General features: G+C 37.6%; 3 protein-coding genes across 4 annotated transcripts; all 3 read left to right on the forward strand.

The window, feature by feature from the left end:
- The first annotated feature begins 458 nt into the window (after window positions 1-458).
- LOC126830178 (alpha-amylase) lies at window positions 459-4,642 on the forward strand. Its single transcript, XM_056102824.1, has 5 exons — window positions 459-471; window positions 1,652-1,788; window positions 2,647-2,798; window positions 3,101-4,275; window positions 4,521-4,642. The coding sequence occupies exons 1-5, from the start codon at window positions 459-461 to the stop codon at window positions 4,556-4,558; spliced, it is 1,515 nt and encodes a 504-aa protein (XP_055958799.1). The 3' UTR covers window positions 4,559-4,642.
- Window positions 4,643-17,210: 12,568 nt separating this feature from the next.
- Window positions 17,211-27,209, forward strand: LOC126829756 (uncharacterized). The gene is made up of 9 exons (XM_050559872.2): window positions 17,211-17,481; window positions 18,223-18,327; window positions 18,949-19,127; window positions 19,393-20,232; window positions 20,678-22,045; window positions 22,752-22,871; window positions 23,999-24,126; window positions 24,395-24,582; window positions 26,114-27,209. Exons 1-9 carry the CDS (start codon window positions 17,238-17,240, stop codon window positions 26,260-26,262), a joined length of 3,321 nt encoding a protein of 1,106 aa, XP_050415829.2. The 5' UTR covers window positions 17,211-17,237; the 3' UTR covers window positions 26,263-27,209.
- A 4,311-nt stretch (window positions 27,210-31,520) lies between these two features.
- Window positions 31,521-55,467, forward strand: LOC126830551 (metabotropic glutamate receptor 6). 2 transcript variants are annotated; one of them, XM_056102952.1, is made up of 10 exons: window positions 31,521-31,579; window positions 39,357-39,637; window positions 40,566-40,670; window positions 42,695-42,873; window positions 43,116-43,943; window positions 44,569-45,936; window positions 46,454-46,573; window positions 47,285-47,412; window positions 47,700-47,887; window positions 54,805-55,467. In XM_056102952.1, the coding sequence occupies exons 2-10, from the start codon at window positions 39,394-39,396 to the stop codon at window positions 54,945-54,947; spliced, it is 3,303 nt and encodes a 1,100-aa protein (XP_055958927.1). In that variant the 5' UTR covers window positions 31,521-31,579; window positions 39,357-39,393; the 3' UTR covers window positions 54,948-55,467. The 2 variants fall into 2 exon arrangements, with proteins under 2 accessions (XP_055958927.1, XP_055958928.1); XM_056102953.1 differs by lacking the exons at window positions 31,521-31,579; window positions 39,357-39,637; window positions 40,566-40,670; window positions 42,695-42,873; window positions 43,116-43,943 and adding an exon at window positions 43,982-44,031.
- Window positions 55,468-58,845: the final 3,378 nt, after the last annotated feature.

The following is a 58,845-nucleotide window of genomic DNA, read 5'->3' on the forward strand; positions in this document are numbered from 1 at the left end:
GACGGGCTTAGACAGTACAGTGTGTTATGGGGGAAATTTTGCTGGCACAGCGGTACTAAGGCCTACTCTTATATAGAATTCCACAGGTCTAGAATTCCAAACGCCAATGTGCATACGGAATCTCGGATTTTTGTCCCATCCGAACGACTATACGTTGTCCAGTTTCAGACCCTACGTTTCGCACCACTGACAAGGAGAAAACAAACCGGAAAATCCCGATAAACTCTCTTGGTCAATACAGGGTTCAAATACGGGACCTCGAGGTCAGCGAGCCAACGTCTTTCTCACTGATTCACCTTGGCGTCCTATGCATTATGATTTGACAGATGGTAGTTAAGAAATGTCAAAGTGTTCTATTAATATTTTATAGTGCAACTATTCTTTAATGTGCACCCGTTACGGCGCATTATGACATAACACTTATAAGACAACAAACGTCATAGTAGTGTCCTATATGCATGTTATCAGAAGGTATTTTTAATGAATTTTGAACTTACTAAACTTACTGCTTGGGATTTTTAGATTAGTCATGAAGAGAAAATCTGACTAAATTTACAGCCTAATTGTGAACGCCGATTGTTTTTTTCTTTTAAATTGTTAAAGAGACATTACTACTACAAAGAAATCAAATTACGAGAGTATCATCGTCGAAACGTAGCATGTTAATAAACCAGTAATTGTTATTCCATAAATAGTGTTGGTGTGTTACTTTTCAATTACTAAATGTTAATAGTGTTAGTGTGTTACTGTTCAATTACTAAATGTTAATAGTGTTGGTGTGTTAATGTTCAATTAATAAATGTCACTTAAAGAAGTAGATATTTCCAATAAAAATATGAATAAAATGTAAAGACCAGAAAACCCGAAAACTGCACACTGAATAAGTCATCGGCCCGCAGTCCTGCACCAGTGTCAATTCTAAACCACCCTGAAAAATCCCGAGAAATTTTACCGGCCTCCTGGTTAGCGAGACCAGGCTTTGTTGCTCCTGCAACTAACGGATCTGATCAATTAAAAATAACCCCATGCTATTTTCCTCTCGTCGCCAAATTGCGATTAAAGAGCTAATGACAAAAGTTCGAAAACTTGAGTGTTCAATCGCACACTCTTTATTAAAGATAATCTGAAGTGACAATCTAAGTTGGCCTTGACGCACCTCTTGTTTATCGATAAGAGAATTCCTGGGCGTTATATAAGCTAGGATCTGTAGACGGAACATTTATTGTGTCAGTTCGACAAAGAATGTTAAGTCTGTTCGTGTTGGTATCATTGTTGGTCTGGCAAGGTAAGGGCTAATTTTTACCAAACATGAATGCCAGTATTCTGCGATTATAATGGTGATGGCGAAACTAGTGCCAAAACCTCCTAAAACCGTTGTAGTTTTTCCAACACACTTTCCATTCAAAAAATTAATAGTACATTCGGCGTATATTGTACTTTATATCGTCTGTCTTACTAGTTTAAATGATTGGATGCTTTAAAATTATAAAGACTTTCATCTTGTCTTTGTGGCAACTGGACGATTGACCTTCTTGTTCTTTTCTGACTGAATATATAATTATTAATTGGGCAGTACATCGATGAATGTATAGAAAGTACCTTCCACCTCTTCTTTTCTAACTTTCGATAACACACCAAACTTGTTTTACAGCCCAGGGCTCACAGTATAGCGACCCACATTGTGCTGGTGGTCGTTCTGCTATAACACATTTGTTTGAGTGGAAATGGTCAGACATCGCCCAGGAATGTGAACGCTTTCTTGGACCTTATGGTTACTGTGGTGTTCAGGTAAGAAAGGATGACACAAATATGTAAATGCATCCAAAGGTAAGCAACAACCCAGAACATTTAATCAAACTAAGCGGTTTAACAAGCAACGATTTCGAGTTTTACAACATCTTGATAAGATGTACGGAGTTAAAGCGAGATCGAGCCTTCTCATGACGATGGCATCACAAGAGCTAGCACCACACTATGTTCCTGGAGCAAGGATCTCGAGTTTTAAAACATCCTGATAAGATGCACGGGGTTAAAGCGTTTGTTTGCGACCGAAAGCAGCCATTCACCACAACTTGACGAAACTCGCTGGAACCCACGAGGTTTTTCACGAGTTGAACTTTTAAAACACGCTTTTATCTTTAATCAAAATCAAATACTGAAATATCGGAAACTCAAAGATAACCGAGATTTTAAGTATGTCGAGGTTTGAAATCTGGATTATTCACATTTGCTTTATAATATTACGATTGTATTTACCATTGATGTGCGGCTTTACAGCCTATTCGGTTTTCAACGGGTCCTCCAGTTTCCTAACACTACTAAGCAAATTATTAAAACAATTTAAGCATATGTCTCGAAATCACCTAGTCTATGTCGAGCGGACGTTAAAACCCATTCCAGTAAATTAAAGTGCAACATAATCCGCAAGCCTGACAATATCGGAATCTAAAATTTATAAAGTGTATATTCTGACTTAATAGGAGACATTGCTTATCAGTCATTCCACGCATCTGTAAACGAACCCAAAGCAATGCACAATTATCACCGCAGGATAGTGTCTTCTACAAAGTTGACAAGTGATAGAAATGCATGTATCCTTAATCGAGAGTTCTAGGATTAATTTTCCTGTTTCCGCATCATTTTCAGATTTCTCCCCCTAATGAGAACCGTGTGGTTACCAATCCTAACCGACCGTGGTGGGAAAGATACCAACCAGTTAGTTATAAACTTGTTACTAGAAGTGGTAATGAGGATCAACTGAAAGACATGATACAGAGATGTAACAAAGCTGGTGTAAGGTACGACCCCTATTTATTCCCAATCGTTTGAGGTTAAATGTTACTTTAAATCAGTTTATAGATTATGACAACCGCTCATCACCAATTGACCACCCATGCCAAAGCTGATGTAAGGTACGACCCCTGTTTATTCCCATTCTTGTGAATTTAGGTTTACTTTAAACCAGTTTATAGTTAAATAGCATCAGAATTTGAAACCTGTCATTCCAGAACGTGACAAGCGCCCATCACCAACTTGGCCACCCTTTAGGCTTAAGTATGTATTATTCATCTAACACTTTGGATTGTTTTGACCATTTCAGAATATATGCTGATGCCGTTGTCAATCACATGACCGGAGCTGGCGGTACTGGTTACGGCACCGGAGGGTCCTCATATGACGCAAACAGCCTAAATTTCCCAGGAGTTCCATTTGGTGGTAATGATTTCAATGGAGGGAACGAATGTCACAGCAGCGACGGTAGCATCCATAATTACAATAACGCTGAAGAGGTCAGAAACTGTCGTCTCGTTGGCCTGACAGATTTAAAGTTATCTTCTGATTATGTCCGAGGAAAGGTTGCCGGGTATTTCAATCATTTAATTGATCTTGGTATCGCTGGTTTCAGGGTTGACGCTGCTAAACATATGTGGCCAGGAGACATCGCAGCTGTCTTGTCGAAAACTAAAAACTTAAGATCTGACATATTTGGAGGTGGCAAAAGGGCGTTTGTTTACCAAGAGGTAATTGATATGGGGGGTAATGAGCCTATCAAAGGTGGTCAGTATGTTGGAGATGGGCGGGTAACAAATTTCATTTTTGGAGCTAAACTTGCTGAAATATTCAGGAAAAAGAATGCTATGAAGTATTTAAAGACCTGGGGTGAAGGTTGGGGAATGATGAGATCAAATGATGTTGTGAATTTCATTGATAATCATGACAACCAGAGAGGTCACGGGGGTGCTGGAGCAGTCCTCACTCATTGGGAACCCAGGCCCTACAAAGTAGCAACCGCCTTTATGCTGGCCCACCCTTACGGATTCCCAAGAATTATGAGTAGCTACGAATACAACCGCGCCGATAATACGGAGGGTCCTCCCCATAACGGAGACATGAGTATTAAAGATGTTGCAATCAAAAGCGACATGTCATGTGGAAACGGCTGGTCCTGCGAACATAGATGGCGTCAGATTTACAATATGGTGGCCTTCAGAAACAAAGCTGGTGGAGATGGTTTAAGTAATTGGTGGTCTGGTGGTGATTATCAAATAGCATTCTCTCGTGGTAACAAGGCTTTTATTGCTATGAATCTAGATGGATTTGATATTAATGCTAATCTGAACACTGGTCTACCCAGTGGTACTTATTGTGATGTTATTTCTGGTAATCTTGAAAACGGGCGATGTACCGGAAAGACGATCCAGGTCGGTGGAGATAGTAAAGCTCATATTAATGTTGGTCACAGTTGGGAAGATCCCATGATTGCCATCCATATCGGTAAGTTGTTTTATTTTACATGTGTGAATGTCACTGCCGTGATCGAAAGTGTGGATTAACGATTCATGAAAAATATATCTTACATTGCCATATTAATGAAACTGTTGATTGAGGAAAAATGGTCGTCAATGTTGAAGGTGCTTGTTTATATTGTAATATCACATTACGTTTGCAAACTTGAAGTCTTTCAACTTGAAATGTTTTGCAGATAATGAGCTCAATTTATGCATGAATTGTCTTTGCAGGTGCCCGTCAAGGTTCTTCCCCTTCAAGAGTGGGTTAAATATACACCACTATAATTATCATGGTAGCAGGCTGGGACGCCATTTCGTAAACTTTTCATTTTTTACCATCGAATAAAACTTCAACAAAACTTCATAGTGTTTGAGTACGGAGAATTCGGACAAACGGCTCTCTACTGGAATGGTTGGTCGATAGAGAGAGCAAACGCTTTGGTCTTGTTGCCCAATAAATCGCTTAAATGTGGATCTAAAATCACCGATTTTATGAAAAATATCCCATCTTAGATTACACCACCTTCGTAATAATCCAATACTATCCATTCAAATCATGTCTAAACTCAATATTATTTTGCTTTAGACCAGGAGTTCTTTAACATAGTGTTATGAAACTGTTGGTGCAGGGGAGTCACAGTGTCTTACTATTCTTGGGGATCCTGTGTTCGATCACTGTGCCATCATTGGATGTCAGTTTTCTTATGTGGAGAATAAGTCAGGCCAACCCGCGTACTCCTTGCAGTGCACGTTAAAGAAGCCATGCAGTTCGAATTCGATGAAGATGGGCAACCATGGGTATAGGAACGATGACCAGTTTTGGGTACCCAAAGGGTAATATATTTCATCAAATCTTGTGCCTAGCGCATCGGGACTAAACAAGTGGACTTGTTTAAAGAAGATATTGTTAAGTAAGAGACTGTAATACTAATTTTTCAATGGGCATTAAGGTATATAAAGTAGTAGGATTCACTTTTGTTTTATTCAGCATTGTGGAATCTTATATACCACAGTTTCAACCTGTGTCTAGACCAGGTGAAGTTGAACATGGTCATGTTTCAGTGAGGCAAGATACATAGCCAACTCTCAATACAAATTAATACTGACACCAGGGTTCAAGTCTGGGGGTGGGGGGAGGTCGGTACATCGTTCCGGGGACCATAAAGCCCCCATAAATATCTTTGTTTACGTCGGACATGGTCGGTATTCGTGCCCCAGAGCCCCCGATCCGATCCCCTATGCCCTACTCTAGCTATGCAGGGGTTAAGTTAGACACCCAAATTTTGCATAGTCTTTGCACAGGTGTGGGAGGATGGCCCAAAATTTGTCTTCTTGTGGCACATTAAAATTATCTTTTATACCCCTAAGGTTTGGGATGAGCGATTTATTAATTATTTGATTGGTTAAATTTAACCAACCAAAGTACAAAGTCGCCTTTATGGAGATGGGCGTGCACATTTTCTTGAAACATAGCTGGGATCATTTCCTAATTTGGTTAGCTATATATATTGCGTCACTATCGGTTTATACCACCGTTTAGTTTCATAAACAAGAGAGGATATGGTGTGTTTTTGATAAACAAAAAGGAAACGGCAGTACTAGCACACTATTTTGCCTGATTACACTATTTTGCCTATACCGTTTTTTTAGGACTTCAATTTTGTCTAATGGTTTGGATTGTTCGTACTTGGTTTTATTTTATTGTTAACCGAGGGCTTATTTTAATATATAAATATATCATCCATTTCCGCAGCAATACATGATATCTATCAATTAAAAGAGGACAAATTTGATTTGATTGGAGACAGCGCGAAGTTTTTGATACAATTACTATCCTTTCTTTTCACATAAAACTTCTTAAGAAAGTGGACATATCTCAATCAGGGATCGATTTCAGAAGTTCATTGTCAATAAATTTTCTTTTTTGTTGTTTTATTTAACATAAAATAGTAATAAACGATGAGAAAAACTTATTGATTTGGTTGACCTGAAAATACAATGGCAACCAAAGTTAAGCGGGCATATTGTGGGGGACTGCACGTTAAAAAAATAATCAACATGATCGTATTATTGTGAACATTCACCAAGGACCCCATTTAAAGACATAAATCGGATTTCTTCTCCTGGATTTTACCTTCAGTATAACATCACCCGTCTTCATTATCCCGGTCGGAACAGAATAGTAGGACGTTAAACCCCATTTCATTTCATTCCGTATAACACCAGAGTCGTTTATCCCTCACTTTTATTGACTGAAAATCATATAATCCATAATAATATGATCTGTTAGTCGCAAATCGTTGGTTTGTTAAGCAAAAGAACATAAAATTATATAAATTTTATTTTTGGCATTTTCCTTATTCACGATTCGCAGAACAAAAAATAATTGAAGAATAATTTTCCTGTTGACATGGTTGATCGTATCATTGGATATTTTAATATCCTTTAAAAAGGACATGGATCTTATTATCATTGGAAATACGCTATTTTTTTAAATGGGGTGTAACGTCCTACTTTTCTGCTCAGATTGGGCTAATGTTAACACGGACATACGCCATACAGTTTGCTATGAGGGAAATTTTGCCCGGAGAGTGGTACTGGGGCAGCACGTTAAAGATTCCCTGTTAGTTGGAAATCGAAATAAAAGTAGAGCGTAGCTCTGGTGTTAGGGCAAAATTTCCCCTCATAGCACACTGTATCACGTTTCCCCTTTTTTATTAACCCGGTTGGTTTATACGTTAAACCTAGTTTCATTTATTAACTCGGTGGGTTGGATGGCCGAATGGTTAGCACGCGCGTGCTGTATCATACGGCCTGTCATTGAGTCAACTGGCGTGGTTTCGAATCCCTGGTTGTACGTGACAGGGAGTAGGGTCGCCTGTCCAACCTCGTGGGTTTTCTCCGGGTCCTCCGGTTTCCTCTCACTGCTAAAGACCCCTACGCGCAAGCGAATTAATGAAATAAAATTAAACCATATGTTAGTCCCGAAATGACCTAGTTTGTGTCGAGTGGACGTTAAACCCCATCTCTGTCTCTCATTTATTAACATAATTTATTGTTATATTAGGGATTTATGTCCACTTCCATCTCGTTTTCCTTTTATAACGCCCTGCTGTACAATAATTTACTTCCTCACTGCGAGAAGTAGTCGGATAATTTAATATAGCAGTCCTATTTAAGATGACATCATTTTGTTAACTCAACAAGCAGTGAAGGTAGGCTTAAGTTTATATTTACATAAGAATTTTTTCTAAATTAATAGCCATTTACGATCAAATTTGTTTATGAAAACATTTTCCCTTTGTTTCTCCTTGAAAAATATGACAAATTTTATGATTGCCCCTGGAGGCTGCGTTTTTTTTCTTCCGATTTTACATATATAGCTAGTAGGCTGGTTGGAGAAGGTGACAAATCCAGCTTTGTGGGAAAAAATTCCTACCCAAATGATTTCTTCATTTTCTGAAACAACTATTTCCCTAGTGTTCCAGAAAAATTTTCCCCGCGGATCGGAGTTGAGCAAAATTTTTTACAGCACTTTGAACTTTTCACCCCCTGGGTCAACATAATGAAAATGAAAACCATTTATAACTTCAAAAATATCAATTTTACAGCCTAGAAATGTATTATCAACATAAAGGAAAGTGATACCAAGGAATCCAGAAATGACGTCAAAAGTAACGTACGACCAAAGCCGTATAATATTATAGATAAAGTTGCGACAATTGTGAAGCCAGAAATTTCATATGACGTCATGAAAATATGACCTCAAGTGTAGTTAGACGCCATCTTGGGTCCCAAGTATTTGTACCTACTATCTATTTTATTGTTGTGTCGAAGTTGGCTTCCCCCGACAAGTATGTATATAGATATGTCAGAATATCTTTTTTAAACGAAAAGTATAGCTAAACAAACTATTATTATTATTATTATACAGAAAGCGCACATTATTGTTATAAGAATAGTCTAATTCATAAGAAAGTGAAATAAAAGATACACCAAATAAAAGCGCAATTAAATTGCATACGCTTTTAAAAATCAGATTTTTTGTGCAGACGGGTAAAGTGAAAAATGAAAATTTAAATAATAATTTGGGAGATACAACCTTTTTGCCTTCTAGCCGGCAAAAAAAATGCCTGAAATTCCATGATTTTTGGTCTGGAGTCATTCCGGATTGTGTGTCAGTTTTCAGTCATCAATCATTAATTGTATCATCAATTTTTCGAAAATAGAAATTTCTTTAAATTGACTAATGGATAAAACATTTAAAATCAGTGTAACTTAAAATCAGTGTAAAATCAGTGTAAAATCAGTGTAATTCAAATAAAAGGTGTCTAGCGTGACATGTGTTTCGGGCATATGTTTCATCAGTGAAATTTGATACGAGATATCGCTCTCCGAAACTTTCTGGTTTCTTTTGCAATTTGTTTGGGGTAAGACGTTATCACTCCCCGCCCATGGGTAAATAATAATAATAATCTAATATATAAACCGCAAAAATTTAACAGATACATATTATGTACATGTTATTCCACAGGTAGACAGATATTTAAGGGGCCCAGTGAAGGACTCTTTTGGCTATTTGCGCCCCATTTCCAATGAAATAATCATGTTGTTCTGATGCTCAACTAGTATCAAATATATATCGTGTCTGAGATTTGTTACAAATCGCCTCGAACATGTTCCACACATCTCAATTTTTATCAGCTTTTTTTTTCAATCTATAAAAGCCTATATACATTCCTACAAAATTTTGTGTTTAGTTGTTTAGTCAAGTGAAACAAGAAAACGCATAGGCTAAATGAAACAATAGAACAAGTATACCTTTATAATGTCGACAAATATGTAAAACTATGAAATAAGATACTTCTAAGATATGATTCAACCGAAAAGTCCTATATATGCAACATAGATATATAATATCTACATTCAAGTTAAACGAACTGCATCCAATCATTTTAAATACCGGTATAGCGTCGAGCTGAATAAAGGATATGATTTATTGTCATTAAAGGATCTATGGGTGGTTGGTAAACAATGTGTAACTAAAAACTATGATATTATCTTTATTGCCATTATTTCAATGTACCTAAAATGAATTATCGCTGCCCTTTTATTACCAAATTAATGTTGTTTTTTTCATTTTAATTTTTATTTTTTAAAATGATATTCTTTTACCAAATTTGGCAGTCATATTGAAAGAAATGCCCGCCACCAAATGACAAATACATTTTTTTTATTGATGTTTGTCAAATTCGATTTTTCCACACATTTCGCTTGCATAACCACTCGCCGAAAATTCCTGAAGAACACCAAATTGAATTCTGTTAATCATGTCATTTTGGCCGAATTTGAGTATGATTTCGTCTGACATATTTATCATTGAACCAAACTGCATTGGTTGCTTTTGCAATTTGTTTATGATGAACTGTAGCCCGTAAAACGTTATACCAAGAAAAAAATAAAACGTTTTGTTAAGTAAAGCTATATGACGCCATGACGTCATAGTTTTTATGGCGTTATAGTTGGGACACCAAAATGGCGCCTGTAAATGAGTTGTCGTAACTTTCCCTATACAGGGCTTTGCGTACGACGTCACCGTGACGTCAGAATAAAAAATGGCGGAACTATGACGTCACTGTGATGTCAAAATTCAAGATCGTTGACCACTTGATTGATTTGACGGATTTTGTTTTCAGTGTTGGCCAGAAACTGGGCTTGACTAGATAACTGTGGTGTCCGATTTCAGAGAAATGTCACTGCTCCTATATTTAGACGTAGCAGCTCGGCGCTCGTGCTCATGATCCTTAATATTTGGTTCATAGACGCTGAACACGACGATTGGCGAGGGACCTGAAGCCAGGTGTTAAAGTTCAAGGCACGACAGTGCGAGTGCAACCAGAAGTTCTTTTCCAAAGATGTATTACGGTGGCACATATTCAACAGTTCTTCAAATATGAGTTGAGTGCCTTCCCGTCCTCACTGTTTGCAGGAGCTTTCATGCGACATGTAACCAAGTCCGATCTCGCTGAGCATTTGCTCAAGAACGTTTCACCCGTTTCGAACACTTCGCTCGCCAGTGAAATAACTGTCATTGATGGAGGTCTGCTAATCAACTTTGTAAGGTGGAATAAGGGTACGAATATCTCCAACATCTTAGAAAACTATAGGTCATTTGTAAAAAGATTTCCCTCGCCAATAGTCGTGTTCGACAGCTATGAACCAAATACGACAATTTGGTGAGGGAAATCTGGTTGTTTCGGATTCGGTAAATTGGGACTTCTTAAACATACGAACAGTGACATCTTTCAGGTAGCTAGCAAGACAATAGCTTCACCTGGAAGTTCCCAGTTCGAAGTATCTGAAGCTGGGGAAAGGTTATTCTGTGCAATGTCAATGTATGGTCACAAAAATGAGATATCTCCGACTAAAGTCCGGTACCTAAGGTACAAAGCTATGATCGCTGAAAACATTTCCATTCAAATCAATAGACTTCACTCAACAGCTGCTGCGGCCGAGCAGCATGCTCACCGCATTCATGTTCAGGTTAGAATTTGGGATGAACTAGACGATGGCGTCGATCCTGTGAATTGGGGTTGGCAAGTGATAGAGAATAGATACGTTCCCATCGCGACTGTTCTTCCATCAGCACCAGACAACGTTCTGAATTTCATCTGGTGTAAATGTAAATCGTTGAAACAACAATGCTCGTCATGTTCTTGTACACAGAATGGTTTGAAATGTGTTGAAGCGTGTGGAGGATGCCACGGGGAGGGTTGTCTCAATAGCGAACAAATCAGCATTGATTTAGAAGATGAAATTTGTACGGGGTAGAACAAATGATCCGAATGAATATTTTATTCCTCTTGTCTATTTGCTTGCTTTATTCACAACACGTCTCCGCCATTTTCAATTTTGACATCACAGTGGCGTCATAGTTCCGCCATTTTGTATTCTGACGTCACGGTGACGTCGTACATTACTATTGACGTCATTTCTGGATTCCTTGGTATCACTTTCCTATGTTGATAATATATTTCTAGGCTGTAAAATTGATATTTTTGAAGTTATAAATGGTTTTCAGTTTCATTATGTTGACCCAGGGTGTCAAAATTTCAAAATGCTGTAAAAAAAATTTGCTCAACTCCGATCGGCGGGGAAAATTTTTCTGGAACACTAGGGACATAGTTGTTTCAGAAAATGAAGAAATCATTTGGGTAGGAATTTCTTCCCGCATAACCATGAAACAGGGTCGTCAAACAAGAATCGGTGCACTTAGGTTTGTTTTGTGCACCGTATTCATAGAATTAAAAATTTATCTTTTCTCCATGAGATATGCTTCGACGAACGCTCCATATACCCGCATTAGACAGTTAAGTTAAAGATACATTATGGGAGATTGGATAAATAAAGAGCTGACAGTTCTCACTATAATAGTTAAAAACTAGATAATGTAAAGGGAATTTGCTGAAAATTTCAGTCAAATTGATCCACTATGAACCGAGATTTTAGCGATTGAACTTTCGGCCTAGCCTCTATCATCATTACTAAAGTCGGTACGATAAAAAACAGCCTCGATCAAATTATGAATGGAAGTCGAACAACAAATCGGAACCTAATCCAATAAATATCGCAGGCTAGCGATGACATCGAGAGTTGATTATAGTCTGGATAAGTTAATTAATGTCTAATTAATAATTTAGATAACATTTCAGGCCTAAAGAAAGACCTGCAATAGGCAGATTTAGCTCTTGCATAATGTATGTTTAAATAGCGCAAAACATACGAGAACTGGCTGAAAAGTTCTAAGCCTACCCGTGAAAGACTTGTACAGAGTCGATGGTTTCCACTTATTTTCCTACAACGATGTTGCAAGGCTTGGATGACGGTCAGCATTGTCGTACGGACGGAGTCAATGAGTTACGTGGGCGGAACCCGGAATGCCCCCAAAAATACGGGTTACAGACGGCGAAGGATCGGAGCTTATAGTGTGTCCATCCCCGCGTTCAAAATAAGAAAATTTGACGGCCGCAAACGCGTTTTCCAAACGCAAAACGTGGTAGAGTAAACCTTAAGACGGTTGTATTAACATCTTCTATTTCAATGTAACATCTCACTGGTTTGCACGTTTGAAATGAATAGTCAGACCTTTTATGCTCCTTAACATAGTTACATATGTGTAAAAATAAAATAGATATTTGAGTAACGTCCTTGTTGAATAAGTATGCCATTATAATATAAAGAAGACGGTGCGTGAAATTGTATACGTATGAATAACATCAACGATAAATATATGGTCGGTGTTATTCATTATTTATACATTTGGTTGATGACGTGACATTTAATTTTTTATTAAATAACCAGAAGCCCTTTATGAAGGGTGTTTCGCCGGTGTACTCTTACCAATCTAGAGATATCAGATATCATTATTTATAAATAAATTGGTCTCTTGATGCATAGGGGTACGAGCTCGATGAATGTTAGTGGGGTGGGGGTGGGGGCAGAGCCTGTAATGCCCCCCAAAATTTCGGGTGGTGGATCCGGTCGCCTACGAGAGGCGAACGAGCAGAGCTTATCGTGTAGCACCACCCCAACCCTCTCCGCAAAGAAATTTGGAAATACATCAACTTCAAAGTGGTTCAATATATCCTACCTTAGGTGACTTTCCGGAATCCCAAACTCCAAGCATAAATCAATCGTCGCGGGGTATAGGCCCTCGCGCTGTAGACGGTGGTGCCGGTCGCCCACGAGAGGCGAAGGAGCAGAGCTTGTCGTGTAGTCCTTCTCCCAACCCTCTCCGCAAAGAAATTTGGAAATACAGCAAATTTAAAGTGGTCCAATATATCCTAACTTAGGTGACTTAACGGAATCCCAAATCCCAACCAAGCAATCAATGGTCGCGGGGTATAGGGCCTCGCGCTCCCTGAGAAAATTTTGAAAATGCGTATTTCTGCTATTCAAGCCCGTGAATTAAGCAACTTCAAAGTTTTCAATCGGTTTGAACCAAAATCCCGCTCTAAATTCCAACTATCCAATCAGACTGTTACAAGTACATTGACAAATAATAATCGATGCCCGAAAAATGTCGCACAAAGTAGGGCGGCTCCAGACAAAATGTTTTAATCCACAGTCAATTCAGTACAAAGTCGTGGCAATCTGATTAAAACGCAGATCCTATTTCGTTTCGATTTTTATAGTTCAAAATTTTGTTTTGGAAAGATTGTTATATAGCCCGCATTCTGCTTGGTGTGTTGGTGGCTACGTGGGTAAGGGCGCTGGCTCGCTACCCTGGAGGTCGGGTGTTCGATCCCTGCATTGGCCGAGAAAGTTCATCACGATTTTCCAACGTGGTTTCCCCTTGTCAGTGATGCACGACGGAGGGCCTGACAAGGACAGCTGTCTAGTCCTTTGGATGAGACGAAAAACCGAGGTCCCGTGTAAACATTGGAATGCACGTAAAAGATCCCTTGGCAGTTGGAATTCGATATAAGAGTAGGCGATAGTGCCGCTACCCGGGCAAAATTTCCCACATAGCGCACTGTATGGCGTATGCCCGTCTTCATTAGCCCAGTATAGGAACAGAACAGTAGGACGTTAAACCCCATTTCATTTCATTTCATTTCTGCTTGGTGCGTATGGAAAGGTATCGCTGCCAGTATTAAATGCTCTGCTAAAATGTCGTTTCCATTGATTATATGTAAAAAGTACAATGTACAAAGTCCTAATACCGGTAATGATAAAGTCATTACCTCTAAGGCAAGACTTAAATATCAAACGTCAAATGTTAAGTATCAAATGACAAATGTTTTGTTGGAAAATGCTTTTTTTACGTGTCTACATTTTACATTTCCCTCATTACATTTTACATTTGCGCTCTGTCACATCTCATTTGTCCTTCACGCTTTCTGCATAGCATCTTTCGCACAGCATCAAATTTCATGTGCAAATGTAGGATATCACATGACTTATTAACATATACGGAAACCTGGCACACTATAAGTCAGCACACTATAAGGATATTCATTGCACGATAACAAGAAATCAAGCTGGCACACTATGAGGAATTATCTGAATGACCGTGCGTAATCATGAATGTGCAAGGAAAGAATTCAAAGAGCCATAGAAACATACTTTCCGGTAATTTATAACTCGATAACTGAAATTTCGTATCAATACCTGTATTTTGACAGTTTAAACACTCCCAACCCCTTAGAGGTAATGACTTTATCATTACCGGTATTAGAACTTTGTACATTGTACTTTTTACATATAATCAATGGAAACGACATTTTAGCAGAGCATTTAATATTGGCAGCGATACTCTTCCATAGGTGTGAGGGGTTAGCCAATGGAACGCTCTGTTGCAGGAAGCCCTTGGAACTGTGGGTATTTAACTAGAAACAACAACGCTGATTGGTTAATCATATTTATGACTCCATAGGGCCAAACCAAAAGCCGCTCTTATGACCTCTGACGCGACCTCCCACTACAACTGGTCAGATTTTCATGTAGGAGAGGCCATCGAATGTATAAAAAAAAGAACGAAATATAGATCTGTATTTTAATCAGATTGAATTCGTGGTATTCAATGAAAAGTAAAATTAGTGTTTCCCTCATCATAGCACACTGCATGGCGTATCTTCATTAACCCAATAGAAGCACCATTTGATGAAATTCTGGTGTTTTGACGAGCAAACCCGATCATACGGTATCGAAATGTCACAGGAAGCACGTGGGAAGGAAGGCGTTCACGCTAAACGATGCATTTTAAAGTCATCAGAATCTGAAAACGTTTGGAAACAAAAGATTATTAGTGACGATGGCGGACTGGGTCTGAAAATATTGATTGTCAGGAGACAGAGGGGTCCCACCCACCTATACAATTCTATCATTTAATTCTTAAAATGAATAAATTAAATTTCCAAAAAATATATAAGTGGAAACAAAACCAATACCAAAAAAAAAACCGAAAAAAAAACCCAATCAAACAAAAAACCGAAATAACTAAAAACTTACGATATGATACACTCACTAACAAACAAATAAAGTTCTCGGTATGACACTTCGATATGACAAGTAAACACCCACAAATTTCTTGGAAAATCACTGACATTGATTGCTTAGTATCTCTCTGTTTACGTGCTTTTTATCGAAATATTACGTACTTCGACCACTTTGTTCTTGTCTCTGACACTTAATGCATATCGTCTTTTTTTCTCCGGTTTCCTCCCACTGCTAAAGACCCCTACGCGCATGCGAATAATTGAAATAAAACTGAACCATGTGTTAGTCCCAAAATGACCTAGTTTGAGTCGAGTGGACGTTAAACCCCATCTCTCTCTCTCTCTCTCTCTCTCTCTCTAATATTTGAAGGTAACTGAAGATATTTCAAGGCAAGGTACACTATGGTAAAGACCTTACAACCAGCTAAATATAAAAAGAATAGTTTCTCATGACATTTTAAGATTTATATTGTAGACAATAGTAATTATCATAACCCCGTAATAGAATTGAAGATATAATAGAACTTTTATAATATTTTCATGCTAAGATTTTTAAAAAAATATTTATATATTTTTTGATAATTTAAATTTTAAATATATTGTCTAATGTCTAAGGGGTTCCACTTCCTCAGCATCCTCGGTTACCCAGTGTAATAATTCCGTTCTACTCCAATATACCCTGGGTTAATCCATAGGGTTTCCACGATTTCAAATTATCTGCCCTGGCCTAGAATGTAGCTACAGTCTACGAACCAATCAGAAAACAGTTTACAAACCAATCGTTTCGCTTTCGTTTTTATAAGGGTAGATAACCATATTCATGTCCATTTACTGAATGATTTATGTAAATAATATATATATTTATAATTTATTTATATTTAATTGTATTATCAAAATCTGTAATATGTGTTGTTGATTTCAAATATGTATAACATCTATATTTTTGACTTTTGTTATTATTATTACTATTCGTTCTTTGTCTGAAATAATGTTCATTATTATTGAATTCTCAATAACTTGTCTACGTTATCACGTGGACATAAAATTCTGGGAACGAACGAACGATTCTAAATAAAACTAATGACCCTACATTACTATATGAACGTCTGGTTGGTTGTTAATAGTTACACATTTAGAATAGGCCAACTCCTAACATTGTCCGATGATAGTTACTAACCTTTGCCAACTTTTCAAATAATAATTTATTGGATTGGTCGATAAAAATAGCACAATCATCAAGGGCGGATAACTTGAAAACGTGTCTCCCCCATAGATTAACCCAGGGTATAGTGGAGTAGAACGGAATGAGTACACTGGGTAACCGAGGATGCTTCCTCAGGGGCCCACTTGCCATTGGGCAAGCTGACAACCCGGCCAGTCCGTCACCGATTAGTGAAATGAATCGTTTGGATTTTGTCGAATTTAATAATAAATAAAATTTATTTAAAATAAAGATTCAAAACATTTTCTGTAAAAATAATACGGCAGTGCATAATATATAATCTAATTTAAATTCAATTATGTATATATTATTTCGTTGGACATATAATTTTGGCTATTGCGTTTTCTTATCAATTCTTTGGTCTATTTCAAGTCTAATTGTAGGCGTGGAAGTAACCATATTAGCACACACATTACTGTATACAAGGTTTGATCTCGCTTTAACTCGCTAGATGTTGAAAAGTTCGCGGTCGTTGTTTCTGGAACATGACGCATTACAAGATTAAGAGATGGAACTATGTCGTGAAAATCGCTTAATAAATATGATCTAATTAGACATTTACAGAGGGCCTTGAACCCTAAAGCGTTTATACAATAAAATGATCTATTTTCAGAAATTTAAACCCCTTTCATCGAAAGAAACTGTAGAAATTTATACTGATACTGACTATTCCCGGGTTGTTTTTCAGCAATATCAATCCCTTTCATAGAAAGAAATTGTTGAGGCATGTGGAAATTTGTACTGATACTGACTATTCTCGGGTTGTTACGGGAAACTGAATCTTTGGATGAGATCCGATATCCTGATGATGCCAGTGTATATATTGGTGGATTTTTTAGTGTTTATCTTCCTGGATCCAGTGGTTGTTCCAGTACCGCTGATCCATATTCTATACAGGAATTTGAAGCTGTGAGATGGATCATAGATAAATTGAATAACAACGCATTTTTAAATGGTTCCGACAAAATAGGTAAGTGGTTTTTTTTAAATGAAAAAAGTCAAAGAGAAATACCACGAGGAAAGCAGTCCTGCACTAAAAAAACAAAAAAAATAATGTCATTGTCTTGTCCAACGAGTGGGTTATGTGGCCGGTAATAAAGGAATATAATATATTTAAATTCAGTCTTTGCCAGGAATTCTATCTGTCATTGAATATTAATCAAACTGTCAAAAGAAATATCACAAAGCTGCATTTGTTTCCATTAGCTAGTAACTTGTTCGGAAGAAATCAAAACATTTCGCCAGAATGTCCATTATGTAAGTGTGTTTATGAAGATTTAGTCCATGTTATATTACAATGTAAATATTACAAAGATTTAAAAGTAAAAACTTTTTACCGCAGCAATATATTTGTCAATATACCAATCACTTTAAATTTGGTCAGTTATGTACTGATTATGATCTTAACACCCTTTCGTCTTTTTCGACATATCTCATTCAGACTTTATGAAGTTTTATCAATTAATCATGTCACAGACATCATATGATTATCATTCTTTAACAACATATCTTGATTATATAAGTTGGGGCAATGTAAATACTACTTATATCAAATAAATAAAATATTTACATGAGCTACATTCAATTTTTAATGTTTGCAATTCTGTAAATAGTTTCGGCTTATATGTATATTGAAATATTTTGTATCTATGGATCATTTGATCTTATCACAGAATAAGGCATTATTATTATTATTATTATTATTTGACAGGTATACATGCTTATAAAACTTGTGGTATACCGGAAATGGCTACCTCATCGGCCATAGACTTATCACAGACGTATCCCAACACCTCCCAGTCAGCATTTCTGTTTGGTACGTATTTGCTCTTGCTACATAATAACCTGTTATACATACAGACAAGCTGGTGCTAGAAATCCATCTCTACGTTGTTAATGGCAATGCTTGGTACTTACGTACATTGCTTTATACATGAAAATAGAAAACAAACTCCGCGATTTAGCATGCCGTCTGTTTCCACGTATGTGTCTGGACACATACTCCCAAACGCCTGTCCAGATGGGAGGGGGCAACGAATCCGGGCCCTCTCCTGTTGGAGCAGAGCATCTTTTTTTCGCTCTTGCATTCTTAGCAATAACGCCGAAAAAACATGCGAGGTATTGCCGCCGTTTTGGTTCACTCCACGGTAATCCTATACATGTATATACATTTATGCACCTAAATGAGCAGAAATATTGTCTCAAATCTTCTGATTTTATCAAATACTGAGCAAGCATCTAAAGTAAAACCTTCCTCCTGGTCAGTGACCTACTCCATACTAAGCAACTAAAGTAAAACCTTCTGGAAACACCCTTGCAAAAGTACCATAACGATTCTTAGTTAATTACCGATTTGGGGTAAATACACCCTACATTATGAATGAAACCTTCTGTGCTACATATCTATTTTGAAATGTTATCAACTTATACGTTTCAGCTTTACTGAGTCCAACAAAAAGTTCCGAGGCCAAACATGTTTCTCGTCTGTTCAGTCTCCTACCCGAGAAAGATCGTTTGCTCATGTTGAGTTTTGGCGCCACATCGACTAAATTAGCAGACCAATCTCTTTATAAGAACTTTTTCCGAATAACCCCACCTGATAGCGTACAAGTTCAAGTAAGTTTTAATTTTTTTCATTTCTTGAGAAGTTGTATTCAATGTTTTAGCTGGAGAAGCGACCGGGCAGTTGCCGTGAATATTTGGCAATTGTGATCAAATTATATAGTCACCTAGCATGATTTTATAGATTGGACAATATCTGTCCCCAATAACGGTACCATAAAAGGTAACTGGGCAACGAACTGTTCTAGGCATTAACCATTGCACAGAGATTTTGCCACTACAAATGTCAAATAGTCGACTTTTGTTTTGTTTTCTGTAGGTAATGTTGGAGCTAATGTTGGAATTGAAATGGAACTACGTAGGAATAATTTATGAAGATGACGATTATGGTAAAGATGCAGCTCAACTTCTGAAAACATTGGCATCGGATAAAGGCATCTGCGTTCCTGTTTACTCTTCCTTTAATAACACAAATAGTGACGAAATGTTTGAACTATTTGTACTGAATGTTTTGAATCATAAACTAGGTGGCATCATTTATATTGGTTCCGGGAATTTAATTACGAAATTGTTGGAATTGTTACAGTCTTCGAGTTTAGTCCTTGACATTGAAATAATTGTATCAGAATCCAATAGACTCAACTCTCTTTATTTTCGTAGATATGGGCAAGCATACTTTCCCATTTCTAGAGGAATATTGGTAACAAGTGCCCCTAAAATTGAGTTACAGGAATTCACTGAATACTGGAAAAACATAAAGAACAAAACATTTTCCCAGTCGTGGATTAGTGAAACAGGAGATTCTGGGGTTCTGGATTCTGAACAATCTGTGTATGTAAATTACGCTGTGAAAGCAGTTTTGGTTTTAGCCAATCTATTGAAGAAACTGAGTCAAAAGCATTGTGATGGTAGCAACACCATTTGTCCACAACTTCGTCATTTATCCAAACAAACATATATTGATGAAATGGCCAACTTAAAAATAAATCTTACGGCAGAATTTCCATACACATCCCAAATGTTCCAGAATACATTAGCTGAGAACATCACTTTCAAAGCCAACAGAGAAATTAACTACAACTCAGAACCGAATCAGCAAGAATACGAAGTCTTTAACTTTCAACAATGCACTAAACTTACAAACTGTAGATTTGTAAAGGTAAGGAATTTATTTACAATAGTTCCTATCATAATTATCTAAAGGATGAACTCGCCTGTTTTCCCTAATGTTTATGTTTAAGGCCGAAGACCCTCCCCGAGCTAACCCTGACCAAAAGATCATGTTGCTACTGATTACTAAGCCCCTTGAAGTCTTAGGGTGACAAAACCGCCGCCAAGGACAAGATTGGATTTTCCAAACCCACATGATGCTATACCAAGTTTCAACACCGTAAACCAGGGATGGACAACCCAGTACATACCGTGTGTCAATTTGTTCACACATGAATTCAAATGCGCCGCTCAACTCCTGTTCCCCCGTCTTGTACTTCAATGAACACTAGTCTATGAAGATAGCATTCGCTATAAAGCATATGCACGAAATCGTTAATAATAATGCGTCTATTTCATCAGCTTTCTATATTTCTGTATTTTGTCTTCTACAGGTTGGCGATTACAGACTGGGGGTGATGAGTCTACACAAATCTCTCATAAGTAGTTATCCTAAGGAAGAGAGCCAAGGCCCAAACACCAGACTTCCATCTGTCCAATGTCCTAACGGGACCGACTGTATAAAATGTATTCCGTCTGATATATCTGACCATGTGATATTTGTGGACGGGGAATGGTATGTTGTGGCGGTTGTCCCTGTGTTTGTACCTGATGAAACAGATACATTACTCTGCACAAACACGATACGAGATTCTTTAGGAACTGACATCGCTGAAAGCATCAAATTTGCTATTGAGGAGATTAACCACCCAAACAGCACATTGATATCTTCTAAAAAGAAAGTAGGGTTGATTGTGATAAATGGTTGTGCATCTGAACTTGTAATTAAAGACAAACTTTTACGTTTACACAAAGGAACTTATGAACTCAGACCCGGAATGAATAGTTCAGAGATTAATCACAGAATTCTTGGTTATGTTGGAGGGATGAGCAGTAGTATGAGTGCGGCCATGGCTGAAGTTCTGGCTAAACTTGGTTACGTTCAAGTATCCTACGCCTCGACCAGCCCACTTCTTAGCGATAGAACTCTGTATCCCTACTTTCTGAGAATACCTACTGCAGACGACCAACAAGTAAAAGTGGTAATTGATATGGTTACCTCCCTTGATTCAAACATCATCCAGGTTATTTACACCGAGGGTTCCTATGGAGAAGGTGCTTATTCCACATTGGAGAAACTTGGCAAGGACGCAGGAGTATGCGTTATAGGTCATAAAGTTCCTGTAGCCACCGACTATACGTTGTATAATGGTTTGCTGGCCAAGTTAAGGGAAACTCCACAAGCTAAGTTAGTGGTGACTTTTGTAAGGTCACATGTTATTGAGCATGTAGTAAAAGCTGTGACTGAGAGAATGGCGGAAAGTGAATTCATATTTATTGGATCTGAAACCTGGGGAGGCAGAGAAAGCGTCATTCCTGAACAACAACGCAAAGTATATGGTTCACTGAGCATTGCTTTAGAGTTGCCTCCCATTCCGGCATTCATCCCCTATCTCACTAAGCAAAATATCAATGACCAATCTGATCAATGGCTCCGTCGCTTCTTAGAAAAAAGGGGAAAGTGCATATTCACCGGAAGTTTCCAAAGAGCTGGAAAAAACGAAGTCAATGGTAAAACCAAAGAGTGTGACTTAGAAAGTTTAGTGATGTCACTTTATAACCAATGGATACCATTTGCTGTGGCCTCAACAAAGGCTTTGGTTAAAGGCTTAGAAAATGTTCTCAGTTCAACAACTTGTGGCCAGCCTGCAACGTCGTGTCCTGAACAAAACCCCACACTGTTGGCAGAATACACGAAGACGGTATGTATCCCTTTCTCTGTAACGAATCCAAAATAGTACCAGGAGATGGTCCAGTACATATCCAGTCCATAGTACTAATTAATTTATTACCATTTTAGTTTATGGTAGCGGTAAGTGTCATTCAAAAAGTTTCTACGTGCGTAGATTTCCGTGATTTCGATAGATTATTAAGTCAAGAAATATATCAAGCTTGAGACTTGAAGCCAACCCGAATCCTGGCGACAAAGCCCACCAGAAATGTGACAGAAAGAAAATAAAATTAAACAAATTAGTAATCATAGACTTGGTCCAAAGGGCAGACGCTTTAACTGTTTATCAAAATACTTCAATGCTCTTAATAAAATTCGTCCTGTTTTCACTAGACCGGTTGATGCAGGTAAATAGGACCGTAAACCCCATTCTTCCATTCATACACATAGAGAATCTCCTACCAGTCGTTTTTATATATAAAAAAATATCAACACAAGTCGATAATGTAAAAAAGAACGCAACCCTTTCTTACACGCACAAATAAATAAATATAAACATATCGCTCAGTAGATTATGAAAGTTATCACACAAGCGGCATCTACTGTACAATGTGTTATGGGGTGAAAAACATTCATTCAAACAAATTTTTAAGCATATGCCCAGCTTGATGACTCAGAGTAAAAATAGTAGTGATATTTGATTGGAATTTAGTACGTGTTTTTTTTTATATTTACAGAATGTAAAATTAGATTTATATGGTAAAGGTAGTCAGGAAAGAGTTTTTGATGATAATGGCGATGGTGTTGTTAAATATCTAATAATGCACATTACTGCAGGAGAAAAACGATATACACAAGTAGGCATTGTTTTCCTTTTATAAACATATAAATAAATATCTTGCTTACAAATAAATGGGGTAAATTTATTACTTTCTAGTTTTGTTTTAACTTCATGCATATCTATATGGATATTTTTTTGTTGAAACCACATTATCTTGGTGAGTATGACTCTGGCTTACTAACGAAGAGGTCTCGGTGTTTTGGTGAACATGGCTGGGGCTTTTTAACAGAGGTCCGAGTTTCTCTGTGAGTATGACTCTGAATTACTAAAGAATGGGTTCGAGTTTCTTTGTGAGTATAACTCTGGCTTACTTCCGAAAAGGTCCGAGGTTCTTGCGGAGTATGGCATGACTTACTAACGAAGAGGTCCCAGTTTCTTGGTGTGTATAGCATGGTCCTAGCTTACTAACAAAGAGGTCACAGTTTCGTAGTGAATATGGCATGGCTTCGACTTACTAACGAAGAGGTCACAGTATCTTGGTGAATATGGCGTGTTTCTAGCTTACTAACAAAGAGGTCACAGTTTCTTAGTTAATATGGCATGGCTCCGACTTACTAACGAAGAGGTCACAGTTTCTTGGTGAATATGGCATGGCTTCGACTTATTAACGAAGAGGTCACAATTTCTTGGTCAGTATGGCATGGCCCTGGCTTACTACCGAAGCAGTCACAGTTTCGGAATTTGAAATTACCGTGGTTTATTTCGCATCCCTTTTAATTTACATCCAGCCTTAGATGATTTGATACTTTTTATTGACTTCTTGGTCTTAAATGAAGAAGAGTGTTTGGTAAATATTCATGATGGACCTTCAGACTGCTTTTGACACGGTCGATCACTAGTATCAATATCTACTAAAATGACGTCATTGTCTATAGATTCCTTTGAACGGGCCTAGTAAAATGTGGGAATGGTCAATCCCTTTCACAAATTTTATTCAGATAATTGTGACATGTTGGGCTCTGTGTGATTGCGAAGATTAAGATAATCGGGATGTCCACACATATATTAAAGACCAAGGAATCTCTAGGATTTAACATTGAAGTTATTAGGGGAGAAAACTGACACCAATATCGAATTCCTTCAATCCGATTATAAATCAACACAGTGATGTAATATAAACGCCATATTTTGATATTTTATTAGGTTGGGTCATGGTCCAAATCTGAAGGCATCATCTTCTATAAAGATTCGTTATATTACTCCGTTAAAGATTATAATTCTGTATGTCTAACAGATTATACATGCAACAAATGTTTCTCCGACAAGATGGAGTAAGTATGCATAAAATAAAAGTTTTATCATTTTCTATGGACATCATCAAAGGTTAAACAAAACTAACACTTTTATTGAATGTGGTGGTTTCAGGGTGGTCTACTGGTCTGCACAAGTTACCATTAATGGTAGTTATTCTGGGTGACTTTGAAACATTATACTGAACGAAAAGACTTGTTCCTTCTACCTATTAGCAGTTCTCATCGATCACACACTACAGACTAGGCTTCGTTAATAGTTACATCTCATACTATCTAAAATTTCCAGGGAAACAAGTCCTGAACAGTCCACAGATTGGAAGATTCCTACTCTGGCTGTGTTAGTTTGTCTTTTGGGTATTTCTGTAGTCATCATAGCCATTCAGTGTCACCGATCATGTCGTGATAGAAAATTGCAGGAACCACATTACGCTGAACCCGAAAACATGACGGTACAAAACCACAGAAATGATCCAGGTAACTACTTATATCTTAAAGCACAATAACGTATTTGATTTATGCTTTCATTTACGGAATATAGCAAATGCGAGAAAACGTCAATGACATTTAGATCAATTTAACCATTTTACAGTTAGACCACTTAATGGCCCTGCTTGATTTGTCAATACCGGCGCATACCGACTGACCACAGTTCTGCAGTTTTTGCGCAAGGTCACTTGACTTCACCGGAAGTCGACAAAAGTTCGGCTGCGGCGTACGCCGAATGCGCCGCTTTGGCGGCAGCGGCGAACACCGGCACAAGATGGTGAACATGTCAACGAGATAAAATTCACGTTATTTAGGAATGCCATAAAACATTAATTTTAAAGCGTTAAAATTAAACCAAATGTTTTGAATTTGAATTTGAGCATCGTAAAACCAGAAGTTCATTTGTCATTTATTTTTTCTCAGTAATATTACTAATAATAATTTGCTCCTTATTTTGCGGGCACTTTCAGGTCATACTTTCAAGAATACTGTTTTTGATTAAAACATATGTCATGTAACCGGTTTAATATTATATCATTATCCGACGCCATATTGTTTATCAGCCCGGTCACTTGATTTGCTTCGGTACGGTAACCTAACCGGCGTACGCCGTTGTAGAAACCGGCTCACCTATCGGCGGACAAATCAAGCAGGCCATTGGTGTGCAGAAAGGTGGTAGATGGGCATACATGTCAGGATGGCATCCAACCAAAGAATGAATTTAAAATTATTGCTGTTTAAAAAGTTTCTCCTGTTTTTACATATTCAAAATTTCTGCCTCTCTCACAGTTCTGAGTACGAGGTTTTGTACTTGAGTCCTGTTGGCCCCGTGTATCACTAAACCTCTGCACTCCACTGTACTTAGCTACGAGAACGTAACTAAAAACGTTGAAATATACTGATGTGCTTGTTTTTAGCTACGATTGGGTGCCTTTAGTTTCACCTGGCAAACTTAATTTCTTTATTAATGCATGTACCATCTTAAAAATAAGTTAATTTTGTACTATTAGTACTTATTACACATACGCAGCCCAATCTACTAAAACAACATTCATTTATCAGCAAATATTGTCAATAAAGTAAATCAAGCGTTGTTTTTATAAAAATTGATACGGACATTCAGGTTAGTCCTTTGATTGGCTATTGCACACCTTTATGTGTTAAGGACGTAAATTTAAAATGTCGGAGAAAGCAATCTATTATCGCTTCGATTTAAAAAGAGGGGATTTGTACTAGTGCCAGGTAGCATTTTCTCCTTAATTGTAGTTGGGTGTGGCGGAAATGTTATAAATAACAATAATCAATCGTTGTTTTGATGAAAATATTGTCAATTTTGCTTACTGAGCCCGATGTGATTCGCGTTCGGATTTGCTACGTGGAACTATATAGGACCATCTCTTATCTCGAAACACGGAGGGTTGAGAGATGAGGTTTGTTATCTACACTGTACTGTGTGTAGCAAGTAGCCTTTACGGTGATGAATCTAATTTACTTACTTTCATTATGGTTGTTATTACAGGCAGAAATGTACCCAATCAGATTAGTTCAGATATATATTTAACAGCCTCGTCCAATGGGGATACAGGATCGCACACTAGTTCGGCAGATGAATCAGCAAAACCACCTCAATATGCCGACAAACACCAGTACAGTTCTGTTAGTAGTTAATCACGCAGAACAAGATGCAATAGGTCAACAATCAATTGACCACCTTCTATAGGGATTTAGTTCCTTTTATTTGTACATAGTTATTTTTTTTCAAAACTTTTATTTCTACTCTGCATGCCTTATTGTGTTGGTGAAGCCTTTGTGGACAAGGATGTCCCTATTTCGGGCCGAGAAGATCTTTCGCGACTTTTCAAGATGGCCTTTCACTCACCAGGGATCTCGTCTGGGAGGTTGTCTGATCGTTCTGATTGAACGAATGTTTGGTTAAGGCTAATAACCACGATTTTAAGGCGGAATGATCAGAAAATAAACCAAAAATTGTACCTAGGACCATCTCCAGTTATGTTGTGGTGTCCCTCAAGGATCCACCCAAATGACGTTATTATCATTATATATTTTTTTTATATAATTTCTTGTGTTATAGTTCACTTTGTGTATGGCAACAATATTGGTATACAGATATCAAATAAAATTAACTAGCATCTGCAAAATAACACGAAACATATACATGATTGCTGCCATAAAACGAGGATTGATTAAAAATATCAGTTGCAAGAATACATCATCTGTGAATATTAACTTTGAAGTATTTGTTTTACTAAGAACGGAACTGGGTCCGAGGCATTAACTCATCTTGCCGTTCTGCTTATTGTTCTTCAGGTGTCAGAGGGAGAGGCCAGTTGAAGTTCAGTATACCTGAAACTTTGCATGGTTGTTCTTGGACAATTACGCATCGCATGACAATTGCGCATCGATTTTTGATATAATGTAACCACTCCATGATAGCTGCGATGACGCCATGCTCAATTCGTGGCCCATAGTACAGTTAGAGCAATTTTTTCTCTTTTTTTTTTACGAAGAACGACACCCTGAATTTATTACAATGTATATATCCTTATAGTATTTTATTTTTTTTACCCGACATTCATGAATGTATATCGAATTTAATCCTGTTGTAATAATAAAGCAAGACAATAAGCCTAATCATTACTTTTAGCGATTTTACTATTTCGTGGGTATCCTGTTTAGCGAATCTTATCTTCATTCAAAGTAATCTACTTTATGAGAAATTGTTTTTATATTTAAAGGTACATTGCTACGAATGTATTTATCGGGTGGTTATTTCCAGAAATACTGGATTACCCCCCCCCCACCCAAAACAAAAAGAAAAAAAAAGAAACCACACCAATTTGAATACGTTTTTAGTAGAAATATATTATCAAATCACACAGTTTTTACGCTGAAAAGTATTATTAATAATTACATAATGTAAAAATTTACTTATTACTATTTTGTCTATTCAGTGGAAGTTGGAGAAGCTCAAAGAAACAAGAATTAACATTAAAGGACAATAATGGTGCCAGTCATTATCACATATGTGATAGAACTGGTTAAACACGTTCCAAATATTATTTTATCGCAGAGATCATTGCTACGATAGATGAGTAATCAATGTTTCAACAATAGGAAGTGACGAACGCAAAAGGAAAACACGAGTTATCCCTCTATTATAAATGACCGAATTGACGGGTGATAACAGATACATGGGTGAATTTCTGCTCACTAATAATTCCTTCGAAGACCAAAAGTTGTTGTATGAGGCTGTGGGTATGCCTTCTTCTAAGAGACTCCCCCACTTATGATGTCGGTAAACCGGCCTACAAGCAGAGGCGGCTATATGTCCTTCTAGGATTAGCAATGGTGAAGCGAATTTGATGCAGCTGTTTAATATATATCAAACGTTTAGATATGTTGACTCTTAGGACGGGCAATTACCATTTTTTGATAAGTGTTTCATTTGAGCACGCATTTTCATGAACATTGTTTATTTAATCTGTGCAGATATGACTGGACCCCAGTAGCCTACTTCCAGAAATTGTTGGTGGCAGCAACTGTCAGTGAGTTAGTCTAAGAACGTTGAATCTTGCTAAATACCTGTTTATGAATTGTCAGATATCCTTTCGCAGTCCCATACAACAACTTTTGGTCTTCGAAGGAATTATTAGTGAGCAGAAATTCACCCATGTATCTGTTATCACCCGTCAATTCAGTCAGTTATAATAGAGGGATAACTCGTGTTTTCCTTTTGCGTTCGTCACTTCCTATTGTTGAAACATTGATTACTCATCTATCGTAGCAATGATCTCTGTGATAAAATAATATTTGGAACGTGTTTAACCAGTTCTATCACATATGTGATAATGACTGGCACCAATATTGTCCTTTAACGTCAATGGCAGACATTATAATTAGAGTTGTTTCCCTTGAACTTCCTTTGAAAATCAAATCTGCTAAACATTGCAACCTCTATCGCGTTCGTTCACAAGGTTTTCGGAAAAGGGGTGTATATCTCAATGATTCTCAACAAAATTTGAAAAATATCCGTTCAAAATTGTGGCCTCGATCGCGTTTTTGGATAAAAGGACTTTAGGAAAAATCGAATCCGTAGCATCTATCGCATTAACAAAACAATCGAAACAATCGTTTGGCGATGCACAAGAAATAACAATATTTTATTGTTAACAAAACAAAGAAAGATTATCAAAGCAAAGTGGCACTGTCCTAGTCACGAACCCCCAGAAAACGGGGACTGTGGCACCATAATGTGTCTTGGTAGGACTTTCACGCGGTGTAAAACTTTAATAATCAATTAACTCTGGAACACTTTGTTGGTTTATCTATATATGTTTAAAGGCTCAATACCACTCTTGTTGTAACTGAATAATATGTCCCAATCTTTATTCTGATCAACAAATTGCACTATTTTACAATATTCCAATTAATTGATGAAACAAATTTAATCTTAACACATCTAATTTAAAAATTTGGAAAAATTTAACTAAATGATTTGAAAAACGTGACGTAAAGCTTTTCAAATGTGACTTGGATTTAAAAATAATTTCGAACCCTCTGGACAAGTAAAATAGGACTTAATGGATAATTTACACCACAGGTAGGACACTAACAGATCTAGTACTTAGAATAAGGCTATTTTTTATTTTTTGGAGCTGTCAAGCGAGCAAGAGTGTGAAGCTACTCGTCCATTCCCTAGTCATGTCTAAACTCGACTACCACAACCCCGTCCTTTATGGTGTCGCAGACTGCCACCTACAAAAGCTTCAACATGTTCAGAATGCTGCAGCACGGTTGATCAAAGGCACCCGGAAAAGAGATCATATTACTCCAGTATTCCGCGAACTTCACTGGCTTCCAATTAAATCTCGAATTAACTATAAAATATTATTATTAACATATAAATCAATAAATGGCACCGCTCCAGATTACATATCCGATCTACTTGTCAAACCACAACACTCTCGAACTCTGTGATCAAATGAAAAAAAACTCCTTGTCGTACCAAACGTGAATCTCCAAATGTGTAGACGTTCTTTTAGATATGCTTCATCTGTATTATGGAACTCAATCGATCCTAATTATCCTCTTAAAAACTCCAAATCAACTGACATTTTCAAACGTAGACTTAAAACATGTCTGTTCCAGTTGCACTTTGGTACCGAAGATCCATCATAAACTTTGCAAGCGCACCAGGGACCTTGTTACTATGGTGTTTGTGCGCGATATAAATTTCCGTATTATTATTATTATTATTATTGTCCCTTTAAAAATCTTAATAACATCCGTAATACAACGGTTATATACAGGAAACTACACACACTGCTATGACATTAAATATAAGCTAAATATAAGTTCCCTATCTCTTAGCTTAAGTTTAGTGGTGTTACACTCGTCTTTCTAAGTCTACTTGGGGATTTCCCTCGGTGGCTAAGCTGAGGCGACTAAAGGTATGTCCCTTTAGGAACACTGAATGTTGTCTCTATCCCAGTCTCTACGCCGAGGGGGCTGTGGGTATGCCTTCTTCTAAGAGGCTCCCCCACTTATGATGTCGGTAAACCGGCCTCCAAGCAGAGGCGGCTATATGTCCTTCTAGGAACAGCAATGGTGAAGCAAATTTGATGGAGCTGTTTAATTTATATCAAACGTTTAGATATGTTGACTATTAGGACGGGCAATTACCATTTTTTCGTAAGTGTTTCATTTGGGCACGCATTTTCATGAACATTGTTTATTTAATCTGTGCAGATATGACTGGGCCCCAGTAGCCTACTTCCAGATATTGTTGGTGGCAGCAACTGTCAGTGAGTTAGTCTAAGAACGTTGAATCTTGCTAAATACCCACTTAGCCCAGTTCTCGTTGTCACCCACTTGTTTAACCACTTTAAAATATTAAACAGAGCAACTTTCATTGTACTAAAACAACCCCTATAGTATTATAGCCACTTATTTTACTGTTAATGCATTTGGGACGGTCGCAAAATTTCAACACTCGCGTCCAAATGAATAACCCGAGGAACTAGGTCGCTGGGGTGAACGAAACCCGGATAGAGAATGATAAATTTTATTTTTGAATCATGAACGGAAATATTTCAACATTTTTTTAACCTGTCACTGTGGGTTATTCGTGTTAAAGGTTTGCAAATGTCCCTAGAGCAGAATAGGCATATCACCAACACTCTGGTCAAAAATTATAACAAGCGGTTGCCATGCAAGATACGCTCACATTTTGCAAGAGACGGACAAAAAACGAGCTAAAAAAGTCATTTTTCATTACAATCAGGGACCATAATCCAGGAAGTTATGCGCCAATCGAATAACGAATAAGGAAACATGATTTAACTTCACAGTGTTTGCTGTGACGGGGGGGGGGGGGGGAAACAAAAATTCCACGACCACTTCATAACGCATCGAACGATTCGCAGAAAAATTATTGAAGTATTTTATGTTTTATGCTACTGGGAGATACTTGGCATCCATCATTCTAGTGAACGAATAACGATTCAACTTCACACTGCCAACAGGGTTCTGCTCAAACTGGGCTAATGAAGACGAATATATATGAGGGAATTTTGCCCGGATAGCGGCGCTGGGGTAACACGTTAAAGAATCCCTAATAGTGGGAAATCGAAATAAGAGTAGAGCGTAGCTCCGGTGATAGGGCAAAATTTCCCCTCATAACACACTGTATCGTGGTTGACTGTTTTCATAGCATAATTATTTACATGATTTATTAACATATTAGGGATTTATGTTCACTTCTACCTCATTCAAGTTTTCCTTTTATATTATTATGCTGTACAAGCGAACACATATTATTGAATAGTTTTACGATTCATTGGTTATGTTTTGTTGGCGTATGTTTTCAAATTTACTTCCTCTTTTTGCTGGAAGTAGTCCAATAGTTTAATATAGCAGTCCTATTTAATACGACTTCATACTACTAAGTCAACAAGCCGTGAAGGTAGGCCTAAGTTTATATTTAAGTAAAAATATTTTATTTTTATTTTTCTGAATTAATAGCAACTTATTGTTTGGCTTCATGAAAACATTTTCCTTATTTTTCTACTTGAAAAAAGAGGACACGTTTATCGATTGCAATTTTACATATTATTATATGGCTAGGCAATTAGATCGGATTCACCCTCTTGGGCATAGCCAAGAAACAGGATCGTTTGCAGTGAACAGTACACTAAGGTTTGTTTTTAACACCTAAGTTAAATAGAGCAAAATGCAATAAGAACCCATACCTTATACTGTACATGGGGGGGGGGGGGGGGGTGCATAGCCGAATGGTTAGCGCGTGTGAGCTGTATAATAAGGTCTGTCATTGAGTCGACTGGCGTGGTTTCGATTCTCCGGTTCTACGTGACAAGGAGTAGGGTCGCCTGTCCAACCTCGTGGTTTTTCTCCAGGTTCTCCAGTGAACTAGTTTGTGTCGTTTGTGTCGAATTGACGTTAAACTCTCTTTCTCTCTCTCCCTCTCCCCTCTCTCTCTCTCTTTCTCTCTCTCCCCTCTCTCTCTCTCTCTCACCAACACACAAACCAGAATTCGGGGTTGGCCGTGAAAATACCTGGAGATTTTCCAGCGTTGTTTTCACTTTTTAGGATCACGTAAAATAATCCTTGACAGAATTCGAATTAAGAGTAGGCGGTACCGCTGTTGACACGACAAAGCCCCCCCCCCCCCCCTCCCCTCTAGAACACTGCATGGCGTATGCGCACCTTTTTTTTTTAGCCCGGGACTTTATCGTCCAACACCAAGATCGATCCAAGGACCTCATAGGCGTTCGGGCTCGATGAATGATAGAGGGGCATATCTGAAATAGGGAATTTAGAAAATTTGACGGCCGCGAACGCCTTTTTCTGGCGCGAATCGTGATAGTGGGAACCTAAGACGGTTGTATTCTTCATCAACGGAATTATTAGTGAGCAGAAATTGGCCTGTGTATCTGTTATCGCTCGTTACTTCGGTCAGTTTTATAGAAGGATAACTGATGTTTTCCTGTTGCTTTCGTCTCTTACGATTCTTGAAATCTTCGTTACGCATCTATCGTTGCAATGATCTCTGTGTTAAAATTATATTTGGAACGTGTTTAATCAGTTCTATCATGTGATAATGGCTGATACCAATATTGTGCTTTAAAGGGGCCATCCTTAATTTAACAGAGTCTCAGAAATAAAAATCCGTGTACGTATGAAATTTAAATGCTAAAATATGGAGAGGTGGTGTATTTACCTTGTCTCAAAATTTCAGCTCAAAATATGGAGTAGTTTCAACGTAACCTTTTTAAAATTTCGGGTCAATTTTTTTGTTGGATGACCCGATTATCTATTGCCGTTCCATTATATTAATCAGAGGTCTATACGGTGCATGGCCCATGTGCTTTACGAAAGGTAAATTTCACCTAGACCTTACTTTTATAAAACAAAAGTCTGGTTTTATCCAGACACTGTATAATACATTTCCAGATGAGGACTGACGGGTTGAAGTTGTTTGAAAACGTATCACGTATATTTACTTAGTTGCTTGGCCCTAACGTAGAGGATTTTAAGGGCTTAAAAACCCAAATTATGCAGTTTTATTTGCCACAGTGGCCCTTGAACGCTGTCACTTGTGTAAAAAAAAAAATTGATTACCTTCCTTGATGAATAAGTATGTCAATAATAATATATAATATAAAGAAGACGGTGTGTGTAATGATTATCGGAGAGATTGTATTCGGCGAGAGGCATACCATAACAGATACAAATATACCCTAATCTTTACCTCATGTAAATGTAATGAAAGGGACCATTCATGTCTTATGAATGTGATATAATCATATATGCATTCAGTCTTATCAAAACCTCTGAAGGCCATACAAACAGTATAATACATCTTTTATATCCACCTCAAACCCTGGGTAAAGTATATAGGGGATTCCCCTGATAACTTGTCACATATTTTCATTAATTTTGAGATCGATATACAATGACTTTAGAAAACAAACACAGCTTAAAGATGCATTATGTCAGAGTTAATTCTGCTTATTATCCTTTTTATTTTGGCTTTTAATGTTATATATCTTATTATTTAGACATTTGAAGAGCCCCGGGGGAAAACGATCTAAGTCACTTTTTCAATGAACCCCAGTTAATTACGCCATCTGGTAGCAAATTGTATAAGCTTTCTGATGAACAGTCAATTTCAGGAAAAACCTGATACAAGGCCCTTCTGAAATGGTCTCCCGGACAAATACGTCCATCCTACCCTTTTATTTGACCTTAATTTGGCTGGAAAGTAGAAGTCAGTTGTTGTACTGGTAATTAAGATTCGTAATAAACATCATTTTGAAGTTGTAATTATACCCACGCGTTGTTCTGTTCGCGTCAAGCATTCTCGTCCAAAAGACTGTTTTGCCTTTTATGCGAAAAGACAAAAATGTAACTTAGATCGTTCTTCCCGTGGACTCTTCATTTGTTTACATGGCAATCACATAATCAACTCTCTAAATCATGGCAAAGCCATGGCGTCATATAGCTTTACTTAACAAAACGTTTTATTTTTTCTTGGTATAACGTTTTACGGGTCCTAAACAAATTGCAAAAGAAACCAATGCAGTTTGGTTCAATGGTAAATATGTCAGACAAAATCATACTCAAAATCGGCCAAGGCAAAATGACACGATTAACAGAATTAAATTTGACGTTCGTCAGGAATTATCGGAGAGCGATATCTCGTACTGAGTGTCTTTCAGTGGTGGAAGGATAAATAATTTATTTTTAAATTCGTCAAACACAGAGTGGTTATGAAAGCGAAATGTGCCGAAAAATCGAATTTGACAAATATCAATTTAAAAAATGTATTTGTCATTTGGTGGCGGGCATTTCTTTCAAAATGACTTCCAAATTTGGTAATAAAAAAAAGAAAAAAAAAGAACCAACATTCATTTGGTAATAAAAGGGCAGCGATAATCTCAAAAATTTAATTTCGAGAATTCTTGATGGTAGAAATTCAAAATGGCCGGCAAAATGAAATCCAAAATGTTGGAATTTTAATTAATCGTCATTTTTTTCCATTGGGTATGACTTGTAATATGTGGTATATTAATCCCGAAATGACATAGCTGCTCTTAAATGAATATACTCTGTTATTCAGCTCGACGCAAGACTTAAAATGAATAGATGCAGTTCGTTTAACTTGAATGTAGATATTATGCATCTATGTTGCATAATTATACAGGACCTTTCGGGTGAATCATATAATAGTATCTTAGTTCATAGTTTTACGTATTTGTCGACATTAAGGTGTACTTGTTCTATTGTTCCATTGAGTCTATGGATTTTCTTGTTTCACTTGACTGAACAAAACATTTTGTAGGAATGTAGGCTTTTATAGATTGAACAAAAAGCTAATAAATGTTGAGATGTGTGGAACATGCTCGAGACGATTTGTAACACGATATATATTTGATACTAGTTGAGCATCAGAACAACATGATTATTTCATTGGAAATGGGGCGCAAATACCCAAAAGAGTCGGACAAACTCTAAACCAACTGCGTCTCCTTCAATGGGCCCTTCAATGTCTGTCTACCTGTGGAATAAAATGTACATTATTTGTATCTGTTAAATTTGTGCGGTTTATATATAAGATTAATATTATTATTAACACATGGGCGAGGAGTGATAAAGTCTTGCCCCAAATAAATTGCAAGAGAAGCCAGAAAGTTTCGGAGAGCTATACCTCGTATCACATGTCACTTATGAAACATATGCCCGAAACACATGTCACACTAGACACCTTTTATTTAAATTACACTGATTTTACACTGGTTTTAAGCTACGCCGATTTTAAATGTTTTATCCATTAGCCAATTTAAAGAAATTTTGATTTTCGAAAAATTGATGATACAATTATTGATCGAAGACCGAAAACTGACACACAATCCAGTAGACGTGGTACAAGGGTTAATCAGCGAACTGGATGTATGAGATGTGTTGTTGACGTTTGGGAAAGTAGGACGAGGGGAAATGTGTAGGGAGTGCTGTAAAGGGATAGTTAGATGTATTATGAATGGTTAGAGTGGCTGTGGTGTTACGGTGAAATATTATGCCGCCACCGTAACACCACAGCTTTATGATTTGTTAGACAGGAGTGATGTAATGGGTGTCAACAACTGGGTATGCTGGTACCGTCGCAACGTAGCCGTGAAATATATATTGTGGGGGGGAAGGGCGGAAACGGAAAAATATACAATGTTGACAGTATGTGCCAGGCATGAGGCTGCGCAGACCGAGCGGCAGCTCGATAGGGAGTGTCACCCTCATAAAAATTTTTTTTTTTAAATTTCAGTTTTCTGTAAGCAGTGAAAACACTATTTTGGCATTGTTTGCGGGGTTAAACCTAAAAATCACATTAATACACCTATTGCACGATATTGTGAAACTAGCTGACAAAGACAGCTCGGGCGGCGATTGTTCGACTCGGGGCTGCTCTGTCAGTATCTAACAAACGCATTTAGTTCGCGTACAACTTTTAAAAACCGAATGTCAGTATGGTATTTCTCACATAATTGGTTATCGCAAAAACAGAGTAAACTGAAAGCCAGTAATCTCGACTCAAACCTATAGTCTATAGCCCACTTACTACACTGTCACTAGGCTTCCTATATTATTGTTTGTGGACGGTTTACTACTCAGTGATAAGCCTGCGCCGCAAAAAGAGGTCTCGCCTTTTATTATTAGTATAATGACTTCCTCATGTGCGGCAGGTTAGTTTGCTTCTAAAAACACTGTTTTCCGTTCCAAAAAATACAAAAGTAATTTTCTACCAGATGACCATGGTTCTTTTCACCGAGACTAGATAATTTCTCTCGGTGTAAGGATATAGCTATGGATAAGTTCATACAAGGTCAATAAATCCGCGGTCACTTCGGGTCACACTGTTGAGAAAATAAACCGATGGGTTTGTTTAGTAGCAAATCGAGCGTGAATCAACTGAGTTTGTACTGAAAAATTTTTGAGTGATATGTATGAACTGTCTTCACACATTCGGTTTATAATTAGCGATACACAGGTACAGTGGCAAATGTTGTACTTCACAGACTGTTTACCTCCGAACTACCTCCGCACGAAATCCCCGATTTGGGTACTTGTTAAAAGAAAAAGAAATAGTACCTGTGCGCGTGCCAGTAAAAAAACCCCTAAGAGTTCGCGCATAAAAATGCCCGAACGTACCAGGCGCCAGGTCATCCAGTAGACGTGGTACAAGGGTTAATCAGCGAACTGGATGTATGAGATGTGTTGTTGACGTTTGGGAAAGTAGGACGGGGGGAAATGTGTAGGGAGTGAAGTGCTGTAAAGGGATAGTTAGATGTATTATGAATGGTTAGAGTGGCTGTGGTGTTACGGTGAAATACTATGCCGCCACCGTAACACCACAGCTTTATGATTTGTTAGACAGGAGTGATGTAATGGGTGTCAACAACTGGGTATGCTGATACCGTCGCAACGTAGCCGTGAAATATATATTGTGGGGGGGGGGGGGGGAAAGGGCGGAAACGGAAAAATATACAATGTTGACAGTATGTGCCAGGCATGAGGCTGCGCAGACCGAGCGGCAGCTCGATAGGGAGTGTGTGGGAGTGTCACCCTCATAAAAAAAATCTTTTTTAAATTTCAGTTTTCTGTAAGCAGTGAATACACCTATTGCACGATATTGTGATTGGACGTGTGAAAGGTTATTCGGGGTTAACGACGTATTGAATAACCAATGAAGTCGTGTTGAATCAACCGTGTTTTGACTCCGGGCTGCTCTGTCAGTATCTAACAAACGCATTTAGTTCGCGTACAACTTTTAAAAACCGAATGTCAGTATGGTATTTCTCACAGAATTGGTTATCGCAAAAACAGAGCAAACTGAAAGCGAGTAATCTCGACTCAAACCTATAGTCTATAGCCTACTTACTACACTCGTTTTTCTGGTGTTTACGTCCACTTCCACCTAAGGTGATATCGTAGACAAAAACTACACTCGTCACTAGGCTTCCTATATTATTGTTTGTGGACGGTTTACTACTCAGTGATAAGCCTGCGCCGCAAAAAGAGGTCTCGCCTTTTATTATTAGTATAATGACTTCCTCATGTGCGGCAGGTTAGTTTGCTTCTAAAAACACTGTTTTCCGTTCCAAAAAATACAAAAGTAATTTTCTACCAGATGACCATGGTTCTTTTCACCGAGACTAGATAATTTCTCTCGGTGTAAGGATATAGCTATGGATAAGTTCATACAAGGTCAATAAATCCGCGGTCACACTGTTGAGAAAATAAACCGATGGGTTTGTTTAGTAGCAAATCGAGCGTGAATCAACTGAGTTTGTACTGAAAATTTTTTGAGTGATATGTATGAACTGTCTTCACACATTCGGTTTATAATTAGCGATACACAGGTAGAGTGGCAAGTATTGTACTTCACAGACTGTTTACCTCCGAACTACCTCCGCACGAAATCCCCGATTTGGGTACTTGTAAAAGAAAAAGAAATAGTACCTGTGCGCATGCCAGTAAAAAAAACCTAAGAGTTCGCGCATAAAAATGCCCGAACGTGCCAGGTCATCCAGAATGGCTCCAGACCAAAAAATCATGGAATTTCTGGCATTTATTTTGCCGGCTAGAAGGCAAAATGGTTTTATCTCCCAAATTACTATTTAAATTTTCATTTTCACTTTACTCGTCTGCACAAAAAATCTGATTTTTAAAAGCGTATGTAAGTTAAATATATATATACAACTGGCGGTAGTTTTTACTTTGATGTCCATAGCAGTTATATCTCATAACAACCTGTCATGACATCATCATAGGTTGATATATTCGTTCATATCAACCGCTGATGACGTCATGACAGGTTGATATTTCATATCAACCGCTAATGACGTCATCTCAGGTCAATATATTCGGCTCATATCAATACAAAAAAACACAGAAATACATTTTTATTCTTTTGACAATTAAAATTTGTTATGGTACAGTTTCTAACATTCAGGACCGAAATAGACGGCGTACTTATCGACATACATGTATTTAGATCGGTTATCCATGTCTAAGACATCTTTCAGAATTTTCTTTTCGTCCACATTGCGATTATTTCTCCACACACTACAAGACTTGAAAGTATTTATCGCCCAAGAGTTCCTTTGTAAAGTATTTTTGGGTACAGTCCACTTAAAACAGTCGGTCAAATCCTTCTCTGAACATACCGAAAACCTTCAATCATGGTTCACTGTCAGAATTCTTGGAAAAGAATGCCTTTTGGTCCAAATTTTCTGCAGGCTTTGGATAGATCCTCGTCGATATTTGCATTCACATCTATTCCATCGTCAATATGTTGGCTAAAAAGGATTGATTATTCGTCTGACTTCGTATTACTATCCATTTTGTTTTTGCTTTCAATTCAATAGTCCAAAATGGCGACATATAAACAAAAACATGCACGTAATTGCACGTGATTACTTCGGTAATTTTCGCTATTTGGCGGAAACTATCGAGCAATTATCCAATCGTTGTTGCCTTTTAATGGAAGAGCCCATTAAATTTAAGAGTGAAATGGCGATGTATATGTCGGATATAAACCTACTATCCCTCGGATTGATATGGTAGAGAACGCTTAATAAATCGCTTAAGAAATATATTGTAATAAGTCATTTACAGAGGGCCTTTAACCCTAAGGTGTTTATGCAATAAAATAAACTATTTTTCAGCAATTTTAACTCCTTTCACAGAAGAAATTGTTGAGACATGTGGAAATTTGTACTGATACTGAGTATTCTCGGGTTGTTGCGGGGAACTGAATCTTTGGATGAGATCCGATATCCTGGTGATGCCAGTGTATATATTGGTGGATTTTTTAGTGTTTATCTTCCTGGACCCAGTGGTTGTTCCATTACTGCTGATCCATATTCTATACAGGAATTTGAAGCTGTGAGATGGATCATAGATAAACTGAATAACAACGCATTTTTAAACGGTGGTGACAAAATAGGTAAGTGTTATTTAAAAAAACCCAAACAAAATAGTCAAAAACATTTTGAAAAACTGTACTGGTCTCGGAAAATGTCACGAGGATAGCAGCCGTTCACATATAAACAATAAATGTAATTGTCTTGTCCAGTCTGTGGTTATGTAGCCGATGGTAAGCCCTGTTGATCAGCGATGCAACACCTCGTGGAAGCAAAGTTGACTCGTGGGGTTTCTCCGAGTTCTTCGGTTTTCCCTATATTTATATATACGGTTTTATACATGTATAACTTCTAAAAAAACACCTTTTAAACACTTGTAGGTTGTTGTTTCAATTTTATTGATATACCCTTACTTTTGTTTATTCATAAATTCCGTCTTTATGGCATCAATTTTGGAAACCGAACAAAATATCTTGGTAATATTAAACACACAAATAATTGTATATGGATCAAGACAAAATTGACAAGGAAGTTTTATTTACATCCCCTGTGATGACATTATATCAGTGAACGACTATAGAACATTACTGTATTATATGTACACGCCTGAGTGGATTTATTCAAACATATTAAGCCAACAGGAAAGTAAATAACATAATTGTATTGAGCACATAGTACTCTTCTTCTATGAGGTACTTCTCTTCTATGAGGAAAATACATAAATTATGAAAATGGGTGTTAATATTAAATTGTAACACTATGCAAAGGCTAAGAATGGATCTTTAGCTAAAATCATTTTTTATTTTCTAGAAAAGACGATTCTCATTAGTGGCGTATTTAGTATGATACAGGGCTTGTAGCTCTCTTCCTTGGGCCCTTAAGTGAAAAGATGTATATGGGTTCCTAGTATCCAATATTTACGACACAATGCATATTATGTTAAAACCAGTCCTTTACGATAGACTCTCTATACAAATATAATCATGTGAATATATATATATATATTGTCAGGTATACATGCTTATAAAACTTGTGGAATACCGGAAATGGCTGTCTCATCGGCCATGGACTTATCACAGACGTATCCCAACACCTCCCAGTCAGAATTTCTGTTTGGTACGTATTTTCTCCTGTTACATAATAACCTGTTATATTTATAAACAAGCACTACTGATGCTAGAAATCCAGCTAAATTACCTGTGATTATCGAGTTGCAAAGTTCAAGATGTGTTCAATGTCAAGGTTTCCATCGCGGTCGCCATGATTGATTTGAGTTTGTTTGTGTCACAATCTGTGATTGGACACTACTGTTTACCTTTCTGCCGTAAAGGAATACAACGTAGCTATAAGTTGGGGAATTGCAAAGCAGGGTAGCAACGTCTAGATGTTGTAAAACTCCCGATCGTTGCTTCAGGAACATGAATGAATACCAGCATACGCCATGTATTGTGTTATGAGGAACATTTTGCCCTGACAGCGCCTCTACAACCTACTCTTATTCCGAATTCCAACTGCACGCCTATGTGTACAATGGGCTTCGTTTTCTTTTGTCCCATCCGAACGACTGTGCCTTGTCTCTTTCTCTTCCTCCGTTCTACACCACGGGAAAATCCCAATGAACTCTCTCGGCCAATACTGGGATCGAACACAGAACTTTCAGGTTAGCGAGCCAACTTCCATCTCACTGAGCCACCGTGCCTCCTCATGTGCCTGTCTCACAATAATCGAAGTATTGTGTTGGCACGACAATAAAGTCTATTCCGTTGCATTTAATTATTTAAGCGTGCTGGGTATATTTTATCGCAGCACTAATTTGTTATCGCCTCTGTTGTGGATGCTTTTTTTGCGAAAAGAGTTCATTGCGTGAGATAAACATTCTAGTTGGCGAGAAAAATATATAAACATTATTTTATATAATAAAACAAATGTCGGATCACATTTTTACTACGATTTCGTCTTCAGCACCCCTGAAAACCTAAAGAAAAAGGAGAGAGAGAGAGAGAGAGAGAGAGAAAGATGGGTTTAACGTCCACTCGACATAAACGAGGTCATTTCGGGACTAACATCTGGTTTTAATTTTATTTCAATACTTCGAATGCGCGTAGGGGTCTTTAGCGGTGGGGGGAAACCGGAGGACACGGGGAAAACCCACGAGGTTGGACAGGCGACCCTACTCCTTGTCACGTACAGCACGCACGTGCTAACCATTCGGCCATCCAACCCCCCTAAAGAAAAAGGAATTAAACGACAAAATAGCAAATAAACGTCATGGATACTATGTGATTTTGTTTTGAAACATACCGACATCTTTAACTTGCGTTTTCTCAAAACTTACTTTCCTTGCTTGGGCAGCTTCAAAAGGTAACCACTTTTGCCCGATTTAAACCAACCATAGATCTTTTTTAAGGTATTGAGATGGAGAATGTGAAAATAACAATAACTCAATTTTCAAAATGACATATACGAAGATGACACCTTATTGTTACTGTCTGGCACCGAATTGTTACTGTCTGACAATTTGGTCGTACCATCTGTAGGCTATTCGACTAATTGGTGGTTCATATAAAGGACACAATTCTATCAAATGACTTGCCGCTGTTCCTTACCATACATCATTTTTAAGGTATTGAGATGGAGAATGTGAAAATAACAATAACTCAATTTTCAAAATGACATATACGAAGATGACACCTTATTGTTACTGTCTGGCACCGAATTGTTACTGTCTGACAATTTGGTCGTACCATCTGTAGGCTATTCGACTAATTGGTGGTTCATACAAAGGACACAATTCTATCAAATGACTTGCCGATGTTCCTTACCAGACCGATCGTCTTGCACCACTGGCAAGGGGAAGCCAGGTTGGAATATCCCGAGAAACTGTCACGGCCATCATCGAGATACCCGGGATCTCTTGGTCAGTGACCTATCTCCAAACTAAGCATCTAAAGTAAAACCTACCTCCCGGTCAGTGACCTACTCCATACCAAGTAACTAAAGTAAAACCTTCAGGAAACACGCTTGCAAAAGTATCATAACCATTCTTAGTTTAAAAAACGATTTAGGGTAAATACTTTACCTTATGAATGAAAACATATCCATTTTGAAATATCACTTATCATTTTTGATATACGTTTCAGCTTTGCTAAGTCCAACAAAAAGTTCCGAGGCCAAACATGTTTCTCGTCTGTTCAGTCTCCTACCCGAGAAAGATCGATTGCTCATGTTGAGCTTTGGTGCTACGTCGGATAAATTAGCAGACCAATCTCTCTATAACAACTTTTACCGAGTTATTCCACCTGATAGCGTACAAGTACAAGTAAGTTTTAATTATTGTCATTTCTTGCGGAAATTGTAATCACTGGATAAATTTGGCAATTGTGATCAAATTATATAGTCACCCAGCATGATTTTATACATTTGGCAATATCGGTCCCCAATAACAGTGCCATAAAAGGTAACTGGGCAACAAACTGTTCTAGGCATTAACCATTGCACAGAGATTTTGCCACTACAGGAAAAAAAACTACAAATGTCAAATAATCATTTTGTTTTCTGTAGGTAATGTTGGAGCTAATGTTGGAATTGAAATGGAACTACGTAGGAATAATTTATGAAGATGACGATTATGGTAAAGATGCAGCTCAACTTCTGAAAACACTGACATCGGATAAAGGCATCTGCGTTCCTGTTTACTCTTCCTTTAATAACACAAATAGTGAAGAAATGTTTGAACTATTTTTACTGAATGTTTTGAATCATAAACTAGGTGGCATCATTTATATTGGTTCCGAGAATTTAATTACGAAATTGTTGGAATTGTTGCAGTCTTCAAGTTTAGTTCTTGACATTGAAATAATTGTATCAGAATCCAATAGACTCAACTCTCTTTATTTTCGGAGATATGGGCAAGCATACTTTCCCATTTCTAGAGGAATATTGGTAACAAGTGCCCCTAAAATTGAGTTACAGGAATTCACTGAATACTGGAAAAACATAAAGAACAAAACATTTTCCCAGTCGTGGATTAGTGATGGGATTCTGGATTCTGAACAATCCGTGTATGTAAATTACGCTGTAAAAGCAGTTTTGGTTTTAGCTAATCTGTTGAAGAAACTGAGTCAAAAGTATTGTGGTGGTAGCAACACAATTTGTCTAAAACTTCGTCATTTATCCAAACAAACATATATTAATGAAATGGCCGACATAAAAATAAATCTTACGGCAGAATTTCCATACACATCCCAAATGTTCCAGAATACCTTAGCTGAGAATATCACTTTCAAAGCCAACAGAGAAATTAACTACAACTCCGAACCGAATCGGCAAGAATACGAAGTCTTTAACTTTCAACAATGCACTGGAGTTACAAACTGCAGATTTATAAAGGTAAAAAGTTCATTTACAATAGTTCTAATAATAATTAGTCTTTAACTTTCAACAATGCACTACACTTATAAACTGTAGATTTGTAAAGGTAAGGAGTTCATTTATAGTAGTTCATATGGTAATTAGCTAAACTGTAGATTTGTAAAAGTAAGAAGTTTATTTGCAATAGTTCTTATGGTAATTAGCAAATGCGCCCGTTTTCCCGAAAGTTTATGAATAACCCTGGAGGAAAACAAACCATGGCTAACCCTGATCAAAAGATCATGTTGCTACTAATTACTAAACCATGTAAAGTCTTATGATAACAATAGAAACTGTGAGACAGAATAGTTTTAGAAAATCACACCCAGGGACAAGATTTAATTTCCCAAACAAACGCGATGTTGTACCAAGGTTGAAACCAGAGATGTTCAACCGTTTACATACCATGCGTCAATATGTTCACCCATGAATTTACTTGTTCCCCCGTCCATATTTATATAAAAAGTATATTTTAACTGAAAAGAAATAAATGTAAAAGAAAATAGCATTTGCTAATACAAAAGTACACGAAATTATAAAGACAATGATTCTATTTCATCAGCTTTCTATATTTCTACGCGATGTATTTTGTCTTCTTCTTCAGGTTGGTGATTACAGACTGGGGACGCTGAGTCTAAACAAATCTCTCATAAGTAGTTATCCTAAGACAGAGAGCCAAGGCCCATACACCAGACTTTCATCTGTTCAATGTCGGAACGGGACCGACTGTATAAAATGTATTCCGTCTGATATATCTGACCATGTTATATTTGTGGAAGGAGATTGGTACGTTGTGGCGGTTGTCCCTGTATTTATACCTGATGAGACAAACACACTACTCTGCACCAACACAATCAGAGATTCTTATGGGAACGACATCGCTGAAAGCATCAAATTTGCTGTTGAGGAGATTAACAACCCAAACAACACATTGATATCTTCTAAAAAGAAAGTAGGGTTGATTGTGATAAATGGGTGTGCATCTGAACTTGTAATTAAAGACAAACTTTTACGTTTACACAAAGGAACTTATGAACTCAGACCCGGAATGAAAAGTTCAGAGATTAATCACAGAATTCTTGGTTATGTTGGAGGGATGAGCGGAAGTATGAGTGCGGCCATGGCTGAAATTCTGGCTAAACTTGGTTACGTCCAAGTATCCTATGCCTCGACCAGCCCACTTCTCAGCGATAGAACTCTTTATCCCTACTTTCTGAGAATACCTACTGCAGACGACCAACAGGCAAAAGTCGTTATTGATATAGTTACCTCCCTTGGTTCAAACATCATCCAGGTTATTTACACGGAGGGTGCCTATGGAGGAGGTGCTCATTCCACATTGGAGAAACTTGGCAAGGACGCAGAAGTATGCGTTATAGGTCATAAAATTCCCGTAACCACCGACTACACGTTGTATAATGGTTTGCTGGCTAAATTAAGAGAAACCCCACAAGCTAAGTTAGTGGTGACTTTTGCAAGGTCACATGTTATTGAGCAAGTAGTAAAAGCTGTGACTGAGAGAATGAAGGAAGGTGAGTTCTTATTTATTGGATCAGAAACATGGGGAAGCAGAGAAAGTGTCATTCCTGAACAGCAAAGCAAAGTTTATGGTTCTCTGAGTATTGCCTTAGAGTTGCCTAACATTCCAGCATTCAACTCCTATCTCGCCAAGCAAAATATCAATAATCCGTCTGATCCATGGCTCCGTCAATTCTTAGAAAAAATGGGAAATTGCATATTCACCGGAAGTTTCCAAAGAGCTGGGAAAGACGAAGTCATTGGTAAAGCCAGAGAGTGTGACTTAGAAAGTTTAGCGATGTCACTTTATGACCAATGGGTACCATTTGCTGTGGCCTCAACAAAAGCTTTGGTTAAAGGCGTAGAAAATGTTCTCAGTTCAACAACTTGTGGCCAGCCTGCAACGTCGTGCCCTGAACAAAATCCCACTCTGTTGGCAGAATACATGAAGAAGGTATGTATCCCTTTCTTGTAACCAATCACAAACAGTACCAGAAGATGGTCCAGTACATATCCAGTACATAGTACTAATTAATTTATTATCATTTTAGTGTAGTTGATTTTGGTAACGGAAAGTATTTCCCCAAAGAGTTCTACGTACCTAGCTTTCCATAATTGCGATATATAATTAAATTAGGAAACATATCAAGCTTGGAACTTGAAGCCTACCCGAATCCTGACAACAAAGACCACCAGAAATGTGGCAGAAATCAGGGAGAACATTTCTCTATTCAGTAAAGTACTCAAAGGCTCTTAATAACTTTCATCCTTTCTTCATTAGACCGTAAACCCTATCCATTCATCCATTCATGCATATATTCTTAATAGGTTTCGTAAAATATCGGCCTATTGATCGGCGCTACTACAAATTTTTACACGCATTCGCAGCTTGATGACTCAGAGTAAATATATAAGTGATACTCTATTAGTAAAAATTGGAATTTAGTACGTTTTTATTTTTATATTTACAGAATGTAAAATTAGATTTATATGGTAAAGGTAGCCAGGAAAGAGTTTTTGATGACAATGGTGATGGTGTTGTCAAATATAAAATAATGCATGTTACCTCAGGAGAAAAACCATATACACAAGTAGACATTGCTTTCCTTTTAAAAAATATAAATATCTTGCTTACAAATAAATGTCCTAACTTGATGCATATCTGGTTGATTACCCTCTTGTTGAAACCACGCGGTCTTGCGGAGACTTTGACTTACTAACGAAGAGGTCCCAATTTCTTGGTGAGCATGGCATGGCTCTGGCTCACTAACGATGAGGGCACAGTTTCGACCCCACTGTTGGCAGGATTGGGACGAAAACCAACCTTCATGTGTACATTGACCGTTGGAATTTGAAATAAAATTGGGTCCTAGCACCTCATAAAGTGCAGAAAAGTTGGAAGTTCAACGCTATTTCGGTTTATTTCACAGCCTTTTCAATTTACAGACAGTCTTGTTTTGTTACTTTTTATTGACCTATTGGTCTAAAACGAAGAATGTTTTGGTCCACACCTACTAAAATAAGATCATTGCCTATAGATTTCTTTGTTCAGACCTAGCAAAATATCCGAATAGTCAATCCCTTTCAAAAAGTTTATTGAGATAATTATGACATGTTGGGCTATTTGTGGTTGTAAAGATTAAGATTATCGGAATGTTTACAAAAATATGAAAGGCCAAAAAATATGGATTTAACATTGAAGTTATTTGGGAGAAAACTGACACCAATAGCGAATTCCTTCAATCCGATTATAAATCAACACAGTGATGTAATATAGACGCCATATTTTGATATTTTATCAGGTTGGGTCATGGTCCAAATCACAAGGCATCATCTTCAATAAAGATTCGTTATATTACCCCGTTAAAGATTATAACGCTGTATGTCTAACAGATTATACATGCAACAAATGTTTCCCTGACAAGATGGAGTAAGTATGCATAAATTAAAAGTTGATCATTTTCGCACAATATCATCAACTTAAAGGTTAAACAAAACTAAACACTTATACTGAATGTACCCCTGAATGAACTGGTGTTTGTTCCAGTCAGCAGCTTCAGGAAAGTCTACTGGTCTACAAAAGTTACCATTAGCGGTAGTTATTCAGGGTGACTCTGGAGCATTATACTGACGAATGGAGTTGTTCCTTGTACCTATTAACAGACTGTGGATTCGTTGAAAGTTACATCTCATATTACATGTATATAACATTTTCAGGAAAGCAAGTCCTGAACAGTCCACAGATTGGAAGATTCCTGTCCTGGTTGTGTTAGCATGTCTTTTGGGTATTTCTGTGGTCATTATAGTCATTCTGTGTTACCGATCATCCCTTGATAGAAAATTGCAGGACCCACATTATGCTGAACCCGAAAACATGACTGTGTTTAACTTTAGAAATGATAAAGGTAACTACTTATATTTTAAAACCAATATCTATTGTATTTCCATGCTACCATTTACGGAATATAATAAATGGAAGAAAACTTCAATCCACGTTAGATCAATCGGACCATGCACAGTAGGCTGTGATTTAGCTCCGAAGTTCGTTTCATCTCGTCCCAGCAAATTCCGGGTGAAAATCTGACGCTTTGTTACATGATTTAACCAGTAGGCCGTCACTGTCGCATACATTTCTGTTCCGATGCATTGCACAATACGTCTTGCACTCGAATTACGTCTGGAACTATATTTGTCAAGTGTAGCCATAATCGGGTGAAAAAATCAAATTCTAAGCCAATCAGAAACCACAAAAGCAAAGATCGTCATAGGTCAAGGGTCAATAGCCATAAATAGACCAGTGAATACCTTTTATGAGACGGAACACGTTGGATTGTTTACATTTGTCTGAGAGAATTTCTCTGCAAATATGCCGGGATAACTGGATAATACCACCTGTTAAATGTTGCATTGACACGGTAAAGACGACTTACCTCTGATCTGTGGCATAAATATGGCCAATAAATAGGAAATAGCACCAATGATTGAATGAATCTTTTATTTTCTGGAAACAAGTATTTCTTCAAAAACTATTTCAGTGAAACAATATCCAAGAGAAATATATATTTAATACAGATGAAAACGATTTTGGCATGCTTGAAATACTGGTTCAGTCTTATAATTGTATATGATGCTAAGAAAAAACAAAAATAATAATACCATGTGATCTGATCGATACAATTAATAATAATTCACCTTCATCAATTTTACTATTTTTTTAAAAAGAGAAAACAATAGACTTATTATAAGAGTATATCTAGAGAGAAATGGGGTTTAACTTCCACTCGACACAAACTAGGTAATTTTGGTTCAATTTTATTCCAATAATTCGCTTGCGTGTAGTGGTCTTTAGCAGTGGGAGGAAACCGGAGGACCTGGAGAAAACCCATGAGGTTGGACAGGCCACCCTTCTCCTTGTCAGGTACAACCGTGGAATCTAAACCACGCCAGTGGACCCAATGACAGACCTTATGATACAGCGCGCATATGCTACCCATTCGACTACCCAACCCCCTATAAGAGAGTATAAGATTACATTTATTTAAAGAAAGAAATTAAAAAAATAAACAAATGCAATTATATAAATTTCCTCATACACAACAATACCATACACCACTAGTATTAATGAAAAATGAATAAAATAATAATAATAACATCATCATTTTTTAAAGTGTATTAATACAGGAGAACGGTTTCTAATGTGCTGTTCAGGTTCTTATATTCACAGAATACATGTATTTACACAGAGATCAGGTCTTGTGCCCATATACACTGTACAAAATTGAAAGATATATACCAACCAGTAAATAAAAGTACATATAAGAGAAAAACAAACAGTAATTACCGAAGTAAAATGGTTCTAGTAAAATGAATTAGAAATGAAATGGTCTAATGAGGATATACGCCATACAGTGTGCTATAAAGCAAATTTTGCCTGGGCACAGCACTATGGCCTACGTTTATATCAAATTACAACTGCCAAGGGATCTTTCTACGTGCACACCAATGTATACACGGGACCTCGACTAGACTGCTGTCCGTGTGCCTTGTCAGCCCTCCGCCTGCACCACTGACAAGGGGAAGCGGTTGGAAATGAATTAGAATAAAAAAAGTAAAATAAAAACATATAGTAAGCATAAAGTGACAAAATATAATATACTATTCAAAAAAAGTAGGGGATATTTGATTTTTAAGTGTTATTAAAGTCACCTAATGAAACTGACGAAGAAACAAATGACAAAATGAAATGAAGTTCACATTCATCGATTTATTCCAAATGATCGTTAGACTAAGTAAGGCACAGACTGACCATTATAAGGGTAAAATGATACCCGGGGTCAAACAGCAAAGTTACCACAGCATCACAACCAAGTCAGTAACGGGTAAATCCTCCTCTGTTTGCCAAACAAGCATTGATCCGACGTGGCATACTCCTAATGAGACGTCTAAGGTCATTTTGGTCCAGATTGTCCCATTCCTGTTGCAACGCAGCAGCAAGTTCTTGGACATTGGCAGGACGTTGTTGACGTTGACGTAACCTCTGTCCAAGCATGTCCCAGACATGCTCGATGGGGGAGAGGTCGGGACTCAGTGCTGGCCAAGGTAATGTGGTGATGTTCTGTTGTTGGAGGTAACCTGTAACGATCCTGGCCCTGTGACATCTTGCGTTGTCATCCTGGAAGATGAAACGGCGGCCATGACGTCATGCGAACGGCACAACATGGACTGCCAAGATGTTGTCCCGGTAGTACTGGCCTGTAACACGCCCTGCAACAACATGTAAAGCCGTTCTTCCAGCAACAGTGATGCCTCCCCACACCATAACAGAACCACCCCCAAATCGATCATGTCTGATGACGTTAACGTCTTGGAAGCGCTCGTTTCGACGACGCCACACCCTCCTACGTCTGTCCAAAAAATCAACAGTGAACCTTGACTCATCTGAAAACATCACATTGCTCCAGCGTCGATTATCCCAGTGTTGACGATCCCTACACCAACGACGTCTTGCCTGAATGTGATGATCTCTCAAACAAGGGATCACGCGAGGACGTCGGGCGCGAAGGTGACCCCTATGCAGTCGATTCCGAATCGTCTGGCCACTCACTCTCACACCAGTGTCTGTTTGAAGACGAGCGCTGATCTGATTTGCTGTGATGACACGATTTCTCAAGGCCAAGGTACGGATAAATCGATCCTGGGCTTGAGTTGTCGCCCTTGGTCGACCTGAGCGTGGTCTGTCCTGTACAGATTGTGTATCACGGTATCTGGACCATAGCCTGCTTATGACAGACTGAGAAACATTCATCGTCCGCGCCACAACCGCCTGTGTTGTGCCGATCTGTAGCATGCCAAGGGCACGTAACCTTTCATTTTGGGTAAGCCGACGCATATCAAAATTTGTTTTCTGGTCACTAAAACAATTAAACTGATGTTTCCACCCTGGAATTCAATGCCACAATGACTGTAACATTCAAAGTCAGAGTCGTGCAAATCTTGGGTTGGACCCCATGATGATCCCAAGCATCACCTGCATTCCATGCGGTAGCTATTGGTGCGTTTGGGCGTCACATGTAACTGGAAATGTTTCTTCTGTTAGGTTCTATAGTGACTTTTTTCGTAGTCATTTGCATATTTTAGTATTATGCCCCCAAAATCAAATATCCCCTACTTTTTTTGAATAGTATATGAAAATTTATTGACATGTACAGTACATTTAAGTAAAACATATTTCAAATGTGTAATATTTAAAAAAACGCTTACAAAAATACGTGTATACAGGTGTAGACCAACTCACATAATTTCATCAATATCATCATCACTATTAAAATCAATGTCACTGTCAGCATATGTTTGGATGTCACTTTAATAACCGAACAGGGCTGTCGATAATTTTTCACAGATGATTAGCAGCACTGCTAATCAAAAAGTCCAATTTTGCCAAAGTTGATTAGCAAATTTAAAAATTGATTAGCACTTTTTCAGTTTCAAATCAACATAAAACACCTAAATAACAAGATTATTTTAATTTTAATTGATAGCAAATGATTAGATTTCATTCTTAAGATTTTTTTAGAATCTTAGCACTACTACAGCTAGCTGTGAACATTTCTGAATGAATGTAGACTTTTGTTAGGCCTTATTATGTCTGAAGCCAATTCTTGGCAGTGGCTTCTTGTTTCTTCGTTAGAAAACAATTTCGTCTGCTTTTTATCGTGTGTTATTATTTTTGTTCAATCGGAAGCACGCGGTATTTTACGAATAATCTCGATTAACTAGACGCACGCGATATAAACAATAATAGTTTACGGGAATTCTTACTTTGATTTCTCACTTTACAATACGTTTACACGTATTTATTTTTTATATTTTATTTACAATACGTGGGGGATACACTGAATTTATTTTTTTTCAAATTGAATACTGATATAATTACTCGAAATTGACATGTCTCGCAACGTGAGTGGTACTACTTGATTCCCTATTTCCGGATTAATAGTCTCGATTCATAGAGTTATGTCCCTGTATTATATAGTATCATGAATTGAGTCTGGGTAGTTTGAGAAGAAAATGTCACACGGAGAATTCCGTTTTGTTTATAAAATTTATTTGATATTTTATACACGTTGAAAGTGTTGAGAAATGTGGATAAATCTTTGTGTCAATATCCAAAATGACAGGCATATTAATGATTCGCAGTTACTGCGAATCAAAAACGTTAGATTTTAATTTTTGATTAGCAACGGACAAAATATGTATCGCAAATTGCGCTGCGATACTGGTTGTCGGCAGCCCTGTATCCGAACAATAGACACAAAACCAGACAAGAAAGTTTTCACTTGTAACAAGTACATCTATTACTGATCTATCTGTAAAAGTGTAATTTTGTTTGGTGCTTGATCTCTAGTCACCCTAACCCTGTCATTTGTTCAATAGAGTTTAACAAGAGGGGTTTAAATTTCCACAGCTACAGTCAGGCAACCTGGGAGGAATGCGCCAGAGTATGCCCCCTTTTTGACTGGTGAAGCAAGGGCAGAAATAATTTCGGTTCTAATTTTCTCCATAACATAACGTGCGCACTGTATCATAAAGCCTGTCATTGAGTCAACAGGCGTGGTTTCGAATCCCCGGTTGTACGTGACAAGGAGTAGGGTCGCCTGTCCAACCTCGTGGGTTTTCTCTGAGTCCTCCCGTTTCCTCCCACTGTTAAAGACCCTATGCGCAAGCAAATTATTGAAATAAAAAAATTATACCATATGTTAGTCCCAAAATGACCTAGTTTGTGTCGAGTGAACGTTAAACCCAATTTCTCTCTCTCCATAACAACTTGGGTATGAGTACTGCACATTGTATTTCACCTCAATAATGATGACACAGTCTTAACCATATAGTGGTCTTCTGTCTTTGACTGAGTGGACTTCTCTATTGGTCCGAGTGATCTTGGGCTGAGTAGTCCTTGGTCTGGGTTGTCATGCATTTAGGAGAATATCCTCGTCAGCTTGCATTTGCAAGAAAATGGGGAAAATGTTAAGACCAGACCTATTATTTTATTCTCTTTCTCTTTTTTGTTTCGTTTTTGCTGCTTGTTTCTAATCATCACTTTCTTCAACAATTTAGGAATCGTGATAACGTTTCATACACAGTTTTGTTAACGTTGGTAACGTGGAATGTGATAAGTACTAAAGTAGTAGCCTCTACCATACCCCAGTACAGTGAGAGTTTTGTCTGCACATTCCTGCCTGGAGTTCTGATTCAGCTTTGTCCAGCAAATCGGCATTTGTCTCCGGTACATTTCCATCTAATTTGATCCACTGGTTAGCACATACCTTACATTTTTCCCAGCTTGTCGCAGTGAACGGTTTTAGCTCAGTGCTTTAACCAATTGTACACGAACTATGCAATTTTACTTTAGCTATCCTTCCGCCATGTACCGTTAATAACAAAACGTAAACAAAGAGTAGGCGACCTTTCACCTCATGACCTGTTGAACGTTTCTTCGTTAATCTTTGATTGGCCAATTATGTCACGTGATCTGTTTAAACCGAGTCACCGCGAAATTCAAATGCCATTGCACATTGACAAGTAAGCCCATATTTAATTTACGTTTTCTATCAAACGTCAAAGAGTTGATAAAAGAAAAGTTGTGTGACAATACAAAGTAATACTAGAAGAATTAGATGATGTAGTTTTTTTTTCACCCGAAAATGGTCGAGACGGAGAAACAGAAGCATGCTAGCTAGAAATTTCACACCACGGCCTACAGTTCCAGTTGTAATAATATTATGGCTTTGACTGATAGTTGTTTATAGATTCTTGGTCAAGCAAAATAACCTCTAAAATAGTAGAAATCTACATGAATTGAACAATAGGTTGATAAACACATTTGTCATATGTCGTCTTCATGGTCATGAATGGGATGTATCTCTACATAAATTGAACTATAGGTTAATAAACACATTTGTCATATGATATCTTCATGATGAAGAGTGGAATGTGTCTATTGACCAAATTTAGTAATAAGTCCCTCCCCAAAGTGCAGGGTAGGGGGTATGATGCCTATTCCATATTTGTAAACTGGAACCATGGTCAGTCTATGACGTAAACCAATTAAGGTGTTGGCACTATAAAATTGAGTGAGGGGGTAGTATTTGGCAGATCTCACACCGCCTGACATATTAGCCATCTACTGATTTGAGAGCGAAGAAGATTTGTGACTAATGCTAGAATAATACTACACAGTGACGTGCAGAAAGGTGGGTAAACGCCGCGAGGATACTTCAGTTACAGTTAGATCGTTCAGACTACAGTGGCGTACATCGATGTAGGCAGGAGGGGGCAACATCCCCGGACATCAATGTCAGAGTGGCGTCCAACCAAGGAGTGAATAAGCTGACGTACTTTATTTGAATTAAACCCTTACCTCATCTGTTTTCAAATATTTACTATGTTTCCCTTTTTCACATTTCTGAGTACTAGAACCTCTACTTGAATCCTGGGACATACATCAGTTACAATTGGGTCATTGTAATGTTCCAATAGCGTACTAGTACATCGCAGTAGGTAGATAGGGCGGCATTCCCGGACATCCATGTCAGAGTGGCACTCAGTCAAAGAGTGAATTTGAAATTATCGCCGACGTACTTCATTTGAATTAAACATTTACTTCATCTGTTTTCACATATTAAAATGAGTGCTAGAACCGATACTTGAGTCCTGGGACATACAGCATCACCAAGCCTCAGCACACAACTGTTCTATAATGTAGCAAGTAGCTTTCACAATGATGAATCTAATTTCTTTGCATTCATTATGATTGTTATTGCAGGCAGAGATCTATCCAATCAGGTTACTTCAGATTTATATTTAACCGTCCCGTCCAATAGCGGTTCTGGATCACCCACCCGTTCGGCAGATGAACCACATCAACCACCTCAACCATGCCGAACAACACCAGCACAGTTATCATAGTAATTATTAATAATGGGAACCAAGATGGAGTAGGTCAACGACCACGTGACCGCCTTGTGTAGGGATTTAATTCCATCTATCTTACATAATGCATGTTTCAAATATTTCATTATTTTTACCCGATATATCAATGGATGTATAATATTATAATTATAATTTAATTTTCTGAAGGTTGTAGTAAAAATAAAGTAAGACAGTAATCCTACTCATTATATTTAGCCCAGTCGGAGCAGAACAGTAGGACGTTAAACTCCATTTCATTACTCATTATTTTAGCGATTTTATTATTTTCTGGACATTAGTTTTAGCGAATTTTATCTTCATTCAAAGTAATCTGACTTATAAGAATTTGTTTTTTATATTTAATAATTTTATCATGTAAAATGCAAATTATATCTATATACATATATTTATAAGAGTTGTATCCCTTTTAACGAATGCTATCTTCATTGAAGGTAATCTGCTTTATAAGAGTTTTGCTTTATATTTAATAATTTTATCATGTAAAAATACTAATTATGTCTATAAACATATATTTACAAGAAGTAGTTGTATGGTGCATTTCAATTCGCGTGTAAATAAACAGGCGCATGGTATGTGGAAGTTTGGGCTCCACTGGTGTAGTGTTTTCGCTTAGACTCGAATGATCCTATCCCCTCAGGCCAAGTCCCAAAAATTTTTTTTTCGCGCCTACGGTGCTCAATCCTATTGTGTCATTATTCTGCAACTCCTCTGTCTTATACAATCTTATCACAATCATATTCACAGTTACAGTGAATCGCCCTGATAGTAGTACCACTAGTAAGTGGGGCGACAGACTGTATAATTGTTATTTCTACTCTGACAAAACAGGCGAAATTGACGGACGGGCCCCAAGATTCTGTCCCATTTCTTATCCTCTCGTTAAGGAGAATTTGATCCCATTTGTCATGCCATTGACTATAAATTTTCAGGCCCAGTCCCCACAAATTAAAAGGTCAGTTACATATCTGAAATTTTCTCGCGCCTGCGCCACTAGATTCCATTATGCCATCGTTCTTCCACTCCTCTGTGGTCTTATACTGCCCCAGCACTATCATATTCACGGTTTAATTATAGTGAACTGTCCAGTTAGTAGTACCGCTGATGCCTGGGTCGTGGGGCGTCAGACTGTACAAATGTTCTGACAACTTTGGCAAACAGGCGGATTGACAGGGGCAGATTTCGAGATTCTGTCCCATTGACTCCTATTTCTGGTTCTCTTATTGCTCCCCGCAATGACCTCAAGTGCCAGGATATTGGTTGCTCACTGCCTCTAAGGTTCACATAAATTTAATTACAAAATCAATAACAATTATATGACATATACTTTATGTCAACTTGAATAAAACTGCTTTCCGACGAGATAACGATCGGCGAACAACTATGGGTAATAAGATCTATGTTCTACCGGGACGCCCAGTATTTTGTTTACATTCAGTGTGGGGTGGCGCCCTAGATTTAGAACCGCCCCACCCCACCCCTATTCCCAGCCTCCAGACAGCTACTGGCTTCTAGAAAACTATGTTCTGTGGTCCTCGGCCCCTGACTGCGTCACTCGTAATATTATGGACATGTGCGTCAGTCGGTCGCATTTTTGCAAAACACCTCCCACCCCCAAACAAAATCTTTATGTACGCCCCGGGAAATCATGCACATCTTCCAAATATAACTTAATAAATCACTATAGTCGTGACTAACTATAGTTGGCGTGTATAGCAACCGTACCGTGTAAATTCGTAGAAAATGTGACTGATCTGTCTACAATAGTATTAAACTAACAAGAAATTCGAAACCATTGTAAACCTGAAAATTAAAACATCTTGAAATATTTAGTTAGATGTTTATTGTAACCGACTACACGTGTAAGGTAAGAAATTCCCTATTTTAATGATAAGGCTGAAATGTAGGTCGTTAAACCCCATTTCACGTAGATAAGTGGGTAAGACGCTGGCTCGCTAGCCTGGAGGTCGGATGTTCGATCCCTGCATTGGACGAGAAAGTTCATCCAGATTTTCCGGCGTGGTTCCCCCTTGTCAGTGATGCAGGACGGAGGGCCTGACAAGGACAGCTGTCTAGTGCTTTGGATGAGACGAAAAACCGAGGTCCCGTGTATACACTGGAATGCACGTATATGATCCCTTGGCAGTGTTTTATTTCTGTCAGTGTTTGATACATTCTGTAAAAATCTAAATACGGCTTTATTTATAGTTTAGCTCTGCAAACGGAATAAATGTCAATTTCTAAATGAATTTCAATCAAATATTTTTTTTGTGATATACTCATAACATCAAGTCTTGAATTGGACAAAGTCTGGACATAGATAAAAAGAGGAGGACTTGGTAAATTACTTTTTACTTTATTTATATTTATTCAATGAAATTTGAATTTAACAACAAATTCAATAGAATTTTATCGCAAATTTTCTCTTTTATATGATATGTGAATTAGACTTTGAAAATATTCTGCACACGTGAACCGGGCATCATGCATAGCCCAATTAATGAGTTCGCATAGGTAAAACATTTTTGTTGTATCTTTTGTTCTTTATTTGAGCAAAAATGCGATCGGTGATTAATAGAAATGCTTTCTAAATAAATCATCTGATCATGGGATAATCCAATAATTAATGTCAGTACATAATTAAATATATACATAGAAAATAAAATAAATTCCAGTTAAAAAAAAATCAGCCACTTTTACTTCTTCATTGTGATATATATATCAAATAGTCTGCTCTTTAATTGGGCGTCTTCTGATGTTATAATTTATATAAATAATTAAACATTAGTCATACAGCATTTAAGCAAACATAGAACAGATTCAATAGATTATATAAATATATCTTATTTATTAGACGTTCGTAAAATTACCCCCCACCACTGGTTGAGTATTATGTATATAAGAATAAGTTATATAGAGGTATTATTATGGGTCAATGGTCAACACTCACAGTATAATTAAGCTGTGTAAAATTATATCATATATATATATATATATAGACAGCACGGTATACTACATATCCTAAACCCATGGTTTTGTATCAATATTACATATTATATGAAATGGATACGGTTCTTGAAACTTGGATATACTGAAAAGATGACGCCATGTTCAAACGGCCTATAAAATCAATGAAGTGGCGTAATGTTCTATAGATATTCACTTCGGTTTTCCCGAATAAATACTCGTGTGGTGGGTCAACAATAGAGACTTTTGGCAAGCGTATTTTCCTGGTCCGTATCGCGTATCCGTATGAATTTTGCGTGTGACGTCATCAATGTCTGTGTATTTCTCATACGTGATACGGCACACGGCTTTCATACGGAAATGGTCCGTATAACACTGTTGTCCTTTTCCCGTCTTTTTTGCTACTTTTAGACGCTGAAATGTTGCATCATAACGTTTTTATGAATCTATGTGTATCCTAGAACACGAAGGTGTATATTTGATGTAATTTTAACAGTGATAACGACTGGAATTTAATCATTATTTTTGATGGGTTTTTCTCGGAATTTTCATATTTTTCCCGCCTGTCTGCATACTGATTGATCTACGGGCTAAACTTTCTGAAATAATACACTAGTGAAACCAAAAATTGCTAAAATCTGCCAAAACTCTAAAACTACATTGACGCAACGTATCACGTATACGATACGGATACGGGATACGGACGGGAAAAATCCGCTTGCCAAAAGTCTCTAATATCTTGTACCGTCTTTAATATTACCTATCTTGTATAGTCTTTAAAACTGAGTTTCTTGTGTATACAGGTCACTCCGTATTACTGAGCGACTTTTTGTTTAGGCTTCTCGTGTCTTTATCAATCGAAACGTCGCTCATTAATAACCAGTGATTGTATTCCATATAATTGTAACCT

Source organism: Patella vulgata, chromosome 8, assembly GCF_932274485.2.
Source record: "Patella vulgata chromosome 8, xgPatVulg1.2, whole genome shotgun sequence".
In the NCBI taxonomy this organism is placed as follows: Eukaryota; Metazoa; Mollusca; class Gastropoda; family Patellidae; genus Patella; species Patella vulgata.

Bases quoted from the DNA above. Each gene is read 5' to 3' on its own strand.
- LOC126830178 (XM_056102824.1), top strand. The intron at 1,789-2,646 runs GTAAGAAAGGAT...CATCATTTTCAG, and splicing joins ATGGTTACTGTGGTGTTCAG to ATTTCTCCCCCTAATGAGAA. The intron at 2,799-3,100 runs GTACGACCCCTA...TGACCATTTCAG, and splicing joins TGTAACAAAGCTGGTGTAAG to AATATATGCTGATGCCGTTG.
- LOC126829756 (XM_050559872.2), top strand. From the start codon at position 17,238: ATGTGGAAATTTGTACTGATACTGACTATTCTCGGGTTGTTACGGGAA. The intron at 17,482-18,222 runs GTAAGTGGTTTT...ATTATTTGACAG, and splicing joins AAATGGTTCCGACAAAATAG to GTATACATGCTTATAAAACT. The intron at 22,046-22,751 runs GTATGTATCCCT...TTATATTTACAG, and splicing joins TGGCAGAATACACGAAGACG to AATGTAAAATTAGATTTATA.
- LOC126830551 (XM_056102952.1), top strand. From the start codon at position 39,394: ATGTGGAAATTTGTACTGATACTGAGTATTCTCGGGTTGTTGCGGGGA. The intron at 39,638-40,565 runs GTAAGTGTTATT...ATATATTGTCAG, and splicing joins AAACGGTGGTGACAAAATAG to GTATACATGCTTATAAAACT. The intron at 43,944-44,568 runs GTAAAAAGTTCA...CTTCTTCTTCAG, and splicing joins CAAACTGCAGATTTATAAAG to GTTGGTGATTACAGACTGGG.